The 71,351-nt window shown below is 35.4% G+C and overlaps 5 protein-coding genes and 1 long non-coding RNA gene across 10 annotated transcripts; 5 read left to right on the forward strand and 1 right to left on the reverse strand.

Annotated features, from left to right (window-relative positions):
- Positions 1-2,608: 2,608 nt before the first annotated feature.
- LOC115975190 (GTPase-activating protein gyp7-like) lies at positions 2,609-7,466 on the forward strand. Of its 2 annotated transcripts, none has more exons than XM_031095887.1 (5): positions 2,609-3,095; positions 4,357-4,492; positions 4,651-4,700; positions 5,604-5,657; positions 5,820-7,466. In XM_031095887.1, the coding sequence occupies exons 1-5, from the start codon at positions 2,773-2,775 to the stop codon at positions 7,093-7,095; spliced, it is 1,839 nt and encodes a 612-aa protein (XP_030951747.1). In that variant the 5' UTR covers positions 2,609-2,772; the 3' UTR covers positions 7,096-7,466. The 2 variants fall into 2 exon arrangements, with proteins under 2 accessions (XP_030951747.1, XP_030951748.1); XM_031095888.1 differs by having other exon boundaries at positions 3,003-3,541.
- A 1,111-nt stretch (positions 7,467-8,577) lies between these two features.
- Positions 8,578-28,100, forward strand: LOC115975192 (protein HLB1). Its single transcript, XM_031095891.1, has 14 exons — positions 8,578-9,158; positions 17,099-17,221; positions 17,462-17,531; positions 18,054-18,167; positions 18,630-18,713; positions 20,048-20,098; positions 20,435-20,464; positions 20,653-20,715; positions 20,822-20,887; positions 24,589-24,705; positions 24,947-24,982; positions 26,132-26,251; positions 26,486-26,674; positions 27,736-28,100. Exons 1-14 carry the CDS (start codon positions 8,788-8,790, stop codon positions 27,844-27,846), a joined length of 1,545 nt encoding a protein of 514 aa, XP_030951751.1. The 5' UTR covers positions 8,578-8,787; the 3' UTR covers positions 27,847-28,100.
- A 657-nt stretch (positions 28,101-28,757) lies between these two features.
- Positions 28,758-33,918, reverse strand: LOC115975191 (metal-nicotianamine transporter YSL1). 2 transcript variants are annotated; one of them, XM_031095889.1, is made up of 8 exons: positions 33,488-33,918; positions 32,975-33,364; positions 32,691-32,863; positions 32,038-32,132; positions 31,141-31,275; positions 30,862-31,051; positions 30,651-30,765; positions 28,758-30,158 (listed from the first exon to the last, which is right to left on the reverse strand). In XM_031095889.1, the coding sequence occupies exons 2-8, from the start codon at positions 33,336-33,338 to the stop codon at positions 29,233-29,235; spliced, it is 1,998 nt and encodes a 665-aa protein (XP_030951749.1). In that variant the 5' UTR covers positions 33,339-33,364; positions 33,488-33,918; the 3' UTR covers positions 28,758-29,232. The 2 variants fall into 2 exon arrangements, with proteins under 2 accessions (XP_030951749.1, XP_030951750.1); XM_031095890.1 differs by having other exon boundaries at positions 32,975-33,356; positions 33,488-33,834.
- A 19,607-nt stretch (positions 33,919-53,525) lies between these two features.
- LOC115975194 lies at positions 53,526-55,935 on the forward strand. 3 transcript variants are annotated; one of them, XR_004088095.1, is made up of 2 exons: positions 53,526-55,398; positions 55,638-55,935. XR_004088095.1 is itself a non-coding variant. In XM_031095893.1 (2 exons), exons 1-2 carry the CDS (start codon positions 53,624-53,626, stop codon positions 54,431-54,433), a joined length of 768 nt encoding a protein of 255 aa, XP_030951753.1. In that variant the 5' UTR covers positions 53,526-53,623; the 3' UTR covers positions 54,434-55,307. The 3 variants fall into 3 exon arrangements, 2 of the variants coding, with proteins under 2 accessions (XP_030951753.1, XP_030951754.1); XM_031095893.1 differs by lacking the exon at positions 55,638-55,935 and having other exon boundaries at positions 53,526-54,240; positions 54,283-55,307; XM_031095894.1 differs by lacking the exon at positions 55,638-55,935 and having other exon boundaries at positions 53,526-54,215; positions 54,258-55,307.
- Positions 54,831-57,431, forward strand: LOC115962434. The gene is made up of 3 exons (XM_031081273.1): positions 54,831-54,969; positions 56,860-57,101; positions 57,207-57,431. Exons 1-3 carry the CDS (start codon positions 54,831-54,833, stop codon positions 57,429-57,431), a joined length of 606 nt encoding a protein of 201 aa, XP_030937133.1.
- A 3,000-nt stretch (positions 57,432-60,431) lies between these two features.
- On the forward strand, positions 60,432-61,616 carry LOC115974574. Its single transcript, XR_004087974.1, has 3 exons — positions 60,432-60,504; positions 61,349-61,417; positions 61,545-61,616. It is a non-coding gene; the product is annotated as an uncharacterized LOC115974574 (long non-coding RNA).
- Positions 61,617-71,351: the final 9,735 nt, after the last annotated feature.

A 71,351-nucleotide genomic window follows, 5' to 3' on the forward strand; every position in this document is an offset into this window, starting at 1 on the left:
CACTATTGATGCTCCCTCTGTATTCAACTTTCCAAACCCTTCATCGTTTTTTTTTTTTTTTTTTTTTTTTTAGAATAGTAAGTATTTTTAACACACATACGGAGAGAGGGGAGAATGTCTTAAAGGAACTTACAGTAATGTATATTTAAAAGGGCCTAATTATTAGATACACAACACATACTTTAAACCCCTTTAACTAACATTCATTTTCCAATGTGAGGTTAACCCACTGTTTTTTCTTTTGAGAATACCAAGTATTTTTAACACACACACGGAAGAGAGGGGAGAAGGTCTTAAAAAAACTTACAGTGGTGTATATCCAAAAAGGCATAACTCTTGAATATACAGCACAAACTTTAAACCTCTTTAACTCACATTCATTTTTCAATGTGGGATTAACCCACTATTTTTTCTTTTGAGAATATTAAGTATTTTTAACACACACACACGAGTGAGAGAGGAGAAGGTCTTAAAGAAACCCTTCATCTAATTTTGCTAATTGCTTCATTTTATATTACATTTCCCATGTTAAAAAAATAAAATAAAATAAAATAACTGGGAAATAATAAGAATTAAGAAGATACGATGAGACCCAGTTAATAGACATAAAAAATAAAAAGATGTGTCCTCATAGTTCATGTGTCTTCTTTTAGATTGGAGTGTAGGGCAAAGCAAAAGCATGTGGTCCAGCATGATTGAGTGTTTTGTTTTTGTTCCCCCCATGTCATACTCAATACTATATACTCTTTCATTTACGTATTAGCTAGTGTCCCATGTGATGAATTCTATCCTCATTATCTCCCACCATTTTACAAACCTCATTTTTTTGTCTTTTGACTTTTGTTTCAGCTTTATTTTATGTTTTGTGCTTTTCCTAATCTTTCTCATCTTGAGGTAGGTAAAGTTAAAGGTTACTTATGTGATGAACCACATCCAAGGAAAAAGTTGTGGGTAGTATTGTTTTGCGAGGGAAGTAAAATAAGAGTATGGTCAAAAGATTAGATGGATGTCCAATCTTTTTCTATTGGTCATCGATTGGACCGCTGATATTTGTCACATTTTAAAAACTAAGAATCAAAACAATATAATAGTGTAAAATTTAATTTATGGGAAGATGGACTTCCTTTGATTTTCAACAAGTACTTTTAGATACGACTATTATAAAATTTTAGTTCTATATTTCGTGGTATAGTTAAGTGTCTATTTGTTTCTATAATAAAAAAGTATCTATATTTCTATGTAGCAACTCAGCAAATAATTAGACTTTCTTATACAAAGTGACAACTTGACAACTTGTTGTAAAACCACTTTGAGCAAATTACAAAATTCTCCTATAGTTTGGGGATGGTTCTAAATTAAATCCTATGTTTTTAAACTATTACCATGAATTTTTAAAATCATTTCATTATACACACTCAATGAGTATCTTTTTTTGAGAAAATTTCAACTTATTGTATTTGCTACGAATGATAATTTTTTATTATCAGATCAATATATCAAAATACACATTTAATAAGTATTTATTAACTAAAACTAACATAAATTCACTAAAGTAATGACTAAAGTAATCTAAACACAACAAATATTTTCATGTGAAATTATGCGGTTTTTATTATTACTATATAAAAACTGTGAAATTATATAAAAATCAATCATTTAATTATTGTTAACAAGATATTCATAATAAAATTACATATTATACATGCTCATGTCTAAATTATATTATATCATATATTATATAGCATAGAATAAAAATTGCTTCATAACCGTTATAGTTGCATAAATTGGATGCACTCTCCTATTTTTGGTAATTTTTTCTCTTACATCATATGACACACTATAAGTATATTAAAATGATTAACAATATTTACTTTGAATAAAATTCAATTGCCAAAATTTTTAAAATACTATTTCTATTAAATTTGTATTAGTAAGAGTTATAAATTTAAATGAATTTCATTGATTATTTTATACTATTTAATAAATATCCTAATTGTTTTGTTTTAATAATAATGATTGGATGTATACATTGTACACGTATTGTGTAACTCAAGTTTTTTTTTTTTTTTTTTTTTTTTTTTGAGGGAAAACTCAAGTTGTATACTTTAACTTGAACACTATTACCAAAATTTAAAATACTATTCAAATTAAAAATTAATTATCAAAATTTCTACCAAGGGTTTTCATTCTTTATTTTAAAATACCTATGATTTTTTTTTGATAAAAATATACCTATGATTTTCATTAAACGGTGCATATAACTAGCATAACATTAATCAATTTTTTTTTTTAATAAAATATTTCCATCTTTGTCACATTTGACTTTTATTATTTGCTCAAATGTTTTTTATTATTTGCTCAAATGTTTGACATGTAGTTCAATAATTATAAATAAATAAAAGAAATTAATAACACCCACATTCGGATCCTTTTTTATTTATTTAATTTGTGTGGATTAAGATAAATGGGCAGAACCGGACCTTCTAAGTTCCAATTCTTCGATTCGATCTACCTTTCTTTCTTTTCTTTCTCTTTCTTTCTCATAAGTCTTTAAAAAAAACAATAAAAAAATCAGAGAGATTCGCAAACCGAAAGAGAGAGAGCAAAAAAAAAAAAAAAAAAAAAAAAAAAAAAAAATCGAATCCACAAAATATTATAGTTGTGCTTTTGCAGCAATAATTATTGCATTTCATGGAAAGAGAGCTCTGCTCTCTAAAAAAAGCTAGTCGAAGAAGAACGCACAAATAGAGATTATATCATAGGTAATGTGTAATGGTGGTGTTGCCCATATCGACAAAAACGACGACGTGGTGGAAGAAGAAGAAGAAACAACAAAATACTACTAGTTTTGGTGGTTGTGGCGAGGGCTTAACGGTAATTTCACGGTGCTTCTTCTTGTTGATGCTATTCTTGTCAACCGGCGGTGATGGTAACAAATCGATCTTGCTCGTCGAAGCTAACAGTCACGGCGGCGGCGGAGGTGGTGGCGTCGGCGGAGGCTGGGCTTCCTCGGCGTCTTCCAATGTCGGGATAGCCATCATCGTGACGGCCATGGCCGGAATTGCCTTGGCCGCCACCGTCGTCTACTCTCGTAGGTAACACCGAAAACCAAAAAACCAAAGCAAGAAATTGAAAATTGCAATCGATCTGAGCCGATTTCCAATTCATGAAACCCTAGAACACTGAGAAAAGTACTTCTTTTTCTTTTACCTTTGGATTTTACCTTTGGATTTTACTTTTTCTACTTTTTCCGTTTTGTTTCTTAGGGTTTAGAATTAGGTAGATACATAGATAGATTGAAATAGATGATTACGGAAGAGAATCCTGTAATGAGAGCCCTACGGCGAAGTCAAACTTCTTCACCGTCGTCAAATTCATCTTCATCTTCACCGTCATCGTCGTCATCGTCATCATCGTCGTGGATTCATTTGAGATCGGTTTTGTTAGTCGTTGCTTCATCATCATCATCGTCATCGTCACCATCGTCATCACAGTCACAGTCACAGTCATCATCATCATCCTCACCAATTCCCACTGATCGGTGAGTTCCTGAATTTTCCACCAAAAAGTACCATTTGTTTTTTCAATTCAGTTTCGCTTTTCGCTACTTTTTCTCTCTTCAGATCCCGATCTGTACAGTACTCAATTTGTTTTTTCTGATTCCAAACTACTATTAGTTAGTTGAAACACTCTCTCTTTCTTAGATTCAGATTCTCTCTCTCTCTCTCTCTCTCTCGCTCGCTCGCATAAGACTTAGCTTATACGGCTAGTTATACAGTGATTGTGATAGTAAATTTTGTTTTTATTTACTGTTTTTCCCTCAATTTTTATAATTTGTTTGTAATAAAAAATGTGATTGTGATAGTTTTTTTTTTTTTTTTAAAAATTTTTTTTTTCAATGTTATAAATTTTGAATTTTGAGTATGAAAATGTTAGAAATGAACCCCAGGCTATTTGTTTTGATTACGATATCATTTTCAAAAGCACTCATTATTACTGTCTATATGTAAGCATTGATGGGAGGATGTCTCTGTTGCATAGTGTGATGATAGATTTAGCTGTTGGGTTTGGTTTTCCTGTTCTTAAATTATTGGAAATGTGTTGCTTTCGGATTCAATGGGTTTTTCATGCACATCAAACATAGTCTCGAATTAATTAATGTTTGCACAATGGGATAGAGGCTGATTTTATTTGCGCTTTTGATGCATGCATATAGGGATAGTTTTTAATGATTGATGAGTTAAACTGATGCTTTCGCTCTTCATATAAGAGTGTTGCTTTAATGCGCACATAAACGTTTTTACTTGTTTCCCCCCATCTGGGAAAAGTATTTAATTTGTTTTTTCTTATATTCAGGGGAACTCTTAAATCACCTTGGTCACGTAAGAGAAGAAAACATGCCCTTCTTCCCAAACAATGGAATAGGTTCTTTACACCAGATGGAAGGCTCAGCGATGGTGGAGCCAAGTTTCTGAAGAAAGTTCGCAGTGGAGTATGTCATTGATTTTTCTCAGACTTAATTATTTGCTCTTTTGTCAAATTTTAATTTTAGATTTTTTATTTTTTTTTTTGGTCTTTTTGGTTGCTTATGTTTTTCCCTGTATATTTGTTACTGCTGTGAAGATTTGATTCCTTATATCTCTGATTCAGGGTATTGATCCAAGCATTAGAAAAGAGGTTTGGCCGTTCCTTCTCGGAGTGTAAGCATTTCCATCACTGTATCTTTCTGTATGGATGTCTGTGTGTGCATTTGCATATACTCATATTTTTCTTTCCTCTCTTTAATTTTAGAACTTTTAGATAGATTTAGTTATCTTCAATAATTTTTTGTTACATTTTTAGTCATTACGCTCAGGTTAGCCTGGTCTTATGAATTGCTTGATCCATGGCTGACTGTAAGGCTTGGGTGATTTGCAATAGTCATGTCTGACCCTTGTCCTGGATCCTTATTCATTCTTGTCTTAGACTCAAAATCTGGTTAAATACTTATACTTCTCATAATTCTACAAGTGTCTAGTGCCTGTCATATGGGATGAATGAGAGGGCTGGGGTACTGATTGCTGGCTTGCAAATAACTGTCCTTGTCCTTGGGTGATTTGCAATATTCATGTCTGACCCTTGTCCTGGATCCTTATTCATTCTTGGCTTAGACTCAAAATCTGGTTAAATACTAATACTTCTCATAATTCTCCAAGTGTCTAGTGCTTATCATATGGGATGAATGAGAGGGCTGGGGTATCGATTGCTGGCTTGCAAATAACTGTTCCTTGTCTGGCAACCTAAATTTAGGTTTAGGTGCTTTTGTAACAAAACTTTTTTATGTAACTACTTGTTTGAAAAATTCATTGTGTTGACTCTAGTTTGCTTGAAAGAAGCTTTTAGAAGTAGGCTTTCAGCACTACCATTATGGCTGCTAGGTATATTGACTTATGTTGAGAAATTCTTCTTGTCACATAGAGAAAACAGACATAAAGATTGCTATTTAATAGTGCTTTCATCTATGTTTTTTTTTTTTTTGTTCACTGGATGCTGGTTGTTAATTTAATGGCCAAATTGCTCTAGATCTCCTTGCATGTATTGACTTATATTTGCATGTGCAACAGCTATGACATGAACAGTACTCAGGAAGAAAGGGATTTGATCAAAGAACAGAAAAGGTATGTATTGTCATTACATTCATTGGGGCTCTCCTATGCAATTATTCAACAGTTATCACTTAATATTTGGTAGAGCATATTCATTCCTATGTTTTCCACCTCCCTCCCCTTCTTCCCTCCTCCTCTTTTTCCCCTAGTTATTGTTCTTTTTTTCTGATGCAGAAGAGAATATGGTAGCCTGCGGAAGCAGTGCAAGCAAATTTTAAAACGCAGTGAAAAGAGCTTAAAGTCCAAGGAAACTTCTGGGATCAGCAGCAATGAGGGCAGTGGGGATTTTAGTCAGGTTTTAGATTCTTCTTGCTCAGAAGACATGGCCAGTGCCAGTAGGTCCCCTTCGATCTTTGGAAGAACATTGACTGAGGATCCAGATCCCCCTATCTGGGATCAAGCCCTTCAATCCCCTTCATTATTGGAAGAAGATGGTGATAAGAGTGGACTAACTTGTGAAGATGCCTCTGCTGGTGATACAGAGTCGTCTGATTCTGACTCCTCAGAAGAACCTGAAGACATGCAACCTTTACTTGCCACCAAGGGAAGTGAAGAAAATTATCTTGATGAGCCTGCCAAGCAGAATTCATCTTCCACTGATTTAGAAAACAAGTCTCCCTCCAGCACTGAAAACAAGCCCAAACCATTCAATGCTGAAGACTTTGCCAAATGGCAAAGAATCATCCGTCTTGATGCTTTGCGGGCAAATGATGAATGGATTGCCTACTCGCCATCACAGTCTGCAGTGTCAGAGATCAAAGCTCACCAGTTAGCAGATAGTGTCGGGTTGAAGGAATATGATCACTTGGAGCCATGCAGAGTTTTTCATGCTGCACGCATGGTTGCTATCCTGGAAGCCTATGCACTACATGATCCTGAGATTGGTTACTGCCAGGGTATGAGTGATCTACTTGATCCAATAATCACAGTGTTTGAGGAGGACCATGAAGCCTTCTGGTGTTTCGTGGGTTTCATGAAAAAAGCTCGGCATAATTTCCGACTTGATGAGGTGGGAATTCAGAGGCAGCTGAAAATTGTTTCCAAGATTATCCAACGCAAGGATATTCATCTCTACAGGCACCTGGAGAAGCTTAAAGCAGAGGATTGCTTTTTTGTGTACAGAATGGTGATTGTTCTCTTCAGAAGGGAATTAAGCTTTGAGCAGACACTATGCCTCTGGGAGGTAATATGGGCTGATCAGGCTGCGATTAGAGCAGGGACTGCAAAGTCTACTTGGGGGAGAATAAGGCTGAGAGCCCCTCCTAATGAGGATTTGTTGCTTTATGCCATATCAGCCTGTGTGCTGCAAAAGAGGAAGCTGATAATTGAGAAGTACAGCTCCATGGACGAAATTATGAGGGAGTGCAATAGCATGGCTGGCCGTCTCGATGTTTGGAAGCTTCTAGATGATGCTCATGATTTGGTGGTCACCCTCCATGACAAGATTTAGGAAAACCCATCTCCAATGCTTAGGCCTTTTTTTCTTCAATCTTCCTCGGATTCCCTTTTCTTTTTTGACTTTTCATTTGTTTGCTGCAACTATGAACTATCCCTTTAAAACAAAAGGGATCTTTCAGGTTGCTTCACACTGCTTGATACTAAAGTCTAATGGGCAATATCTATGATCAGTAAATTATGGGATTATAATGCATGCCCGCACTCGGGGCTCATTTGAGTGATGGTGGCGACACTTCTAATTTAGTTTGTTAGAATTAGGGTACTTGTATTTTATTTATATCCTCATAAACTAAGGTGATTTTCATCTTGCAATGTCATCTCTGGACTTTAATTTGAAGAATCGACCTCTAACATGTGTAATTAGTTCACTTAGTGTGATTGTGTGATAATGTGCTCAGAATGGACCGGGATCCTCTTTGAATCGTTTGAAATTGAGAGTATTCATAATCTAAATTGTCGACTTTTAAATTAAAAAAAAAAGAAGGCTTTAGTATTAATGATCTGAATTAAATTTTACATGTGCAAATTTGCTATGTCATACTCAATTAGATTCCAAAAAAGAAAAAAGAAAAAAGCAAAGTATTAATCATAAAATTAACTCTCCGGTTTAATTGAAGTAGAGAAGGATCATATTCTTCCGTGTGTATGAATTTCATGATTAGATTGTCATGGAGATTTGAGTATTCTTCACAACAGTTAGGGGATCTACCCAGTAACTGTAATCTTGTAATTGAGGATAATTTTGAATCCATCCAGTCTCTTTTCTAGTTAGGGCTTTAGATCTTGATTCGGTGGAATTATTCTACAACCTAGCTGATGATGTAAAGTTGAAGTTAACTACAAAATATCATCAAAGATGAAGAACAAACCAAGAATAAAGAGGTGGTCATAAAATTCCTAGGGGCAACGCTTTTGCATTAGAGTTGCAGTCTTGACAAGCAACTTGGAGAGATCACAATGACAGAAAAGAAGGCTGGTGACCAGACCACGTTTGGAGTTTTTCAAACCGGTTTTGACTTGGGAAAGAGAGATCCATTAGACTTGCGAGGAACTTGAGCGAGAGATCCATTAGACTTGATTGAACTGGGTGGGTAATACAAATGGGTTGCTTTGAATCTGACATGTAATTTTTTATTAATAAAATAGTTGTCATGTGAATAAAAAAATGATTTGTCATCGTTTCGTTAAACACATAAAATTCCGTTATACACAAAAAAAAAAAACTAATAGAAGGTAATTAAGGGACTTATAGTACTTATTTTTTACATTTTTTTTTTATACAATATGTTTTTTTATAAACTTTAACGGCCTATAATATTCATTTAAAATTTTAGGAATTAAAAGTATTTAGTTAGTAAGCTTTTGGATCAACAGTGCCAAACAGTTAATTATTTTTTCATTTTTTCATAAAAAAATTTCTTAAAATAACCTACTAATATATACTTTAAGCTACACGTTAATAAATCCCGTAAAAATAATAGGAATCCATTTTCTAAAAATGCAAAAAACGAACCCTTTAATCGTAGCTTCACTTCGAAACAGTGAAGACTGAAGAGTACGTTAAATTTTCTCTCTTTTGTTTTAATTAAGCTCTCCCTTTCACTTTGCAAGTTTGCATTTCCATTCACCTTTCTCATTGCCATAATTCCCCCAAAAAAAAAAAAAAAAAAAAAAAAACCTCACAATGTCCACTACAACCCCAGAAGAACCCGAATTGCAAAACGGAGTCGTACCCGAACGAAACTCGAATTCCGAATTAGAACCAGAACCACAACCCAAACCATCAGACCCACTGCCTCAGCCTGAATCACAACCAGAGCAAGAGGCTCCAGAACCGAAGCCAGAACCAGAACCAGAAATCACCGATGCGGATCCAAATCCCGAAGATCCGAAATCAAGTCCGATCCAATCCAATGGATCCGAGAACGCAACGGACAAAGAGGCTCAAATTTCGAAGCCGGAGCTGCGCAAAGACGAAGGGAGCCGAACTTTCACGATGAGAGAGTTGCTCCACGGTTTGAAAACCGAAGAAACCGATGCCACCTCGCCTTACAGGTCAGCTTTTCGATTAACTCTTTCAAATTCAACACTAATACGCGCTTAATTTAGCTAATAGAGTGGAAATGATAGATCTCATTGTTTTGGAATTAGTTGAAATCAAAGTGATTCAAATTCAATTACTGTTGAATAAATTACTGTTTGATGAGCTTTTTAAAGATATGATCCCGGTGTTTTCGTTGAAATTTGAATTCTGATTGACAGAATTTACATAGAACTGTATATAATGAAATCTCTAGATCCTACTGAATTTGGAATGTTGTGAGATTGCCACTTTGATTGAATTTTTTTCGGTTGTTTTGCCAATGTTAGGATTCGCTGCGTCTTGTTAAGTACAGCTGACAGCATTATATAGAACAGTATATGCGCAATCTGTATATCATACTGTATTTGCAATGTTGTGAGATTGCCGCTTTGATTGAATTGTTTTTGGTTGTTTTGTCAAGATTAGGCTTTGCTACATCAAGTTAAGTATAGCTGACAAAAATTAATATAGAACAGTATATGTGCAATCTTTTTTTTAATAGGGAAAAATAATTTTATTGAAACGAGATTACCTTGTGAAAATGGTCACAAAGTAGCCTAAAGAATTACAAATGGAAAACTATCTACATGTGGATTGAATCTATAAATGAATGAATAGAGTTAGTATCTGTGAGACCTGACATAAGGACCACTCATAAAGAGAACTAACGAAGGATGCTTGCAGTTGTGTTGATGTGCACTCCACATCTTCAAAGGTCTGCCGATTTCTCTCCTTCCATATAGTCCACATCGAACATGATGGAGTAAGATTCCAGATTGCTGAATTAGGTCCCTTACTCTGCCACTCACCTAATAAATCAAGAACCTTCTCCTGTAGTACCCCACTGAACCCCAAACATCCTAAATATCAAACTCTAAAACTTAGAGGCCACATTACAATTAATCAAGAGGTGATCCAAGGTCTCCCCACTACAACGACACATACAACAACAACTCACCACTGAGTAACCCTCTTGATGAGGTTCTTGCAGGTAAGAATTTCCCCCCTAGCCGCTGTCCACACAAAGAAAGAAACTCTCCTAGGAGCCTTGGTTCTCCAAATGGCTTTCCAAGGGAAGGACATTGATGGTGAGCTCCATAAAAACTCATAAAAAGAGCGAACAGTGAAATCCACACTAGTCATTAACTTCCACCTCATCCTATCACTTCCCTCCCTGGTGGGAATATGAGAATCTAATAGATGGAAAAATGAAGCCACCGCATCAATCTCCCAGTCATTAAAATTTCTTTCTCTTGAATTCCACATGCGAACTCCTCCTCCCCCCTTCCTCAAGTCTCTCCAAAGATGATTCCACAGAAGCATTCTTATCCACAGTGGTTTCAAACAGTACAGGAAACAGCAGCTTCAAAGGCTGATCCTTACACCAACAATCATGCCAAAATCAAATTTAGCCCACATCAAACTGAATGCACTCATAGAGGTGATCACTCCTCAAAAGAAATGATTATGCAATCTCTAGATTGTACTGAATTTGCAATGGTGTTAGATTGCTGCTTTGATTGACTTGTTTTTGGTTGTTTTGTCAAAATTAGGATTCACTGTGTCTAGTTAAGTATCACTGACAACATCATATAGAACAGTTGACCTGAGATTGCTGCCATGATTGACTTGTTTTTGGTTGTTTTGTCAAAATTAGGCTTTTCTGCATCTAATTAAGTATGGCTGACAAAAATTAATATAGAACAGTATATGTGCAATCTCTAGATCCAACTGAATTTGCAATGAGATGAGATTGCGGTTTTTTTTTTTTTTTGATAAGTAATAATGATATATATATTCAAGAACACTACCTTATGCAAAAAAAACATAAGGCAGAGAGAAAATACAAAGGGAAAAGAAAGAGAAGAAAGAAGAAAGAAAAGAAAAGATACTAATGACACAGGAGAGAACTAAGAAAACTAGGGAGAGAATCACTAGAGGTGAGTCCCCAAGCCCTAGACCAGTCAAACAGAGAGCCACTAAAGGAATCCAATAGCTGGTTATCCGAACTATCCATGTTCTCAAATGTCCTCCTGTTTCGCTCCCTCCAAAGACACCACATTAAGCATAAAGGAGCTAAATTCCAAATGCTAGACGAATGCTTTCCAAGCCAATTCCACCAACCAAAAAGAGTACCCGCAACCGATCTTGGCAAGACCCAAGAGATCCCAAAAGATCTAAACACCAAACTTCACAACCGATTAGCCTTACCATAGTGAAGTAATAAATGATCTACTGTCTCCCCATTACACCGGTACATGATGCACCAGTCAACAAAATCCATCCTTCTACCCCTTAAATTGTCACTTGTAAGGATCCTATCCCATACAGCAGTCCACACAAAGAGGAAACACGCCGAGGAACCTTAACCTTCCAAACGCCTTTCCAAGGAAAAATAATGGGCAATGGACTTCTCAACTTACTGTAAAATGATCGGATATCAAAATCCCCATTCTTTGTCAACTTCCTTCGCATACGATCTCCATTCACAGAGGGAGGAAGATTTGAGTCCAAAGTACGGAGAAATTCATCCACCCCACCCATTTCTCAATCATCAAGTCTCCGAATAAAATGAACATCCCAGCTTCTTCGTTCCTCTATCCCCAACCGTTCAAGAGAAGAGGTCACTGATGCCTCTTGATTGGATGCAATCCCATACACACTCGGGAAAGTCAATTGAAGTGGAGAATCCCCACACCAATGATCTGTCCAAAGCTTAACTCTATCTCCCACCCTCACCTCAAAGTGAATATTTTTGCTAAAGTCCTCCCAACCCATGTGGATACTTCTCCACAAGCCACACCCATGTACCCCTCTACCTAGCTTGGATGACCATCCCCCCCATTCCTCCCCAAACTTTAAAGCTACAACCCTTCTCCAAAGCCTTGTCTCCTCAATCCCAAACCACCATAGCCACTTCCCTAATAAGGCTTTATTAAAAGTAGTTAAATTCCTAACTCCTAACCCACCATTTTTCAAAGGTGCACACATCTTGTCCCAACCCACCAAATGAGTCTTGGAGTCCCCCCCACATGATATCCCTTTGCACCCTCTCAATTTTATTGGCCACATGCGTAGGGATGGTAAAAAGAGATAAATAATAAGTGGGAAGACTAGATAAAGTGCTTTTAAGCAACGTTAGTCTTCCGCCTTTAGACAAATACATCTTCTTCCAACCGGCCAACTTACGCTCAAATTTCTTCAAGATAGGATTCCAAACAGTGGGAAACTTATGGGACGCCCCCAATGGCATACCAAGATAGGTCATAGGCAAAGATCCAACCCGGCATCCCAAAATCTCTGCCAAGACAAAGACATTAGGGACCTCTTCAATGAGAACCATCTCACTCTTTAACGCATTAACCTTTAAACCTGTCACTGCCTGGAAACAAAGAAGAAGCATCCGAACATGTAGAATCTGCTCCTTATTTGCATCGCAAAACAGAATTGTATCATCTGCTAACAAAAGACGCGAGACCCCTACCCCTCCACCTTGTCTACCAGCAGCCTAAACCCTTGGAGCAAACCAACTCCTTCAGCTCTTTTCATCATCTTACTGAAGACCTCCGTCATAACCAGAAACAACATGGGAGATAGTGGGTCCTCTTGTCTCAAACCCCTCGAACTCCCAAAAAAATCAACAGGAGACCCATTAAACAAGACAGAAAATTGGACTGTAGATATGCATGTGCGGATCCACCTACACCACCTCACCCCAAAGCCCATTCTCTTCAACAAATCAAGGAGAGCCTCCCAGTTTCACATGATCGTAGGCTTTCTCAATATCTAATTTACAAATAACCCTCGGAATCTTATTCTTCACCCTATTATCAATACACTCATTAGCAATAAGAACTTAGTCAAGTATCTGTCTACCGCCCACAAAACTGTTCAGAGACTCAGATATCAGTTGATCCAAAACCTCTTTCAGGCGGTTAGCCAATACCTTAGCCAAAATCTTGTGAACACTCCCCACCAAACTAATAGGTCTAAAATCTCGAATATTGGGGGCACCATTCTTCTTAGGGATTAAGGCTATGAAGGTTGCATTAAGGGATTTTTCAAACTTACTGTGTTGATAAAACTCTTCAAACACAGCTTTGATAAAACTCTTCAAACACAGCTAAGACATCTCTTTCCACAACTCCCCAACAATGGTGATAGAAAGCCAAAGAGAAATCATTAGGACCTAGAGCTTTATCTCCTTCCAACTTCTTAACCACTCGAAGAACCTCCTCCTGTTCAAACCTCCGTTCGAGCCAGTCCCTCTCCAACCCCTCTATTTGATCAAACTCCAAGCCTTCCACAAAAGGCCTCTACTCCTTTGTCTCCTTGTACAAATTTTTATAAAACTATACAGCTTGGTTTGCCATCTCGGATTCGTCCTCATAAATAACCCCATTCACCTCCAACATACTAATATGATTATATCTTCTACGAGAATTGGCCACCTTGTGGAAAAATTTGGTATTGTTATCTTCTTCCTTAATGCAAAGCAACCTCGATTTTTGTCTCCACGAGACTTCTTCCAATGAGATGAGGTTCTGTATTTGAGATCTCAACAAAACCCTCTCACCTAACTCCTTTAGAAAGGCCAAACTCCCCTTCCTTAACATCCAATAATTTCAAAACCTCCAACAATTCTTTTCTCTGACGCTCTACATTTCCAAACTCACTCCGGTTCCACTGAATTAGATCTTCCTTCAAAGCCTTCAGCTTCTTGGCAAGGACAAAACTAGGGGTACTTGAGAAGGAATATCGATTCCACCAAGAGTGAACCCTATCCTTGAACCCATCCGTCTTAAGCCATATGTTCTCGAATCTAAAAGGACTTTTCCCCCTTAATATCCCTCCTGTCTCCACTAAAATGGAGAAGTGGTCTGAAATAGGGCGAGGTAAAACCCGTTGGGTCACATCCGGAAAGTGATCCTCCCAATTATAAGAAACCAGAGCCCTGTCTATCCTAAACATCGAAGACTGATCCGAACCACTCGACTATGTATAACTCCCTCCTTCCAATGGCAAATCTATCAAGCTAAGCTCTTCGATGAACTCAAAAAAATTCTCCATAGCTGGGGTAATACGTGATCCCCCAACCGTTCGCTTGGGAAACGAACAATGTTGAAATCCCTTATGTAACACTAAGGTACTTCCCAAAGTTGCTAAATTCCAGTCAACTCATCCCACATCTGCCCCCTCAAGTTATTATCATTCGGACCATAAACCCCAGAACATGCCCAAATAAAACCATCACCCAAACCTTGCCACCGAACTGATACGGAAAATTGACCTACCATAACCTCCAGCTTTTCTAAAGCCCTCCTATCCCACATCATCAAAACCCCACCAGCTGTTTGATCCGCATCCAACGCTACCCAGTCTATATAGGCACAACTCCACAAGCTGCTAATCAACTGTCTATCCATGCCTGCAAGCTTAGTTTCTTGAAGGCAAACTACATCACAATTCCATTCCTGTAATAAATTTCTAACTATCAAACGTTTATGCAGATCATTCAATCCTCGAACATTCCATGACATCATTTTTAACTTCATTGAAACTGTAAACTCCCTACTACAACCTCAGAAATGCTGTCAAAGAAAACTATCTTCCATCATAATTAACCGAGGAAATCAAATTCCTCAACTCCCTTTTCCCTTTATCCTTGGAGACAGCTTTTCGGTGGGCAGCATCTTTCCTGTGCACTAGATTGGCTGCCTTAAACTCTGTCTCAAGTCTTTGTAACAGCATAGTACACCTCTTCTTATGCTGACACAAAGGGAGCCCCATCATCTTGCCGAAACCGGGAAGTCTCTGTTTCACCCAATTAGAGACATTGGATGTGTTATCAAACCTCATCACCTCAGAATTACTATTCAATTCAGCGGTCACAACCAACTCCAGAGGATTAATAGTCATCAAGGGGGAAGAACTAACCACATCACCTAGGCCCTCAGTCAGTGCCAACTCCAATTGGTTAGCCTGCTGGGAGGTGTCTAACCCCTGAATATCACTAGCACCCTCAACCTGACCACCTTCATCTCCACCCGGCACACCCAAATCCTCAATCCCAACTCTCGGAGGGCTCAGCATGTAATTGGATAGCTCAAGGCCTTTTAAAGCCCTGTCACCCTCTGTTATTGCCTTACCCAGTGTGAACGGAGAGTCAACGGCGCAAAGCCCACTAGAAATAAGGCTCTCATCCTCTGCTGACGTCTCCGCATGGCAACCCAAATGCTCGGTTGGGTGGAAAGGAGCTGAAACAGCCCCATCCAGTGTCGCCGGTGAAGCCCTGGCGTGAAACCCATCGGGAAAGCGAATTCCTTCCATCACCGTTGCCTTCGCCGAACAGCTCGCCGCCGTCAACATCAGAGCTTGTTGTTGCGCCGTGCTAGCCTTCTCCGGTGGCGCCGGTGACTCCTCAGAGATGTCTAGAGCAACCGAAGCAAGCGAAGCTTTGTGAGTTGTTTCGGACAACACTAAAGCGTGGGCTTCCAGACTTAAAGATCTCGGGTCCCCCATAGTTGGGCTTTCACCCACTTCCGTCCAACTTGGGCTGGTGGGCTCTGGAAAAGAAATCACTGGAAGGCCCACTAGAGGACCATCTTGGACAGAACCAACCCTAGGGAATTTGTGAACCTTTGAACCTCTAGACGCATGCTCCCTTTGATCTCTTGATACCCATAAGGAACTCTTCAGATCACCTTTATTCCACGCCACCCTCCTTTTTCTTTCCCCAATCACTTCTATTGTCAAGCTTTTTCTTGCCCAGTTAGAATTCCCCAGTTCACTTTTTTTTCCATAAGCATGTTCAATCCAATTTGATTTGAAATGCAACAGAGATCTCCTTTTATTTTCTACCAGATTTGTCATTCCAATGTTCAACCCCTCTGTACTGCGCCTAGCACCCACAACTCTACCTTCTAGGGTCGTTGGACCTGGTAAGCACTTCGGCGCTTCGCTCAACATTTTTTGTTTAATTCTTGGGTTCTACCCCTGACTTGCACCTCATGCCCACGCACCATATTTGCAAAGGATTTAAAAGGTTGAACCCCTGAGTTAACCTTATGAAGCTGAGCCACAAATTTTAGCTGCCCAGTCCCACCGTTCACATAGTTTTCAGGTTCCAACATCTTCCTTAACTCTAACCCAAAAACCCTCCATCCATTCTTTCCTCTACCTACTGGAATAATAATGGACCTCCTAGACCCACCAATTTTAAGTTCAGTCAACAGTAGGAACAAGCCAAAAGAATTGGAGCTCCGTTGGAAGGTGTAGGCTAAATCACCTTCCTTGAACGAATAAAAATACTTCGGACTGATCCCAACGACTATCTGTTCTATACTCTTCATCAGCCAAGGTGCCACATTCTTACCCATGAAGACTGACTTCATGAAGTACCTACTCCGCTCAAAAATCCTCAAAGGAAAAAAACTGTCCCCCTTCCTCTACCACCAGTTGAAAAAATTTGGATTCGATAAAAAAACTACGAACACCATTACTTGCTTTTGGTTGCTCTGCCAAAATTAGCTTTGTGGTGTCTAGTTAAGTATAGCTGACAACAATTATCCAGAACTGTATATATTGAAATCTCTAGATGCTACTGAATCTGCAATGATTCTTTTTTTTTTGGTGCCCGACTCTACAAGCGTATGCAGTCCTATTTTCTATGCATAAAATCTGAGTTGGTAGCAAGTTCAAAATAGCAAACAGACCCATCAATTACTACTGAAACTATAATTCTGATTAGGTGGTTTGCCATTTTGTTTTGATACATACATATTTCATAAATTATCCTGTTGTAGTACTCTTCTCGAACTCATCTACAAGTATGAAGTCTTAACTTTTGATGTATACTTATTTTCTTCTCCAAAAACTTCATTTTTTTACTCTCTGCTTTTTGATTGTTTAGTCAAGAAAGCCCACAGCAACACGTGGATCAAAATGATGCTGCCATGGACCTAATTAGTAGTGTCACGGGAGTAGATGAGGAAGGTCGGTCTCGCCAACGGATTCTTACATTTGCTGCTAGGAGGTACTGTCATTCTTAAAACCTGGAAGGCATTTTTCCTATTTTTACCTTCTTTTCACTGTTAAAACAAGTATTAATTGGTTGTGTTCATTGTGTCCTAGCAGAATTCTTACATGATGTATAATATGTCTAAGCACTGGCTTACACTTGGAAATCTATATGCAATCAGATCATTAGGATGTTTCAGAGTCTTGCTTTTCCAATTTTTTTTTATTAATTTTTATCTATACTTAAATTTTGTAGGTATGCTTCTGCAATAGAGAGAAATCCAGAAGATTATGATGCACTATACAATTGGGCATTGGTTCTTCAGGTCCAAAATACCATCTCATTTTATTCTTATAATTTTAACATCAATGGATTTAATTATTCTCTCACTCTCCTAAAATTTCAACCAGACAGATTTGGTGTTATCCCACTTAACTTATTATCTGTAATACATTCATGACCATGATGTATTTCAAGAGTGTTTTTGGGGCACATTATAGTGAGAAAAGGCACTTTCCTAATCTGGTTTATTTTTTTTTATTTTTTTATTTTTTTTGGTTGAGGAACTCCTAATCTGGTTATTTAGGTCATGATTTCTAAGGAGAATTGTTACAGTAGGTTTCCTTGACTAAAATTTACATTTGACCTGAAATGGGGTTAACATATTTAATATAAAACACAAAGTGATATTCGACATTTGGGTTATTTCATCCAATTATTTACTGTAAAGTGTGAGTTTCCCTGTTTATTGTGATGGAGAAAGTCTGTTTGCTACTGTTATTTTAGTGCACTGTATTTACTCAAAAGTGCATTTTACTTTGTCTCATGATTCTCATATTGTATGCAGGAAAGTGCAGATAATGTTAGTCAAGATTCTACTTCACCTTCTAAAGATGCTTTGCTTGAGGAAGCTTGTAAGAAGTATGATGAGGCTACCCATCTCTGCCCTACGCTTCATGATGTATGTTCACAACTCCTTATGCACTTGACAATCTTATTAAATGACTGGTGAAAATGGGATTTGAGAAGTAGTATTAGCAACCAGCACGATTGCTATGTACAACATCTATACCATTTAACAAACTTGGGGTGGGGAGCCTTTTGCATGGAGAATCGGAGGATGCTTAGAGTGCATCTGTTAGTAATTATGCCAGACGCTTTGGATATCTATGACCATGTAATCTGTTGTCAATTGGGTCTTTGGATTGCCCAAGTTTGCGAGATATATATATATATATATAAATATATAGTACTCTTCCTGGTAAAATCTAAGGGAATTATGCTAAAATGGGGCATCTTACAGTTTCCATACTTTGCAGATCTTATTTTTCATGTTTGTACATATGTACATGGATACTTCTGTATAAGTTTCTATTTATGATCTATATCATGTGAAAAAGTAATATGCTATCTTACTTGCAAGGCTTTCTATAATTGGGCTATAGCGATCTCTGATCGGGCAAAAATGCGTGGTCGTACAAAGGAGGCTGAAGAACTATGGAAGCAGGTTTGATTATATGATCTTAGTTGTCAGTCATAGTTTTGATTTCCATATGTTGAAACATCCATTGCCCATCTCTAGTTTTTCTTTTGCCTGCTGCTGCCGTTGTGTCAAGCTGACTTTGGCCTGGATATGGATATAATTTTCAGAAGAGAATACGACTGTGTTTTTCTTTTGGTACACACACAAACACCAAAAAATGAAAGCACTGTGGATAGAAAATAATCCTCTAGTCACCGTATAGGCATTAATGATGCTTGACAAAAATTCTCTTCCTTATATTTAACATTCATGTCTACCACCTAAGTTGTTTATACTATTTATTCTTCTCTTTAAAAAAAAAAACTCTACAACAACAAAGCCTTGGTCCCAAAACTTTGGGGTATGGATCCTCAATAGATTAATAGATTAATTTGGGTCGACCACATGTATTTTTCTGCACCATTCTATATTATCCAAAATCATACTTATATTACTTCCTTAATTTACATGTCTTTTTAATTACTAGTATTAGTGTTTCTCTACATTTTTTTGTTCCCTCAACTTGAATAAAATCACTCCTTGCTGGTGCATTGATTGCTCTTATTTGCATTTGACCAAACTATCTCAAGTATACCTTTAAACAAATTTCTCCATATTGTATCCTATCTTTTCTTCTACGTCCACTTTTCCATCTTAACATTTTTATTTTAGTTAGGCATCCACCTTGCTCTTATTCAAGGATTCAATCCTATTCAATCTCTCTATCCTTATGAATTATCGATACAAGATACCGAAAGCTATCCCTTTTTGATATCTCTTGACTATCAAGTTTTACAACCCCCTCCATCTTTGTTTTTCCTTGTAATAAATTATACTTAACCTAAAACTTATAGATTCTAAATCATCCCTCCAAATTTCCAATTTGGCGTGGAGTTGCATCCACTCCATGTCTAGGTTCATCAAATAACATTATATCATCCACAAAAAGCATACACCAATGAACTTCATCTCGAATTAGTCTAGTATGTTCATCCGTGACCAATACAAAGAGATATGAACTTAAAGCTAATCCTTGATGCCGAACCTATTGTGATAGGAACTCATTTGGGAAGTTTCCATTTCTTCTCACACTAATTATAGCTCCATACATATCCTTAACCTTAATATAATTTCTTGTAGCTCCTTTATATATATATAAACCACCACATCTAGGCACTCTACCGTATACTTTCTCTAAATTAATAAAAACCATATAAAAATATTTACTATTTCTTGTTAAATAAAAAAGAAAATCAATATTTTTCCTAAACAAAACATAATGCTCATATAAGTGCATTTTGCTTAATTTGATATTGCAGGCTACAAAAAACTATGAAAAAGCTGTCCAACTCAACTGGAACAGTCCTCAGGTATCTATGAATAAACTTGTTAAGCAAGTAATTTTTTTTTATAAGTGCTTTTTTGTTTGTTTGTTAAACTCACAACAAGCTGGATAAAGGGGATATGAACCCAGGCTCTCCCTATGGAAAGAATTGGGTAATGCCATTGACCCATAAGGATATTGGCTTGTTAAGTTAGTATTATGATTTCATATGGGGTACTTGAACATTTTAATTGAGGTCTGCCCTTCTTTTCTTACCAATTCTATGGTTCCTTACTGAAACCCCTTTCAATGCATCAAAAAGCACAATCAATCATTTATGTTTGGATTCTTTGGTTCTAACTCCATGTGAAATCTATTTCAGGCACTTAATAATTGGGGACTTGCTCTGCAGGTATTTTAGTTACATTGACATTTACTTAAAAATTGGCTTCTTCTTCTTCTTCTTCTCTCTCTCTCTTCTAAGTTTACATCTTATTCTGTTCCCTGTGCTGAGAGTATTTCAACATTTTTCCAAATATTTCAGCATCTGTGTTTATGTTGGGAAGTTTGATTAATTTTATGTTTTAATGTGAAATTTAGGAACTCAGTGCAATTGTTCCAGCACGAGAAAAGCAAACAATTGTAAGAACTGCAATTAGTAAGGTACAAAAGAGAGATCAAAGTGCTTGGATTATTATACATCTGATGTCTAGGAATAATTTCCATGAGTTCTACTCTTATGATATCTTTAACTGGTCTTCATATGCAGTTCCGTGCAGCAATACGGTTGCAATATGACTTCCATCGGGCAATTTACAACCTTGGAACTGTTTTGGTCAGTTCCTAACTTATCATTCCATATTTCTATATCATGATCTTATATTTGTTACAGTTGAGCTATAAAATATGAGATATTAGGTACTGAGGGTTAACAAAGAGAAAATGAGAAAATAAAAACACACACACAAAGAGAGAGAGAGAGAGTACGTAATCAATCCCTAACCTTAGCACATATTTCTATTAGAGTTTATGGTATGCTTATAATAAAACTCTTATGCTATTGTAAAATGACATGCTAATATAAAGATTAACAATTAGCTCTAACACTCTCCTTAAGCTAGAGCAGGCAAATCAACATGCCCAGCTTGAAAGATAATTGCTTAAAGGAGGCACAGGTTAATGGCTTTGTGAGATATCATTTTACTAATCATCCAAGTGAACAAAGTGAGTGACAATTTGTTTCTTCATCAATTTATCTTGGATAAAGTGAAAGTCAACGTCTATGTGTTTAGTAAACACAACATTGTTAGCAAAAAATATAGTACTTTGATTGTCCCAATACATTTGTCTTTGTTTTTTTTTTGATAAGTAAATAAGATTTATTGATAACAAAAAAGAAACACCCAAGTACACAGGAAGTGTACAGGGGTGAACAAATCAAGTACATTACATAAATCAAGTAAATCAAGAATTGAATATAAGGATTGGTTTCGCCAAGCAAATAATCGGTCCAAAGGTTCTAAAGAAAAATAACTTGAGGTTTGGCATGGATCTCTCATTATCTTTAAAGCACCTGCTATTTCTTTCCCTCTAAAAACACCACATCGAACAAATTTTTTTTTTGATAGGTAAGAAAGATGTATATTCAAAAAAATGCTAAATGCAAAGTAGCACCAGCATATCAACTAGGTTGCACGGACATGCCATTTTTGGCGTCGTGTCCGCGTCCGACATGTGTCGGACACCAGAACGGGGACGACGCGCCAGATTTCGGTGTCCGGCGGTGTCCCTTTTTTTTTTTCGCTTCTCCGACACGGCTCCGACACGGCGCCGACGCAGTTCCGACGTGTCTGACACGCCAGCAGTGAAAAAAAAAAAAAATCACAGATTTTGACTGGTGAACTTACCAATACCATCGATTTTGTGATAACCCTAAAATAATAAAGCAAGTTTAGAGTCTCTTAGATTGAAAGTTGAACTTACCAATACCATTGATTTTGTGATAACCCTAAAATAATAAAGCAAGTTTAGAGTCTCTTAGACTGAAAGTTGAAACCACATCTCAAGTTCTTCTCAACCCACCCTCCTTCTGTCGCTGCCGCTGCCCTCTGTCTCTCGCCGGAGTTAGATCGGGCCGATCGGCGAGCTCCAACATTGACGCCGTGCCCTCTGTCTTCTATCCTTTCCAATCTCTCTCTCTCTCGGCGTGGACCGATCTCTTGATTCTCTTCTCTGTTCTCTCTCTGTTTTTTTTTTTTTTTTCTTCTTCTTCTTTCTTTCTTTCCGATATTAATTTGAATGTACTATTACTCACTTATTTATAACGCGTTTTGTTTTTGTTTTTTGTTTTTTGTTTGTTTTTAACTGCTGTTGTGGCCTGTGTGCCCTCTGTCCTATTTATTTATTTATTTTTATATTAGTTATAACTTATAAATTTGTTTTTGTGTGTCCTGCTATAGTTTTATTTATTTATTAAAGTTAAATATTGTAGGTGATTTTACTAAAATGAATACTAAAAGTGCTTGAAGATTGTGTACTATTGTACTACTTTGGGTGTTAGTTTACTTATTTGTAGTTCTTACATAATTTAAATTCTAAACATAAACGTATTTTGTCTAAAAATATTAAAAAATTTGCCTATATATAAAATTTAATTAATTATTTAACCGCCGTGTCCCCGCCGTGTCGTGTCCTTATTTTTCAAAAATTACCGTATCCCCGTGTTCGTGTTCGTGTTTGTGTTTGTGTCCGTGCAACATAGCATATCAAAAGTACAAAAAAAGATGGAAAAGCAAAAACATAAAAAAGCACTAGTTACAAAGAAGAAGAGAGCTAAGGAACAAAGGAAGAGAATCACTAGATGTGACTCCCCAAGCCCTAGCCCAATCAAAAAGGAAACCAGAAAAGAAAGCAAGCAGTTGGTCATTGAATCTATCCAAATCCTCAAATGTCCGCCGATTGCGTTCCTTCCAAATACACCATATCAAACACAACGGAACTAAATTCCAAATGTGAGATGAATGCTTCCCCAACTAATTCCACCAACCAAATAGAGAATCTAACACCATACATGAGGGGACCCATGAAATCCCAAAAATTCTAAAGACAAAGCACCACATCTAGTGACCATTTCGATGATGACCAACAACTATCCATATATGACCATTTCAATGATGACCAAATTGACTTTGCCAGCAAGCTAGAAGCTCAACAACAAACTTTGGCATAACCCAACTTACTCCAAATAAACCCAGAACCATAAACCATAGATCCTTAGCAATTGGACAATGAAGGAAGAGATGGTCGTGGAGGAGAGATTGAACTCATTACATATCGGAAGCAGTATGGGCTTATAGCTCAGTACTTAGCTACAACATTAGAATAGGTAACAACATTATGCTTTTTACTGCACCAGGTAACAAGATTACCACCAATAAAGGTATAATAGCCAGAGGTGGGCCATCTATCAAAATGACTACCAGCACAATCAACTTCACTAAAACCTGTCTCAAACAGAGAATAGAGAGTTTGTACAACAATCCTTGTCATGGAGCACCCTTCAAATGATGTAAGATACGACAAATGGCTGCATAGTGAGGTTGACAGGGAGCATGCATATATTAACTAAGCATACCAACTGCATAAGTAATTTCAAAAGTAGTAATGGTAAGGCAAATCAACTTCCCAACCAAATGTCGTTATTAGACAACATCAGGAAACAAATCACTGTGCTTGCCATCAAGTTTACCTGTATGGTCCATAGGTGTATCGACAGGTTGAGCATCCGAGAGACCAGTCTTAGACAAAAGATCAAGAATGTATTTCCTTTGAGACAAAAAGATGCCCTGAGAAGAATAACCAACTTCAATACTGGAAAAATAATGAAGAGCACCTAGGTCTTGTGTGGGATTGCTTATTCAAATAGCTTTCTAAATCAGTATTACTCGTGGGCTTACTTTTGGAGATAATAATATTGTCCACACAAACAGTTAAGACAATAATGCCATTGATGGAGTGATGAACATAGACAGAATAAGGATCAGGTTGGGAATCCAAAGGTACTGAAAGTGAGGAGTGAGAGATAATGCACTCACACACGGAGAGAAGAAAAAAAAATTGAGGATAGAAATGTAATTGCATGGCTGAAGCAAAAAGGCACACAAATTCTCCCTACTTTCTCCCCAAATTCATCTGGGCCCCACCAAAATTCCTCCCCTTTTCTCTCTAAACCAAACACTCAAAAATACCATTTTCTCTCCCCCATTTTCCATCCCCCCAATAATCTCCCCAACCAAACGCACTCTTATGCTAATGTAAAATAACATGCTAATATAAAAAAAATTAACAAGTAACTCTATCAAGAATTTTTTTTATATATATATTCTCTACTTATCCATTTAAAAGGTAATTTTATATATTTCTATTCAGTATCTTTAAATTGGAATCATTGGATCGCAATGAATATTTCTCTTACTGAGAATCTCATGCAAATTGAGTGAAGTATAAATCCCAAACTCATAGAGTGATTATCTGCAGTATGGCTTAGCAGAGGATACATTACGAACTGGGGGATCCGTCAATGCTAAAGATGAATTGTATAGCCAATCTGCCATCTACATTGCAGCTGCTCATGCCTTGAAACCAAATTACTCAGTAAGCGTTATGTATTGTTGTTTCTAACAATTTTGTTTGTGGTACTTAGGTAACAAAAATTTGTCTTCAATTTAAACATGAACCAGTTAAGAAATCCAGAGTTGGAAAAAAGAAATACTTATCTGGAGTGAGATTTAAAGGGTCTTGCAATAAACATATTTTTCTTTGCCCTTATTTTTTGATGTTCTATTGATGCGTACATTGGTTTCATTTTTCCATTGATGTTCTAATGATGTTTTAGGTTTACAGCAGTGCCTTGCGGCTGGTGCGTTCCATGGTTAGTATTTACTTTTTGGAATAATAATTTTAGAGTTATTTCATCCTCAAAGCTATATATATATATATATATATATATATAAATTTAGGGATGCTTCTAATCTATTGACTATGAAAAATTGCAATTTACTCTCATATAAGTATTACAACAACAATGTCAATGTGCCCTGCCGTCATCATCCGTTAGAGCCATTAACCCACCCAAAAACAATGTAACTTTGAACAGAAAATAGTATACAAAAAGAAAAAGAGAGAGTTGTCTATAGGTAGGTTAACAGCAAAAATGTGATGGGCATAACAGAAGGGGCACATTGACAATGTTGTAATTGTCGATGGTGTAAATGGCAAGTTTTTAAAATTAAGGGACCATTCTAGAATGACTTCAAACTTAAAGGTGTGAAGTGAATTTTATCCTTTTTATTAAAAAAAAAATTTGTGGCTGCCTCCATATAATTTGGGTATATGGTCAGTTGTGAAATCAATTTCTAGCATTTACCTTTCTTTCTTAAGTTGTTCAATATTAGGTTGAGAAATATGCATATAAATTTGGCACATGTTTTTTATGGCTGTCAAGTGATGTTCTGACCCTACTAATCCCATGCATCAAGCTTGTCCTTAGTTTGAGCTATAAGGCCATTCTTGTGTGACTTATATTGCAGCATTTACAAAACAACCAAACTGGTTTTCGTGACAGAAACCCTTAATGGAACTAAATATTTCAGTCCATCCTAGTTTTGGAACTCCTCCCCGAAACTTTTTCAATCCTCACTTGTTCAACTAAGATTACTGCCATTATTTTATCCCCCCTTCCCCCTACATGTCATGCCTCTTTTTCTTCTTGATATTGTGGTTGATTGTATGTTCACAATGGTACATTTAGCATACCTAATGAAATTAGATTATTTTTTTGGTAGGTAATAAAACTTTTAGTCAAGGAATTGAACATCATGTTCATGATGGTGAACATTCTGAACAAGAAACAAATACAACAAGTTCAAGAACTTAAGCTAACAGATAATTTCATTTTTCCTAATGAAATTAGATTATTTCTTCAATCAAACAATAGCATGTCTCTGTGTATGTTTCAATGATGTTGGTTGAGGGAATCATTATTTATATAATAAAGTTGACAGAACTCAACTCTTGACAGCTACCTTTGCCGCATCTTAAAGTTGGGTATCTGACTGCACCACCTGTTGGGAAACCAGTTGCACCACATAGTGATTGGAAACGATCACAATTTTTTTTGACTCATGAAGGGCTTTATCAGGTAAACTTTGATGTGTTTCCTTGTTGTATGGTAAAAGTAATAAGATAATCTGCATATCAACAATTGTACATTTGTTTCTTTGCTGTGTGTTTACAATCGTAAACACTTTGCATTTTTGATATCAATAAAAATTTTCTTACCTATCAAAAAAGAAAAAAAAAAATTGTACATTTGTACTTAAGGATCGTTCTTTCTTTATTCTTCATTTTCTTTTCTTGCTTTTCCTCTCACCAGATAAGCAAAATTGAGCAAAAACAATCAGCACAAAGCCTCTCTGGAAGATCAGGAGATGCAGTGAATATGGACAAAAGGACCATCGGAGTTGACATTCCAGATATTGTTTCTGTATCAGCATGTGCAGATCTGACTTTACCACCCGGTGCTGGCCTCTGCATTGATACAATTCATGGGCAAGTTTTCATGGTAAGCATTATGATTTGTGTTTCAATGAGAATATTATATTTAAATTGTCTTGTGTTGTAATTTAGAATTTACTTAAAAAATAAAAAATAAAAAGCTCAAACCTGATAATTCTTAGCCATCCAAAGATCTCTGATTTTGCATACTATGATTTGGAGTTTAATACTATGAATGTCACATTGTAGCACATTGGAAGCAAACATGATAATTTTTGGCCATACAAAGATTATCTTAGCATTTGCATGTTATGATTAGTACTTTATAATGTCAAACTGTAGGACTCTGCAATTCAATTACTCTTTGAGACGCTTGGAGTAACAAATTAAAATTTAAAGTCAGGAATCTAGATGAATAAAAAATTATGCCATTTTGTCACCCATTTTTCCTAATTCTATTAGTTGGATTTTTTGGTTTTAAACTCATGTTATATAGGTTATATTACATGGATGAAATCTAAGATCAGGCTCAGATATTATGTGACTAGCGACCTATATATCAGGAACTTAGAATGCACCATGCTTTCCATTTTTTTATTGTTCATTTTTGGTCTTATATATGAATCTTAAGCTTGCAGGTTTCTAGAAATATTTGAAATTTTATTGTCTTTCTGCGTACTGGTCTTTATTATATCTTAAGCATATAAGATGCCATTATATGAATCTTTTTCTTCTGATGTTGAATTTATCTCCTATTAAATTGTAAATTCTAAACATATACAGCACTTTAATATTTAAGAGACTGAGCTAAACTGAGCTATATGCTCTATGCCATTCTCAAATTCCTTGACTCTTTTCCTAGCAAAAAAGAAAAAGAAAAAAATACTCGTTTTTTAGTCTTCAAAATTTTCTTTTGCAAAAGATTACCTAAAAGATTTTTATCACTTCCCTTAATTTGCTAGAAGATATGGGAGATGAAAACAATTATGTTTTATTGTTCTTCAGTGAATCAGTATGGTCACTATTCATATTAGGATCTTTATTCAAATGAAAAAAAGTGGATTGAAGCACTGGATTTTTAAGTAGGGCACCCGTTAATTTATATTTATTTTCTCATTGATTTTATAGGTTGCTGACTCGTGGGAATCCCTCGATGGATGGCTTGATGCAATCCGTCTAGTTTACACAATATTCGCACGTGGTAAGAGTGATGTTCTGGCAGGTATAATAACTGGTTGATCATTTTCATTAGATGTGCTACCAGTGCATTGTTTTTGTTGAGATTGTTAACAAGTAATTTATTGACATGTGGTTGCTAGAATGAAACTATTGTATTATAAAATTTTTTGGGACTGTGTCATGGTAAATCCAATTTTTTCTACGTCATTGGTTTGGCTTGCTCAATTGTTCAGCTATTGTAATTTTTGTTTGTTTGATATAGCGTACTATTGATATCTCTCACCCCTTTAATAAGGCACTTCCACATTTTTATTTGAAGCGAGTAATTAAAGCATGCTGTGGATTGGATTGACCTATTTTTCATGGCTTTGCGTGCAACTTATTAATAAAATAAACGGACCTTTCACCCCAGTCTAGTTTATGTTGCAACATAAATGTTGATCTTCACGCATTTCTATGTACCATTTCAATATTCTCAAAATTCTCACAAATATAAATTGTGGTACTACATGTATGGAGCAACAACCCATGCGTACGTAGCTAAAGAATGAAAAAAGAAACAATGAAAAGAAGACTTAGACTGTACCAGTTCTACTAGTGGTGCCAAGGGTTAATTATGTTTGAAGTGTTTGGTAAGTGGAATATATATGGAAAGGATAATGAGAAGAAACTAGAGTTAGAGGAAAATGCTTCATTCAACATAAAGGCATAATAAACGGATTACAAGTATTTATATTAATTCCAACACAAGTTATAAGACTGCTTCAAGGCAAGTTCAAGATTAGCTAACTTGTAACAAACTGTCTAACCGCTTTCGAACTCCCTAGTCCCTAACTAGCTCTGCCTATGCAAGACTTGTTTCATAGAGTGCCTGTCATGCTGCACTTAACAAGTAGTTAGGCACATATCACGTGTTTAGGCTTTAGTTAAACACTTATCAAGTGATCAGTGGCTGGTATTTTCTGGCGTGCTTAAGCCATGTTAATTACACAGACAAAGATCCATTTATAGTCTTAATGCAGTACATCGAATTTGTGAAATTCAAGGTTTATTGGTGTGCTCACTCATTCCTTTAAGATTGGGATGGAGTGATGTACCATGTGTTTGTGAAAGTTCGCATACCCAAGAAACTCCCCCTCCCCTATCTCTGTGTTTCCTTTTTATTGCTTGTGCCATTGCTTCAAATCTAATGAGCCATAGTCCCGTGGAAAAAAGAGAAAAAGGGAGGGAATCCCATGGGACACTAGGGGATCAGCCAAGCCTAGAAAGAAATAAGATGCATTCTTATTGTCGTTTGAGAAAGGATATAATCTGTTCCGCTCTCTGCGGATCACTTTTGTATAATTTTTGTTGCACTTCGCACTAACAACTAACAAGTTTGTGCATAACCATGTGTGCCCTTTAATGTTGTTACTATTCTCCCCACAAATCTTTCTACTGCTTTTTCTAGGAACGTACAAATTTCATACAAATGGGAGGCTTAATTTTGGCCAAAGCAAGAACTGAAGCAGGAAGCGTCCAAAGTCCCTCCCCGCAAATTAATCCAGAAGCAACTGCAGGAACCATCAACTTGGCCTTCTTTGAGTTAACCTTGTACCACACAAACACAATCAAACTCCCAATTCCCATATCAATCGCAAAGTATGCCCCAACTAAAAAGGGCACTGCCATGACCATAGGAAGTGGCATATATTTTCCGATCTTTGGCGGCGCAAGATCTCTCACTACGTTAATTCCTACTGCAAAGGCAAAGAAGCCATAGCAGAGTTGCAGGCAGTGGCGAGGGAGAGCTGAGAAGCCTTCAACACCTAGAATGGCCATGTTTCTGTAGATCAACGCATAAGGAGCTTTGAACTCTCCATTTGGGTTTCCCACATCAAAGGCCTTGTAGAAAAGGAAGAAGCTAAGGGGTGCCATTATACAGCCTAACGCCGTGCCAATGGCTTGGCTCAAGAACATTGCTCTGGGAGAAGTACTAGTCAATTGTGCTGTTTTGAAATCTTGCATTAGAGTGCATGCCACAGAAACAACAGATTTTATTATACCACACCCAATAAGTCCTGCCACCAAACCATCTTCTTTTCCACTCAATGCAGCCAGGACAAAGAGGGCTACTTTCCCATAATTATACGCCATGTTCATATCCGTGAGACCGGCTCCATAAGCGTTGCAGAATGCTAGAGATGGAGCAAGGAAATAGGCTATGACAACGTAGTACCATTTAAGTTGATGGAACATCAGTGGGATCACTGTTATAGATACGATGGCAAAGATGATGTAGCCAGTGAGTGCAACCCACATGGGAATGTTTTCTTTCAGGAATACTTCGTTCTGTTTCAAAACTTCAATGGGGTTCCCTTGGTCGTCCACATCTACAGTAGAGAAGAATATAAAATGTTAGAAGTATTAACACGTAAATTAATATCATTCTGAGGTACTGCACGCAGGGCAGGGTACAATTCCACGTGGAGTGGAGGGTTTTCAAAAAGATGCCAACAAATTTTACTACATTAGTTTTGGCGCTTTCAATGAAGCTTTTAAAATCAAGTTGAGTATGTGTTGTTTGGGTCGACAAAGTACAAACCAATGCAACCTTTAATTATTCTGATCACCATTAGAAATGCATTGGGCAGCGGGCCTCATCAATCTTTTAAGATAGTTATTAACCAATTTCATAATATTCTGTAGTAGATTGTAATTAACTATTTGTTATTTTTATATAGACTCGTTATTTTCTTTTTCCTACCACTTATAGTCAGTTACATTGAATAGTTGTGAAAATAAGTATGAAATTATTCGTAGTCCTAGAATTTTTCTAAAGCAGCAAACGAAAAGGAAAATTCAAAGGCTGCTGCTTATATTACCCATGTTGGCGTCCTTGTTCTTGAATTTGCCATGGATGTTAATGATTGTGCATGCCAATATCTTGATGAAATTGTAAATCCCATCACCTAGGATTAAAGCAACGGATAGGAAAACCTGCAGAGAAAATACAGAGTAAATGGAAGAACATGGGTAGCAAAATCCAATAGGAATGCGTGTATGTTATGGAGAGAGAGAGAGAGAGAGAGAGACCTTGTAACCATACAAACTCTTCATGTCACTTTCTTCCAAACTCTCAGAGAACCAATGTCCTTTAAGCCGACCAATGAGTGGCCACATTATTCCATTGGAAAGCACAGCTCCAAGAACCAGAGACAAGTTTACAAGGTGGGAACAAATCATCCCGGCTCCAACATAAGTCAAGCCAAAGTCGAAGTAGAATCTGCAAAATCCGATATTAATAAACTAAATACTAAATAGTATCGCTAACATGTACAGTTCAAAGAAGCAGAGAATAAATCAAAGACGTACGTGTGCTTCCACGCTTGCAATCCAAAGGTAGGGAACTGTCCAAATCCACAATTATCTTTTCCACTGAAAAACCATTTAAAGAAACCCCACAAGAAACTAATCGAAAAATATTTCATGAACCCTTTCACTTGCTTCCTGCAAAAAATAAATCCTGTTTGAGCTTTGATTCTTTAGTGGTTTTCTGTCATAACAAAATCAGAGATAATAATTGCGCAGTTTGGATTAGCATTTTTTCCCTTGATTTATTTTGTTTATATACAAACTTTGTAAAACCTTTTTTAGGTATTACTTTATTTTTGTTAATAGCAAAAAGAAAAAAAAAAGAAAAAGAAGAGATGTTAAAGGTTTTACTGGTTTTTCTACGAAATGTTTGCAAAATAATGTCACAATGATATAATTGGTGTACTTCAAGAATATATATAATAAATAAATAAAATGCTAAAAATATCACATATTTTACTTCATAACCGTGATGAACTGACATAGTAAAGAATATAATTGGTTGATTTAAAAAATATAATAAATGAATGCTTAGATTATTGAGAGAATGATAAAATAATAAATATTGTTGACAACTTTTTATATTTTTCATGAAAGTAGTGTCAAAAATTTTCACTATAGTTTATTAACAATTTCTCTAAAAATATCTGTTAACATGATTCTTGTAAAAATTATATAGTAAAATTTGTAGTTGAATGTTTAGATTATTGAGAGAATGATAAAATAATAAATATTATTAACAATTTTTTATATTTTTCATGAAAGTGGACTCAAAATTTTTCTATTATAGTTTATTAACAATTTCCCTCAAACATGATTCTTGTAAAAATTATATAGTAAAATTTGTAGGTATTTAATTTCATTCTTTCAACAATCAAGACGATGGAAGAGGTGTACCTTGCCATCTTATCCCCCTGACTGTGGAAACCATTAATGAGAACCGCGGTTGCCAAGCCACTTGGATAAGTCAATTTGAGATCTACTATCATTATCTGTTGAACAGTGAGAAATAACATACATACAATAAGAAAAAAGTAGAGATCTGCGTAGTGGTCCAAAAAGGGGAGGGAAAAATCATGGTGGGAGGAAAATCCATTGACTTTGCGATCAGCATTAACTCAGCATCAATCCCAAAGACAATGATCATAAGTCATCTCCATTTGAACGTTCTAGGTTAATTAAATGTTACAGATCTAAAATATTATAAATTAAAAAAATATATTTAATGTTATATCATTTAAAATTTTAAATAATATAGTATTTTATACATCATTAGATCAAGAAAAGAAAATTTTAACCGTGCCCACTCACACCCAAAAGAAAAGTGTTGATTTCAATGACGAACTTTCCAGACTTTTTTTTTTTTTTTTTTTTAATCATAAATGATGAATGAGTAGAAACTCAAGTAAAAGTTGAACTAGTCATCAATAAGAAGAAAGGAAATCTTCATAAAGTAATGATTAAAACCCCTAGTGTTGAAATAAAGTAAAAAGCACTTTCTAATTCCTTCAAAGTTGAAGATGAAAATTGAGACCACCAAGAAGATGTACCTTCCTCAGGGGAACTAAGACAAAAAGGCCAACAAAGCAGACTACAAAGAGGTAACCAGTCATCCAAACAAACCCAGGCTCCTTGACACTCTTTATTGAGTTTCCCTCGTTGTTGACCCCGGACAACAAATATGTCTTCTTGTTTAATGCCAAGAGATACGAAGCAAATCCACCTACAGCCCAAAAGAGAAAAAAAGATGTCTAAAAGGTTCTTGAAAAAAAAAAAAGAAAGGTTAAGATTTTCTAAGATGCAAAGTAAAACTACAAATATTAAAGCCTCAAACCTCCAACAGCAATGCTATAGCATGCAACCGCACAAGTCTGTATCATAGTATTCTCTTGCCGACTGAAAGGCTTTGACACAAACCCTGCCTTTTCTAGCATCTTTGTCCATGATCGGATAAATACAAAAGCAATAAGTGCTGCAGAGACATTTAGATTAGGAACCAGCCCAGTTGTGAGGTTCAACTTCATGGCTATCACACTGTACATGGTTCCAATCATGATGCTCACCACCATTCCCCTTATAGTTATCTGCTTATTCCATGGTTGCTGGGTTTTCTTCCACCCTTCAGAATCAATTGTTACCCCTTCTAAGTCTTCTCTCTCGTTAATCTCTCTCTTTTCTTTTGCTTCTTCCATGTTCATGTCTCCTAAAGAAATTGTCTGTGCCACTAAAAAGTAAAAACACTCTATGTTAGAAGAAATAAACTTCTAAATTCTGAATCTTTGAAATAAAGTATGATATGATGACAGGTTTATGGAAAAAAGCTGGTGATTCCATGCATGGACTTTACCTTGTTTCTTTTTGTATATGTGTATGCTCTTCTAGCTAGCTCCAAAGGAGGACTACAGATACCATGCAATAAAAAAAGTTTGTTTTGTCTTCTGTTAATCGACAATTCAAAACCTTTTGAGTGAACACAGCTTGCAATGACCCCTCGAATTAATGACCAGACAGGATATCCTCCTCAATAATATATATTAAGCTAGTCCGTACTTTTTTTTATGAACATGCTAGCCTGTACCAAGTTCAACTTGACACTGAAAAATTATACCTAGCAGTGAAAATATCGTAGTTATAATCTATTTTATTTCATGCACTTAAAAAAGGCTAGAAGAGAATGATTTAATAAATAGTGTTGGATACTTAGGTATGTCACTGAACGATGACAATACTTGGTATTTATAACAAGTTATAACTTTGAAAGATTACTTCATAGGTGAGTCATGGGTGTGATCAGCTGACCTTATCATTGACTATCTCTTTATTTCTCCTCCATGAGTATTAGATGGTTATGAATATTAGACATGGTAAAATGGGTCAGAATTTTTTGACCTGACCTGATTGACCTGCAAATCCGATTGACCTAACTTGACCTGTCTGTTTTGCCATGTCTATCAACATTGAGTAGATTGAAATTGAGGCGTAATTCTTATAAAATATTTACTTATTCTTCTTTACTTAATATGTTATGTATTCTATTATAGTTTGTCATTTTTTACTTGCCATCTTCATTTTCTCTATTTACTTTAAACAAATCGAAGATCATACCAAAATTAGTTTCTAGAAAGCTGGAACAAGAGTTGCACCAAATTTAGGTATCAAGTGTTTAGTGATAATTGGTAAGTGATAACAGTATCACTAGTAAGAATCTAATCACAGTTAAAGAACTCATAAACAATTAACAGATTGCATTTATTTCAAAAAAAAAAAAAGTTTGAAAAATACGGGTCAACTCGATCCAACCCGAAACCCGATTGACCCATTTTGATCCGCGACCTGATTGACTTACAAACCCGATTGACCTGATCCGACCCGCTGTTTTGCCAAGTCTAGTTGTGATAATGTTTTTTTGGTAGGAGAGATTCTTTAACTTAAAGACAATTTGCGCATTGCACAAACTGCAGCTACGTGGGTCATTGCATCCAATAGAGTAAGAAAATGATAGGTGCGGAGAAAAGCAGTGACGGTCATTTCCTGCAAAATATAGTGGTGATGAAAAGTCAAGCAGATTCTCAATCAGTAGTAGGTCACATGATTGAGTAAAGGTCATAGAACCAATAATTTTCGCATTATTTTTTTGTATGGGTTACTTGTAAAAACACACAGTGTACATGGTGTGTTTTTATAAACTGAGAACGTGATTTTAAATCACGTTTTAATAATATTTATAAAGCATTTTGCTCTTTAACAAAAATTTTCAATCTCAACTTTGCTCATAGCATAAATACGAAGAGTTCTTTGCTTTTAAAAGAAAACAATCTAATGTTTAATTAACAATTTGTACAAGAGCATCCACATTAGTGGAACCATAAATTTAGCAATATGGCTTCACAAAAAGCTATTTTTTTTTTTTTTTTTTTTAGATAAGAAAAAGATTTTTTTCGTACTTTATTTATCTTACTTTTTCACTTTACAAGATAACTAACATCAGTAGTTTTATTTTAACTTTTAATACAATAAAATAATATAAACAATATAATAAAATAATATATCAATTACAATAAAATAATATATTTACTACAAAGTAATGTGAATAAAATAATATATTTAATATAAAGCAGTGTGAATACGTAACTTAATAATACTTTTTTTTAACCTATGAGCTACCAGCTACCGTGCATAGCCACTATAGATGTGGAGCCAAATTATTTGGTTTTGACTCCACCAATATAGTTATAAATTTGTATTTGATGATACTAAAAATAGTAATATAACTTTTTAGTATCACCAATACTAATGCTCGTAAAACATTTTCGTCTTTTTCCAATGAAAACAAAGTTAAAGACCCTACATAAGACTATAAATATTGTCCTTTTGACCAGTTTCCAAACTATTAATAGTTTACACAATTTTTTTTTTTCCAATAAATTTCACAATTGTTAGAGTAATACTATATAATATATATAGTATTTTTCATAATAAATTTTACAATTGTTGAACATTCAATTTTCATTTAAGCCTACCACTTACACTACTTTATTGTCTACTAGTTATATAATTTCACAAGTGTCAATTTTCATTTATTGTCTTGGTGGGTTCTACATAACCATTATTTTTTATTAAAAAAAATGGCCTACTTATATTCGTATATAGGACTAAAACCATAGCCTCCACTCTTTTTCTTATTTTTTCGTTTTTTTTTTTTTTTTTGTTTTTCAATCTTGTTTTTGCTATAATCCAAGTTTTAATTGTTTAAAAGAATAGAGAAAAAAATTTTGAATTCAACATTATTTTTTAATAGCATTCATCAAGGCAGTGAGGATAAAAAATTGCTAGTACATTGTTATACCCTTAACAATTTTACAATAATTTATTTTAAGAAATCAAATTGATTGTTTAAACTCTATTTATTTAGATTAATCTCTAAATTACATTAATATATATTTGTGTATTTAGTCTGCTATTAATATTAGTTAATTTTTTTTAGATTAATTTTGCTTTCAACATTGCCCCCCTAAATTAAATTCCTAGCTCCGTCACTGCCACTAGTGATATCACTTTTTAACCTACAAATAATAGTGTGCCACGTAGATAATTGTAAATTTTTTTGTAATTCGAAATTTATTGTATATTATTTGACATCTATAATAAGACAAAATTATCGTGTATAAATAAATATTTTTCCATAATAAATTATTGATTCTTAGAATTAAACTCATGAGCCTAAAGTCTCTAACAAATTTAAGGTAATCGCTTTTAATCTCTAATAAATTTACTTAAAGTAATAGATTTTAGTACTTATATATGGAAAATTATTAGGTACTCCCAGAGTATCATAAATGCGTAGTCTCTCCTCTCACATGAATGGAGGGTCCCACCATGAATTTAATTAGTGGGTCCTACCATTCATGTGAGAGAAGGGAGTACGAATTTATGGTATTTCGGGAATATACAATAATTTCCCCTTATATATGGAGTAATAAAATGTCAGTTTTTAATTTGATCCCATCATCTATGGGATTATAAGTAATCCTAAAGTTTAGGATTCAATAGTACATTTTACTTATTGTTTTCATTCTAAAAATATTTTTAAAATTAACACAATGAAATTCACCATTTCTTATTAATGATTATAATAATTTATTATGATAAGAGAGTAGACGATATTTAGTTTTAACCCTATCTCAATCTCCACTCTATCATTCATTCAGAATTAAAAAATCCACATGATAGGTGATAAAGGATGTGTATAGTTATTGGGATTTTGTGTATGGTTATTAGAGGAAATTTCTTATTATTTTAGCTATGTAATTTTCAAAAAGGCTTGACTATTTCGATCTAGTGGTGAAACAACGAAATTGGCTGTCAGAAAATAGTGTAGAAAAAAAAAATTAATGGTTATTTCTTGAAAAATACTAGTGGTAGTGAATGTCAATCATATTCTCTTTCAATAAAATATTATATAATTTTACATCTATATGATTTGATAGATTATGAATTTATCAAAACAAATTTATAGAGTTTGAATTTGTTTTCTATCTTCATTTTACCTCTCATTTATAATTAAAAATTCCACCTCTCATTTATAATTAAAAATTCCACATGCCATAGAGAATGTCGAACATGCATGGCTTAGAGACATTATCTTATTCATTACTTATTGGTGTTTGTAAAAGTATTTAATAAATAATAGTCCTTATCTAGTAGGATATTAATTAGAATTTTTGGGATTGTCGTTATTTGGAAACCTAGTCCTGAGCCTTGAAATTGATCCTTAAGTTGTAAAACTAAAATAAGGAATCTTTTAACAAAAAAAAAAAATCAATATTTTTTTAGTGGATTCCAAATCTCTACCTTGATGATTCAAGGTGTTGTAGGGTTATTTGCGCACAAATTAACCCTTCTCTCACTACCACACTATATATGTCAGGTTGTATCAGAGCCTTGACTAGCTAGGTCTCATGGCCAAACAACAAATTTGGCAACAACTATCTCATTAACAACTATAAAAAGGTGTAAGACATCTGGGCTAAATTGAAAGTTCAGAAAGTAACGTTAAGATCCAAAATCTTGTTGGTCCAAGAATTCATGCCAATAGAAATTGTTGAAGCAATAGGAAAAATTTGTGTAAGAAATTTAGCTCACAGTGAACCTATTTGTAGATGCATTCCTAGATACTACAGAATTCCAATCTTTGATGGCATAATGCGCAAATGGGATTTCATTAATTGGATTTTTAATTTAAAATATTGTTTTAATTATTGGAAGAACCATAATGATGAAAAAGAAATACTTCAGTCTAATAAGTTAGACAGTGATGCAGTCAATTGGTAGGGTACATACAAGATTGATTGTAAAAAAAATATTTTCTAACTCGAGGAATGATCAACTTCTAGGGTTTGGTAATACCTCAATCAAGATTTAAGAGGACTTTTTAACAACAAGCGGTTGAAAAAACACAATAAAGAGGATTAAACTGATGACAATAGAATCAATAATCAAGAAATTAAAGAAATTTACTTGCACCAATCAAGATAGCAAACGAGTAAAATTCTTCACTTCTTATAACCACATTTCTTTATTTTAAAATCTTTCTACTTGAAAGAGAAGAGTGGCATTTACCACATTGCCACATGTAATATAGGCAATGAGAGTTTTTTCTCTCCGCATTTTTAGTTTTTTACAAGGACGGAACTAGGATTCGTATCTGGGTGGGCCATAGCTTAAAACTATTTTTTTTTTTTTTATGAAAATAAAAACTTAACATCTATTTCATATTCAACAAAATACTACATACAAAATAATTATTTCTTAAATATTTCATATTATAAAACATATCAGCAAAGTAAAACATACAAAATAAGTTTTTCTTATTTTGTGCGCGATTTTTGTTTAGTCCATATTTATTTATTTACTTTGTTTTTGTAGTTAAAGGAGCATGAATAAAAATTTTATTTATTTATTTATTTTCTTGTAGGTGAATATCTAAATATTTTAAAGGATGAGAGACAAATATATATATTTATTTAAGGGCAAATTTTAATTTGTGTATACTTTTTTTTTTTTTAATTGGGGTGGGGGGGTGGCATGGCCCCCCTTTGCCCTAGTGTGGGCCTGTCCCTGATTTTTTACATGCGTTTCATAGTATTTCTTAAAGCTTAATTATTGTTGTACTGTAAACATGGCTTGTAAAATCACGTTTATTCTTGTACAGTATACGCTGTCTATAAAATTGTATTTTGAGTAAAATCGTGTTTTGAAAATATTATTACAATATGTGTTTGCATATAGTGTTTGATAATCATCGCTCTTGATAATCATCACTCTTTTTTAAATAAAAAAGAAAATTGGGTTATTTAACCATGTGTTTGGAAACTTCTCTGCAACCTCATTAGTCATTACATTAATTAGTCCCCACGTGTTGGCATTTCTTCTAAGCCATATGCATGAGTTGGTTACTTCGGCACCAGTTGACACGCGCGCATGGCTTGGACACGGCATGTGACAACACATGTCTTGCCAGATGCCATGAAATTGATCCTATATGCTCCCGAGGTTGCTCTTCTTCTACACAGATACCTAGTGCTTTTCTTCGATTCCATTGGAGGATTCTACAAAGGGATAATGAGGCTCTCTCTTGAACCTTGTCTAGAGAGATATATATTGACTTCGATCGAGATCATGGTGACCAAAATTTAACTAAAGAAAATGACAACACACCACAGTGCATGGTCTCGATAGACTTATCAAATTGTCGAGGTCGAGATTGATCTCTACTTCGAGCCACAAACCCAATGTGGTTTCTTCTCACTTCATTATGAGGCCACCAAAAAAGAAAAAAAAAATCCAATAACAACACATTATCCGGACTTCATAAAATATTTTACAATACGTACAAACAAAGTGATCTAGTCTCGAGATAAGTATGAAAAGTCAATCTTTTTTTTTTGGGATAAGATATGAAAGTCAATCTTGGTAGAGAAAGAAAAATATTTTGGTTGATATTTTTATTTTTTATTTTATCCTCTAATTATTATTATTATATATTACGTTCTTCTAGAGGATTATAGACTTCAAGATGAATTAGGTATATAAATTCAAATGAACAGGATTACATTGAAAATTTTAACATCCAGGTCCAACCACCACAACAAGAATATCGGCCAAAAAAATAATGTGTTAATGAGTTCTAACCTCTACTTTCAGTCACAAAGTAAAGATATCGTTTATGTGGTTGACATTGTTAAACCAATGTTGAAGGAAATATATAGGAAAGGTTGAAGAATATCATGTCTCACTTTTCCAACAAGTTCAAGAAAATATCAGAGAAAAACAACCAAATTCTTGAGGGAGTTGATGTTAGATTCTATTAAAATATAAAAGAGAGAAGATGCAAGGATGACGTGGTGCGGCAGGCTCAACTGCCTATGATTACCAAGGAAGCCCTTAACAATTGCATAATCACTATAATCTTAATTCATTAATTACAATGAACTCTAAGTAAAGTTTATATAGATATTAAGAGTTAAGGTTAGATATAATATTACATGAACTAGTCTACAATATAATTCGGCCCCTTAGGCCTAGCTATATACATAATTGACATAAACCTAACACCTCTAACAAATTTGTATTAACGACTTTCGTTTCATTAACTATGATCCGCATTTATATTATAAGAAATTTTAGTCTATCCCATACAAGTTCGATGGCTGATGTTTTCTACATTTTCTTGACTCTTTGAATTTAAACTCTCAATTATCAGTTTGCAAATGATAGGGTTTTTTTTTTTTTAATTATAATTTTTTTTAATAGTTGATTCATTTTAATGGAAATCTCATCTTTATGGTTTTAATTTTTTTTTTTTTTTAAAAAAAAAAATTTTAAAAAGCGTCTTGACTTGTTTCTTATATCATTAGATCAATGTAACCATCGATAATTAATGACCAGGCAAAGGTATATGATTTCGTAGGGGAAATGGAACCATGATTTATTTAGTTAATCATCATTCATCAGTAATGACAACAAAAGGTTTTTGATTACTTAGCAGAAAGAAACATTTATCGATAAATCATGGTTAACGACAAAACCCCCCAAAACAGAGAGAAAGAAAAAGCGAAAAAGAACAAGTGTTTGATGGATTGCATGTCGAGTGGGTGGTGGGGTTGTGAATTCTGACTTTTCAAAATCATGTGTTGGGCACAAACACAAACACAAGCACAAGCACAGCCCAATTGTGGTTTTAAAACAATGCACTACAGCAACGCATGATTTAGACACCATCTATATCGCTTGTGATTTGAAAGAAATTGGACATGATCAAAATTTGATATCTTTTAATTTGGGGGTTGAAAGAAAATATTGGTTGGAATTTTTGTAAACCATCCAAAACCTTGTATGGCTAATCTTCAATCTTCTAGACAAAGACAACCAGCCTCTCCTTTTCGTAAATGTTTTTGAAAATTCTTTCAGAAAGCAGCAACTTGTGCAGCAATTGTTGATGTATCTTATGGGCCCATCACACATTCACACTTAATATATAATTCCATTCTTTTCTTTCTCTATTTGATCATTCAGATCACTTGGATAGCCCCGACCACCATATATTCGATTCTCTATATATCTTTCAGCCTTGGATATGGACCATAGGAGTGTTGAAACTTGAAAGTGCCCTAATGGGATACGATCCTCTCCTTTTCAAATAAATTCGTTTCGAGTCAATTTAAATATTATAAATTTAAAAGTTTTAAATGATGCGGCATTAATATACACAGTTAGAACTTAAATAAAATAAAATAAAATAAAAATCTTATCGATGCTCATTTCACTTGAAATGTAGTACTTCAGTTGAAGATTTTATTCAAGTGGAACTCCACCAAAAGGAGCTTGGCCTTTAGGTGGTCCTAGTACTCTTGACTCTTGAGTATGCATAGAATGCAATGGCAAAGCAAAGGCAACTTTAATTTCGCGTGCCATATTATTGAGGCCAATATGAGCCACTTATTACTTTTGAGGCTGATTTCTCTTACTTAGTACTGGTACAGAATATTTTGGTCAGGAATATGAACCCTGAGTGCAACTTTTGGTAGGCTAATGCTTTTGATGGGTTGGCCTATCTAACACCATCCTTCTTGGTAGCGTTTGCTTTTGCATTCTTAAAAGGAAAAAGAATGGACAGAAACAAAAATAATCGTACCAGTATTGCAGATATCAATCAATCGTATAAAGTATAAACCAAACCAAACAGAAATATAGCTTCTTTTTTTTTTTTTTTTTTAACCAAACAGAAATATAGCTTTTAGGTACATTGATGATCAGTTCGTGAAAATATCACAATAATTAAGCACTAACATAAGACAAGTTGTCTTAGACAACTAGTTAAATAAATAACTTTTTCAAATTTAAAAAATAAAAATAAAAATCGTGCCAGTATTTTAAATCAATTTAGGTGCACCGTGCATGTGCTTTGACCAGTCTAATTAATGTGATATTTTTACATATACTAAGGTAGGTGAAAACGTATTTTTATTTTTTAGTCCTTAATCTATATGACTATCAGACTATATGTCGTATTCTAAGTTTGGATCTTAATTATTAATTGTATCGTATTATAATCATTGATTATCCAAAAAATAAAGCAAAAGTATTGCTTAATCGTTGGTACTTTGAAAACAGCTGTTCAATGTAACACTTATCGATAATGATGAAGCAGATTTTTGGCCTCATACGACTTAGCATTTGCCGATGTAACATAATAAGATGACACCACTAATAACTCAAAGAGATTTTTTGCCGCTGTGTGTGACATTTTTTGTTTTCTATTGTTTAAAGTTTTTACCTACGGGACCACGCTCGGTAATTTGAAGTTTGAACCTGCACTCTTTCCATTGTGGAAAAAAGCAAAAATATAGATTGTCAAACTAAACGGTTTTGTCTTGGTGGTTGGTGGTGACTAGTGAGTGGTGACTAGTGACCATGTGTGTGTCATATAAAAATAATATAATTCTTCCTTTCTATGATTTCATGAGCCCTATAATTGCGACCCAACGTACCAGGCCAACGATGAGGACAAGTGGCGGTATAAAATAATATCAGCAATATTGCGTCTGCATAATGATTTTTTTTTTTTTTTTTCATCAGAACATGCCATCTCACAAAATTGCTAGCGGCAATTGAAGACGTGGAGCTCTATATAAATAGAGAATAATGATTAATGACGGATCTAGAGAAATAAAATAACTATCATGATTGGATTTTTTATTCTTTCAAAAAAAAAATGTTTAGATTTTTATTTTTTAATAAAAAATAATATTGTTTAAGAATACCGTGAGAACGAATAAAAATGAATAATTTTATTAAAAAATATATAATTATACACGGCATTTTATTAGGAAAAAAAGGTAGTTTTATTTAGTTATTTTTTTGTTGTACGTATTACTGGACACAGAGAAATATGAAATGAGTAAAAGGAGACAAATAATAAGAAAGATGTATTACATGAATTTTGTTAAGTATAAAGTGAGTTTAATTAATATTTAAATAAAAAAAAAAACCATTTTCCCATTGCCTTTATCTTCTATGAGCAGTGGGGTAAAATGAGTAAAGTGAGACAAATAATAAGAAAAATGTATTACACGAATTTTGTAAAATATAATGTGAGCTTTAAGCACTGTTTTAAAAACGGACCGGACTGACCGGTTCAACCGAGAATTGGGAGTCAATTCGGTCCGGTTAAAAGCCCCAAAACTGGCCAATAACCGGAAAAACCGGGTAAAAACCGATAAAAAACCGAGGTTGAACCGAAAATTTTAAAAAAACGGTTCTATACCCGGTTCGGTTTTTAAAACCAGGGCTTTAAGTAATATTTTAAAAACTTCATTTCTCCATTTCCTTTATCCTCTTTGAGCGGAGGGGTGAAATGAATAAAATGAGACATATAGTGAGTGTATGGATTGCGTTGAAACAGAGAGCACGTTTGTGTTTGTGCGTTTTGCTAAAAAATGTGGGCCCACGGTACTGTTTACGAACCCACAAAAGTCATCCAAACACAGATTTTAATATAAATTTAGATCCTACAGCACTATTTACGCATTTAAAAATTATTTTGTTACAGTATTTTCAGTTTTCAGTAGTAAGTGGTATCTAAACATACCCATAATAAGAAAAAACCTTCTACCTTATTCAGTCAAAAAAAAAAAAAAAAAAAAAAACCTTATTTTTTCATTGCCTTTATCCTCTTTAGGCTGTGGGGGACATGAGTAAAGTGAGACAAATAATATGTAACATGTATTACATGAATTTTGTAAAATATAATGCGAGCCTAAGTAATATTTTAAAAAACCTCATTTTTCCATTGCATTTATCCTCTTTAGGCGGTGGGGTGAAATGAATAAAGCAAGACCAAAAAAAAGAAAAGAAAAAAAAGATGTATTATGTGAATTTTGTAAAATATAATGTGAGCTTAAGTAATATTTTGAAAAACCCAATCCTTGCCAAGCACCTGGCTTCCCGCCTCAATGCTCCACGGGGGGCCATTGTTGGAAACCACGTCCATGAGGGACCTTGGAGATGGCGAGGGTGGTTATGTGGCAGACGCATTAGGGAGAACCATACTACTTCCCACCGACATGGATGAGTTGAAGAAAATGAGGATGCAGGAGGTTTTCCTCAGTACGAAGAGGTACTTAGGCATGGTAAGGCTCTTGAAACCTAAAACTTTATTAACTCTTGCTCCCGGTCTGTCACTCACGATGTATTTATCTCACTTGACAGGCTCTCCAGGCCACCTATAGGATGGAGGAGGAAGTGAACAAGCAGAGTAAGGCGGCCGAGAATGAACGCTCCAAGCGCCTAGAGGCCACGCGGACTTTCAAAGCTTCCGAGGACAACCTCGCCAAGGCCAAATAGGCAGAGGAACAGACAAAACGTCTACTCGAAGCCGAGAATCAGTTGTGAATAGCCAAGGAGCAGATCAGTGATTTAAAGAAAAGACTGATCTTGTCAGAGAATGATAAAGGTGTGGCGGAGTATGCCCGGGACAAAGCCATGAGGGCCAAGCGGGAGGCTGAGTTTGCCAGAAATGAGGCTGAGGTTGCCAAGGAAACGGCCGAGGATGAGGGTTACAACACGGGGGTAGCTGAAACCCAAGCCTCCCTCAAAGCCCAAATTCCCGGAGTATGCAGGCTATACTGCTCCCAGATTTGGGAAGAGGCCTTGAAGCGAGCTGGGGTGGATGCTTCGTCTGATTTGTGGAAAGCGGAGAACATATTTTACCCTACAGCCATCTGTGAGGCTGCCTCCACCAGCTCCGAGGCTGTGAGCGATCAACACGAGGGAGGGGTCACTTAGTCAGAAGCTGCACAGGTCGGCGTCCCTCCTGGCGAGTCGCTAAAAGGGGGAGAGCTTTAGGATGTGATAGAAGCACCTGAGTGTATGGATCCCGAGGTACCCAAAGAGGATGCCGAGCCTGTGGTCGGCGCTCAGATCCCTGATGCCGAAGAGCCAGCCATACTTGCCCAGCCCCTGCAGGTAATTCCCCTCGCTGTGGTCCGCAAGAGTACCAACACCGATCCTGCTTAGTCTTCCCCAAAAGGGACTGTCCTCCAGGGCGTTGAAGCTGGTCCTGTTCTACCTTCCCAAGATGTGGCCAACACAGAATTGAAGAAGTAGAAACCCCGGCCAGCCTCCGTATTTGTTTTTAGTTTAATGATTAACTAGTTTCTTTTTTCCTTTCTTTTTTTTATTTTCAAAACTTTGTAGTCTGCTTGTAGTTTGAACCTGTTGACTACATATATGAAATTCTTTTCTTCCTTTTTCCTTTTGGTTACTTGTTAGTTGCCCTCGTCGATACTTACTACTGTTTATGATTTCTGAACTAATTATCTTAACATGTATGCATGGTTGCACATATGACATGTTTAGGATCCTGTTTCAGAATACTAGCACGCCCGCCCCCATAGGGTATTGAACTCGTGTCTGGACCTATTTCAGTGGGGATATAGGCATCACCTGAAATGTCATATGTGCCGTTAGGACCAACTTGGTGTCCAAATTTCCTTTAAGCAGTTGGTTTCCCCATAAGTTTGAGTTCGAGGACCATGCAATACATTGATTCTGTCCAAAACTTGATTTTTAAGTAGTTGGTTTCCCCATAGGTTTGAGTCCGAGGACCATGCAATACCTTGGTTCTGTCCAAAACTTGATTTTTAAGTAGTTGGTTTCCCCATAGGTTTGAGTCCGACCATGGACCAGTAGTTGGTTTCCCCCCCATGCAATACCTTGGTTCTGTCCAAAACTTGATTTTTAAGTAGTTGGTTTCCCCATAGGCTTGAGTCCGAGGACCATGCAATACCTTGGTTCTGTCCAAAACTTGATTTTTAAGTAGTTGGTTTCCCCATAGGTTTGAGTCCGAGGACCATGTAATACCTTGGTTCTGTCAAAAACTTGATTTTTAAGTAGTTGGTTTCCCCATAGGCTTGAGTCTGAGGACCATGCAATACCTTGGTTCTGTTCAAAACTTGATTTTTAAGTAGTTGGGGGTATTAACCCCTCGGCTATGGCGTGGGACCTTGGTTTAGGGGGATTAGCTCCTCGGCCAAGCCCCTAGAACCATCCGTACTGTTGACGCTACGAAGCGCAACCCCTAGTGAAGAAACGTAGCCCCTAGTGGAACTTTACACTAGAACACTACAACCGGCTGTTGGAAATGATGTGGGGGATTGTCTCAACCCACCACTTGTGCCAAGACACAAACCTTTCCCACAAACGGCGCCAATTGTAGAGATTCGATTCGTAACGACCCCAAGATAATATTGGGCTCGTACGTAAAGAGGGCCCAAACAATATCATTTGTAGAGCGTGAGTTTGAAAGGTTAGGCCTTGGTCACCAGACGGAGGTTAGTCGAGGTATTCATACAAAATTAAACCGTGTTCACTCAAGGAGTCTTTCTCCCGGAGGCGGTCTGGGAGGCTCTGGTTCTTGGCCTTTTTTCCCAGCCCCCTTTTGGCACATCAACCTTCACATTATATAGCCCTTCTTAGTTGATCTTAGCCCTCCATTTGTTGATCAGGCAGGTGCCTACTTCAGTACCCGTCCCATCAGCTGCCTCCCCTTACTTTTTGTTAGTTGCGATGATCGAAGTCACCCTGTTCAGGCATCTTTTCTCATTAATATGGTTAGGACGTTGGCGGGTGCATTTAATGTGGAGGGGACGTATTTACCTTGAACCAGTTTTGCACCATACCCCCACGTAGGTCCCATTCTACTCGCCTCTTCTTCAGGGGGCTTTTTGGGGGCAGCCTTCAACGAGATGTTGCTTTTCCCTTTGAAGTCTTGGAGTGCCGAGGACAGGGTCATCCTCGGCTGTTCCCCTCGGCACTTCGGCTTTTCCCTATTCGTCCTTGGCAAATACCCTCCTCGGCACGGGCCCCGGGCCCTAGTAGAGTGTGAGCCGGATCATAAGCTCCTTGGCCCCACAAGTATAAATCATCTAAATTCAAACTTTATTGGATTAAGAAGTTACCTCCTTATAAAAACAAAGGTTTAAAATCTTATCTCACTCTAAAATACAATACAAGTATTATTTTACTTAGCCATGTTTGTCTCTTTTCTTTTTGTTTTTTTTTTTTTTTTGGTTTTAACAATGTTGGTGTGGTAATGCTTTTCATGAGAACTTATTTTTGATGTTGCAACTTTCATAATAGAAAAGTGCTACGTTTCTCTCTCTACCCTACCTACAACCTTGCGGGTAATTTTTTTTTTTCTTTCATCAAATTGAATAGATTTTGTGTATTTGTTGCCTTTTTATTATATATAATATGATTTTTATCAACAAGTTATATAGATAGCCTGAAATTCTATGTTTGATCACACCTTTTAGTATTTTTTTTAGAAGTCAATATAGCAAGCAATATATTTGTATTTTTAAATTTCTTATTACATGATTATTTGTTGTTGACATCAATATTTTATAATGGATTTAATTTGTTATGGCTTTTGTTTGGTGCTTTGTTCCATGTAATCTATATTCTTTAATTAAAAGCGAAATTTTCTGTCAAACATGAAATTGGATACGAGAGAATCCATCCGTCCAAATTTCTATGTAAGTCTATCTTTACTTAACTTTGGTTTTTTTTTTAAGCTCAAAAATTTGGATATTTTTTCATTAATGAATTGAGGTTTTGGCTTAATTTTTTTTTTAATTGCTTTAGTTATTGAATTCATTATTTTTTCATGTGTAATATTAATATCTGTGTTTTTTTTTTTTTTGTGATAACAAAATAATATATGTGTTCTTAAAAGCTAAAACACAATACAATTTCAAACGTTACTTTAAGTTAGGGTCTTATATTTATTTATTAGTAAGTTGGAATGTTACATTAAGTTAGAGTATTATATTTTTATTTATTATTAATTTAGAATGTTACATATGGATACATATGCTGGTTTAGGGTTGATATAACTTATAACCATTTGAATGAAATCAACACTAAAACAAATGATTTAAATAAAAAAATAAGAAATAAAAATTAAATTTCTTTTAAGTGTACAAGTACAATTTATTTTTTAATCTTAAATTTTAAATTAATTCTTTTTTCATTTTATTTGTTATTAAATTTAATTATATTATCAAAATATTTTTTATTAAGCCGTGCATCGCACGGGCATAATACTAGTAATTAAGTAAAGTGAGATAAATAATAAGAAAAATTTATTATACGAATTTTGTAAAGTATTATGTGAGTTTAAGTAATATTTTAAAAACCTCATTTTCCCATTATCTTTATCCTCTTTAGGTGGTGGGGTGAAATGAGTAAAGTGGGACAAATAATAAGAAAAATGTATTACACGAATTTTGTAAAATATGAAACCTCATTTCTCTATTGCCTTTGTCCTCTTTGGGTGGTGGATGCTCTCCTTAATAAAATTACACTATTTAAATATGGGTTTATATATATATATATATATATATACAAACCCATATTTTAATTATACAAAAATTAGAATAATTTTTCTAAGGTTGATTTGAGACTGACCCTCAATAAATTGCATACACTACCTTTTCCAATAGAGGTGTCATCCAATTTTGAGACTAATTGTCTAAGTTTGGTAACAATCATGAATAATCACAAGAAGAAGAAAAAACAATCATGAGGTCATTAAAATTTAAAAGTCAAGTTGGCTGTTCACGTGCCGATTGATACGCCCCCAAATTGTGACATACCTTGTTGGTGCATGCGGAAGAATCAAAAGATAACGAAAGAAAAATAGGAATGAATGGTTCAAGAGACTTCAGGCCAGGGTGCTCGAAGTTCTAATTTTTTTCTGGCTAAAAATATTGGTCATGATGATGCCAAAAATCGTCAGCGAGTCACACGGTCCTCACGTGCTCAAGACAACACTTGCGCAACATAGAAAAAGAAGTCCTCAAGAGAGTACCGGTGTGATACCGGCCAAATACTCTCCGAAGGTCAAGTTAGTAAACTTTCACAACTTTGGAGTGCCAGAGCTGGGGGGAAATTATGCATATCTTGATTTGTGAGAGTTTTTGGGTTTTTATAGTAGTGTAGAGCTGACATTTGTTTCTTGGCGGAGAAGATCTTTCCTTACAGGGAAGATCTTCATTAATGCGTGCATCTTGCAGAATCCCTTCCTTGTAGGGATTCCTTTGGTTAGGTTTGATAGTGGGATATAAGGGATTTCCTTAAGTCGACCTTTTTAACCCCGTTGGCCTCTCTACACCCATCAGCTACCTGCCATGTCCTATTGTTCCCATTGGCATATGGAGACACCTGTTGGGTCTCCTTGTGGGGTTGTCTCGTGTGATGTTGTCGGCCTAACTCTACCGTAAGTTTCCATGAAGCTGACGGGTATGCGGGTGTCGACCTTCTTGCGCAATTTTTTGGGGGAATTGAACATGTGGCTAAAATATCCCCATCAGGTCACCAATGTGGAAAAATTGGTCCTTTGTGTCAATTACAAATCACAACAAAACAAGGTACTTAGCATCCCTACCAAAAATGTGATTGTTACTTACCAGGACCAAAAAAAGAAGAAGGAAAAGCCATAAGTGTTTTCAATTTTGTATTTTCAGAAATTGTTTTTATTCTCATGATTCTCATCAGTTTGCTGTTATTGTTATCATTATTATCATTTAACCATTTATTCTATGCATTGGTCCAACTGTTGATATTTTATATATATATATATATATATATATATTGTAAGTGTCACCTACTTGTGATGAAAAAAATATCTTTGTTACTAGATGGTTAGGTGTTCAGAGAGTTATAGACGTCCATGTTAACAAATAAATAAATAAAACTCATGTTTAAAAATTATATAAAACAATCCAAAAAAAAGTGTTTATTAGAGTAATTCTAAGACACAACTTATTCCACACATTTTGTCACAATTATTTTATGTGGCAAATTATAATTGATTCTCGGTCACTTTTACATAAACCCACTATTTTTTCTTAACTACACACCGCCAGTAGTCACTACTCACTAGTCTCACAATAAATTTATGGTCCTAAAAATTTTCTTTTTAATATTTATCTAATATTCAACGTCGGATGGGGCTCAAGTGATAATCAAGTAGGGCATCTTTCGTTCTTTTGTGGAGTCTCAAAACCCATATCTTCATTTCCTACCTAAGTAATTATAATACTACATAAAAAATTATAATTTTTGTCACAACTTTCACATGAATCCACAATTTTTTTTTCACAACTCACAATCTACCATGTATTCAGCTGTGTTTTATGTGATCTAGAACTTTAGCCCCTACCCCATAGATATAGTATCTACCTATCAAAAAAAAAGAAAAAAAAAGAAAGATCAGTAACACGGATAGTTCAAATCATCCGCTATCCTATTTCTCCTGAATCTCCTCTCTCTTTTGGTTTTGGGTCGTTATCCGCTACCCTCTTTACTGAGGCCATCATTTCAGCCCATCTTTGAAGTACAAGGCACAAGTGTATACTGATGGGCCCATGCAGAGACCCAATAACTGCTTTGGGTTTTTTTGGAGTAATGGGCTAAATTTTTTTTATTGAACCCAAGCACAGTCCCTTGATTGATCGACCATATATTTGGAGCTATTTGCCCACCCCCCCCCCCCCCCCCCCCCAAAAAAAAAAAAAAAAACCTAGTTTCCTCCGAGCTCTATAGCCCACAGATCACTAGCAGTCTAGCACTTATTAGGGTGAGTTTGGTTCAGCTTTTTGATATTATGCTTTTTGAAAAAAGTGGGGGTTTTAAAAAGTGCAGTATGAAATTGGGTTTTTTGTAAAAACTGAGTGTTTGGTATGTTTGGTAAAATCTGTTAAAAAGTGCTTTTTGAAAAAGCTGAGTATTTGGGTAGCACTTATAAAAGTTTGAGAGGTAAATTACCAAAAATGAAAAAATATATATAAAGGAGTTTGTTTATTTCATACTTAAATCAACTACTTCATATACTCACTCAAAAATCAATTTTTGAGTAAGTATATAAGGGATTTTAATTTTAACACACCACTTAAATTAATTTTTTTCTCACCAATATAAACTAGTAACAACTCATCATTTAAGATTTATGTAAAAATATTGTGAAAATATTGCAATAGTATTTTTCAATGTTAATTTTTTATTCTTTATTTTATTTTTCCCTATCTCTTTTATTTTTTTTTTTCATCCACACGTTTCTTTTATTTATTTATTTATTTTTCCTCTTTTTTTGTCCTCCACACACACGTAACTCTCTATCTTCACTTTTACTTTTGCTTTTCTTTTTTACCACTGTCCACACTAGAACATATGAGTACCAATAGCTCTCTCTCTCTCTCTCTCTCTCTCTCTCTCTCAGTTACACACATAGAGATCGCTGGCGGATGTTCACGCATGCCTATCCTCTTCCCCACCAGTGCTTGTCCTCCTCCCCATCATGGCTCAGATGGGTCAGATTTGCTTTGTCTTTTTTTTTTTTTTTTCCTGGTTTGATTAATTTTGAAATTGTGATCTGAGTTTGTATTTTGATTGAGATTGAGTTTAGAGATGTTTGAGAGAGAAAAGATCTGAAATGATTTTGTTGTTAGCCATTGTAAATATTGAGTAAAAAAAAAATAAGACATAAATAAATTTTTTTAAAAAAATATAGAGACTTTTACCTGCAGCAACACGAAGAGGCTTGTTCTGTAGCAGAGTAGAGAGATGAGAGGAATTTGGCATGAGGTGAGCTTTAGAGAGGTGTTATCCTTTTATTTATCAAAAGGTAAAATTGAGTTTTCAATAAAATATTTGGCCAATTTGGTAATTGAACACTGCCTCCAACAGTAATATTTATGAAACGTGCATTGACTTTTACAAAAGTCTTTGAGAGCTATCCATTGTTAATTAAGTGCTCTTCCTTCATATTTCAAAACGCAGTTTTTTAGAAAAAAAAAAAAAAAAAAAAAAAACTTTTAAAACCTTACCAAATGTACATTTTATTTTTTTTGGTTTCAAAAGGCACCTTTCAGCTTCTAAAAGCTAAAACAAACACACGTTTAGTTCAGTTGGACTTGTTATCTTTGCTCATGATGAGGTCAACGACTGAATAGATTGTTATTCCACTAATCGACTTTTCTTCTTTTATAAGTTGCCTAAATTGAAATCAAAATAACCTGAAACTTTTAGCTTATAAATATTTGGGGCAGCTTTAATTTTTTAGATTATTTGATTTGGAAGATTAAATTGCACAGAAACTATTTTTACCCAAAAATAAATTAGAAAACTGTAAATATATTATCTTAAAAATTAAATGAGGTTATTAACTTAAACAAATGGTCTTCTCTCAAGATCAAGAATTATTATTATTTTTTTCTTTGAGAAACAAGATCAAGAAAATTCTAGACCTAGAAGCTCCTCTAACAATGAATGTACAAGAGCTTAATTATAGGAGGTATATGGCTTATGAACTAAATATCGGTGATACTATTCTTCTCCCTTCATGAAGTAACATAAATTCAACTCTAAATATGTTATACATTGAGTCATGGCCAATAAAATTTATTAATTTAGCTAGATATTACCTTAACTAAAAAAGATAATGCACATAGAAACCCAAAAAAAAAAAAAAAAAAAAAAACCCTACAAAGTAGATTTGCAAGATATCTAAGGAAGAAAGATAATTATATGACCCTTACCAAAAGTGACAAGACCTTTAACAAATTATCAATTGTAAAAGGTAATAAAGGGGTTAATCAGTTAATGCCATAAAAAGGTATAATTTGCCTCGATTAATTACTTTTGGATTTGGATATCTCATTCAGAGTTTTTGAGATGCCATTCAAACTATGAAACTATGCACATATTTTAACCCCCCCCCCCCCCCCCCCCCCCCCAAAAAAAAAAAAAAAAAACTATGCACGTAAAAAGGAGTAAATAATTGTGCTTCTCTTTTATCTTTTTGTTCTGTTTGTTTCCCTGCAACTTCCGACCCATTACATTGAATCTTTCACACAAGTTGCCCAAAAAAAAAAGAAAAAAAAGAAAAAGAAAAAGCAAGGAGACTCAAACACACGCTCCAAGTCCAACTTGAACACTAAAAAACAAAGCCCAATTGGTGTACCTCCCAAACAACCAGTCAAATCTCTTTAAAAAAAATATCTCCGAAAAATCCACAAATAACGTAGTCAGCGGCGCCAGCTGAAACTCTTTTACAAACTGAAACCCCCAGGAAAGTCTCACGTCACACGCGGCAAAAAAAAAAAAAATCGTAAAAATCATAAAAATCCCTGTCGTTTCATATATAATCATAGTGTCGTTTCGTCCACGTCAGCATTTTAAGCAAAACAAAAAAACCGTGTGCTCCTCGGCCCCTGATTCCGTATCAAACTCTACCACCGCCTCTCTCTCTCTGTATATATATATAAAAAGTAAAACCCTTCACAGTTCACACCAACAACGTTGTTCTTATTCGTTTCAGAAGAAAAATAAATTCTCAACATCGAAGAGCGAGGAGAAGATGTGTAGGTCGTCTGATTATTATCACGGGTACCAATCCAACGGTCGAGATCGTTTGCGAATCCGAGGTTTCTTTGTTCGGTTCTCGGGTCTGGATACTCGGAAACCAATACCGGAGTCGCTGACTCTGCTTTACCTTTCTCGTATAAATGATAACGTGCTCGAGGTGGACGGGTCGACGATCCGACCCGACTCGCCCGCGTTCGTGACGCTCCACCGGGTCGTGAGTGCGAAGACGAGGAGTGAGAACGAGGTTATATTCGGGAGCAGAGAACGGGTTCGGGCCAACGAAGCGGTGCGTTTTGAAGTTTACTTGAGGGACGAGAAGGTCTTGAAGGGGATTTTCAGAAAAGGCGAGGGTAGCGAGTGGAAATTGGAGTGTAAGTGTGCGATAGAGAGTGAGGTTAGAGTTACGGAGGCGGAGGTACACGTGGCGGTGGAGGGACACGTGGCGATGAATGAGAAGGTGGAGATGGTAGTGAAGAATAGTAATAGAAGGACGAAGAAGAAGTGTGCAAGGTTAGAGGAGATTCCGGAAGAGAGAGAAGAGCAAGAGGAGGAGAGTGAATCGGACGGCTGTTGTCGTTGTTGTGGTGAGGAGGAGAGTGGATCGGACGGCTGTTGTCGTTGTTGTGGTGAGGAGGAGAGTGGATCGGACGGTGGAGATTTGAAGGAAGATTATACGGTCGAGATGGATGTGGAAGGAGTGAGATGGGCCGTTGATATGGGGATTTGGGTGATGTGTTTTGGGTTGGGGTTTTTGGTTTCTAAAGCCTCTGTTAAGAGCTTGAGACGCAGAAAAATGTTTTGATCCTTTTTATTTTTATTTATTTTTAGGGGGTTTTAGTTCTTTTGAATTCTTTGATTTGTAATTGCAATTGTTGTTCTAAATTGTAAAGAACCATGGGTTGTTGGAGAGTCAATCCCTTTATTTGACTATTTTCTAGTCCCAATGATTGACTTTGTAGAAAAAAAAAATGTGATTTTAAGTTTTAGAGATTTTAAGAAGCGGAAGGATATGAATACGGAAGTTAAGAGCTTTCCCTTGAGTATGCTTCTATCCTCAATCAAGAAGAGGAGTTTTGGGCATTAAAATCTCAGGTAGATTGGCAACTTTTTGGTGATAGAAACACCGCCTCCTTCCATATGAAAACAATTACAAAGAGGAGACATAACAAAATTAGGAAGATCATGAATCATACAGGGGAATGAGTCATGATGAGGATCAAGTGATGGATATTATCCATAATGGCTTCAAGGAGCTATACCAAACCCAACACCTGGCCTGTGTCTCCACTGAAGATATTGACATTAATTGGGCTGCTGCCCTCTCTGAAGAGGAGTCCTGTAAGCTTTCAGCCATGCCCTCAGCCTTAGAAATTCACAAGGCCCTATTCTCTTTAAAGCCCTATAAAGCCCCAGGAATGGACGGGTTGCATGCCGGATTCTTTCAGCATTTTTGGCACATCCTCGGACCATCAGTCATTGAAGAAGTCCTAACCACCTTCTCAACTAAACTTTTTCCTTCATATCTGAATCAAACCTTGGTGGTTCTCATTCCAAATAGAAACGGCCCGGAAGTCTTCGGTCATTTTAGACCAATTAGAGGTTGTTTGTATGGGATGAGTTTTGAGTGATATCAGTCAATTTTCTGTTTCTATCATCTAAATTGTGTGGGTCCCACTGAGGAGTAGTTGTTTGGATGAGTTTCCGGTAATTGTTTTCATGATTTAGTCACTCAAAAAACCGGATCACAGTCATGGAAAATGAAAACAGGTGAAACCTATTCTCATAACTCAAAATCTGATTTTTAGTGGCATGTTTGTAAATAGGAGGAGATTATGGGCCCCAAAAGCCAGTCACATCCCACCGGTCACTTTTTTTTTTCAGAGCAAAAAGCTCATACTCACCGACTACTCACACGAATTTGATTACTAAATGAGTACATCGTTCTTTTTGCTTTCTTCTGATTCAGTGTTCTTTCTATTCTTTCTTTTTTGTTCTTCTCCCACCAGTCACTCACACATCGACCCAAGTTGAGAGATCATCAGCATCGATCTTCAATCACACGCCGAAAAGCTCCACAATGCGCTCGTTCTACTCATCGCTGCTATCGTACTCGTTCTCCGATTTGGCTGGAGCGTCAAAATTGGCATCCACAGCAACAACGGATCTCCGTTGGAAACGATTCGATTTGGAAGCTCTGTTGTCGACGCTGGGAACAACTCCGTTGGAAGCTCGTTTTTGACCTAGAAGCTTTTTTTTTTTTTCCTTCGTGGTGTATCATAAATAAGTATGAATGGAGTTTTGAATTTGGGGTGATGAGCTGCTTTAGGTGGTGTTAAATTGTTGAGAGTTTTTGTTATTTGTACTTCTTTGATTAAACTGTGAATAGAGTTTTTGTGTTAAATTGTGACGGTGGTGGTGGCAAAATGAAATGTGCAGTGAAGAAAATGGTGGGAGATGAGGCTTTGGCAGGTAGGCTAACAGCAGTCTCTGACTATTGCTTAGGTATGGGCCCCACGAAAAGTAAAAAAATTTGAGTGATGAAAAGTTGAAAATATGTGCCAAACGGGTGGAATCAGGAAATTGGGGTATTTTGAGTGATGAGTGATAAGTGATGAGTGATGGGTGATGAAAACTGAGTGATGAGTGATGAGTCACCATTTTTTAAAAACCAAACAAGCCCTTAGTCTCTGCACATCCATTTACAAAACGATATCCAAGATCATTGTCAATAGAATAAGGCCCCACATGTAGCACTTGGTCTCCCCACTCCAAGCCGCATTTATCCCTGGAAGAAAAGGGCTAGACAATATGATTATAGCACAAGAAATTCTTCACTCCATGGAAAAGAAAAAAGGGAGGTATGCATAATGGCGTTAAAGATTGATCTTGAAAAAACTTTCGACCATCTGGAATGGAGTTTTATAATGGAAGTTCTTGTACTGTTTAATTTTCTCTCAAATCTCATTGCCATAATCATGGATTGCATCTCTTCAACCTCTGTTTCTGTGCTCTTTAATGGTGGTAAGCTCCCTGCCTTCAGTCCATCCTGTGGCATTCGCCAAAGAGACCCATTATCGCCATACATATTCATTTTATACCTTGGGTACCTTGGACTCCTTATTCGAGACAAAACTACTAACAACACTTGGAAGCCTGTCAAAGCCTCTAGATCAAGCCCTACTTTCTCTCACCTATTTTTTGCTGATGACTTGATGCTCTTTGGTTAAGCTAGTCTCAAGAACAGTGAGGCAATTGATGAAGTGCTAACTGCCTTTTGTCGATTATCTGGGCAAAGAGTTAGCAAGGAAAAATCTAGAGTTCTATTCTCAAAAAACACTTCGGAGGAGACTAGAAGTGATATATGTGGCTCTCTTGGAATCTTAGAAACACGAAAATTTGACAAATACCTGGGTTTTCTGCTAAAATTCTCTGACTGCGACTCTAGAGATTTTAATTACATCATTCACAAGGTTTAGGAGAAGCTAGCAAGCTGGCAAACAAGTCTCTTCTCCCTTGCAGTCAGGAGGACTCTTATCAAGTCTTCTTCAGGCACAATCCCTGACTATGTCATGCAGGGGGCTTTGCTTCCAAGTAGAGTTTGCAAGGAAATTGATTGTGCCAACAGGAACTTCTTATGGGGCTCAACTCCTGAAGAAAGGAAGATGCACCTAGTGAATTGGGACACTGTTACTCGACCAAAAGATCATGGTGGGTTGGGTATTCACAAATCAAGGAGGCGGTATCTTGCGCTCATTGCAAAGCCTAATTGGAGATTGCTAACAGAGAACTCCTGCCCTTGAGCTCATGTTCTAAAAGCAAATTACCTTTCTAATAATGCCACTAGAAATCCATGGACTTTTAATAGCTCCTGTTCTCGAACATGGGCAGCATGAAAAGCTGCAAAACCTCTCTTGGACAGCGGATTAAGGGAAGTGATCACCACAGGGGCCCTTACCTCCCTATGGTATGATAATTGGATCTCATATGGTCCTCTTCGAGCCCAATTAATTGGTCATTTCAATGTTGGAGAGGAAACTCAGCTAATAAGTCGGGCTATCAATAATTACGGTAATTGGCATCTTCAGCTTTCATTTGAACTTTTGGAAAATCTTGTTAAGCTTATCCAAGCTATCCCCACAAACATAAATTCCCAGGTGGATGATGTAATTGCATGGGCCTTCACTAATGATGGTAATTTCTCCCTTCGGATTACCTACAATGCAACAAAAGGTTTAAATGTTTTGAACTTGAATACTCCCGCTCTTTCCTGGATTTGGAAACTCAATGTTCCTCCAAAATTCATTCTCTTTATCTGGCTTTGCTCTTATAATAGCATTCCAGTAAAAGAAGTTTTGGGTTCAAGGGGTTTAAGCCTAGATCAACGCTACTTTGTTTGTAATTCTCACACCGAATCCATAAGCCACATGCTCAGAGAATGCCTTTTCTTAGTCAGTTTTTGGAATCAACTTGGCCCACCTTTAGGACTTTACACCTCCTTTGGCCTTCCCCTCTTAGAATGGCTACATGTAAACTGCAACTCTAGCCTAGTCTCTTGGCATCACAGCATTCCATGGCCTACTATGTTTCTCTTTGGTCTATGGTCCATATGGACTAACAAAAACTGTGTCACTTATCAAGCAAAGCAACCAGATCAGTAGCTTCAGAAAGACTGTGTAGCTAAAGCCCTTGAATTTCACTTCCTGACAGCCTCGACCAATCCATCTCATGCAAGGGCTCGACTAAATGCTAAGTGGACCAAACCCCCTCCGGGTTGGCATAAGCTTAACATTGACGCTTCTATCATCAATGGCCACGCTAGTGCAGGTGGCCTAATCCATGACTTGAATGGAAACTGGGTCTAAGGATTCTCAAAACCAATAGGCACCACTTCGATCTTAATGGCTGAATTATGGGCCTTGCGTGAGGAAATCCGCATGGCAAAACAGTTGAATATACACAGTCTTATTGTAAATGTGGACTCCTCTGATGTAGTTAATCTCATATCTTCCCCTCCTTCCACTAATAGACTAACCCAGACTTTGGTGACTAAATGCAGGGACACTTTTCAAGATTTCCATCAGGTTTGGCTTAACCACTACTTCAGGGAAGCCAACCAAGCAGCTGACTCTCTAGCTAGGATGGGTAGCTCTCAGTAGGAGGCTTTTGTGTACTATATTACGCCTCCTATGTTTATGTTGGATATTTTATCGATATGCTAGAAGTATTGTCCAATGAATATAATGCAGAAGAAATCAAAGAAGCATTGTTCCAGATGAGACCAACAAAGGCTCCTGGACTTGATGCTATGAATGCCTTATTTTATCAAAAGTTTTGGCATATAGTAGGTGATGATGTGACTGCTGCTGTGTTAGATTTTCTGAATTCTGGTTCTATGCTACCTAAAATTAATTATACTCATATTATTTTTATTCCGAAAATTAAGTCACCTGAAAGGATATCTGATTATAGACATATCAGCCTCTGTAATGTCATCTATAAAATTATCTCTAAGGTTTTGGCTAATAGATTGAAGCTCATTCTCCCAAGGTTGATATCCCGCACCCAAAGTGCGTTTATTCTAGATCGTTTGGTTACTGATAATGTTTTAGTAGCATATGAGACTCTGCATACCATGCATTGTAGGAGATCGGGTAAAAGGGGTCCTTTGGCTTTAAAATTGGATATGAGTAAATCATATGACCGAGTAGAGTGGCCTTTCCTAAAGGGCATTATGTCTAGATTGGGGTTGCCTGAAACTTGGATTGATAGAGTCATGAGCTGTGTGACATCTCCTACATTTTCAGTATGCATTAATGGATAAGCTTATGGTAATATCCGGCCTTCTAGGGGGATCCGCCAAGGAGACCCTTTATTACCTTATTTGTTCTTGTTGTGTGCAAAGGGTTGTTCATCATTATTAGCCAAGGCAGAAGAGGAGGGGTGGATTCATGAGGTATCCACATGCAGAAGAGCACCTAATATTTCCCACTTATTATTTGCTGATGACTCATTAATATTCTGTCGGGCAAATCAGGAGGAAGTGCAGGCTATTACTGAAGTACTACAGAAATATGCAACTTCATTGGGGCAATGCATCAATTTTGAGAAATCATTTGTCTATTTCAATTGCAATACGGAGGGTGAATAGAGGGCAAGCATCAAGATGGCTTTGGGAATTAGGGAGGTTGATCGGTTTGAGACTTATTTGGGGCTACCTACTCTTGTTGGCAGATCAAAGTATCAAGCTTTTTCCTATCTAAATGATAAATTTTGGAAAAAAAAATACAAGGATGGAAAGGGCAACTATTGTCTAGAGCTAGTAAGGAAGTCCTCATCAAAGCAATGACTCAATTTATTCCCACTTATACGTTGGGGGTATTCCAGTTACCGGTAAAATTATGCAATGATCTGAATGCTATCTCTACCAGGTTTTGGCAGGGACAAGTTGGTAACAAAATGAAGATCCACTGGACAAGTTGGTGATTTCCGTCTTTCAATGTCTTTATATTTTGGAATAATATTCTAATTGGAGGATTTCCAGTTGTGATCAGTCTTTTAAAGAAATGGTTGCAATGTGTCTGGTGAAAGATCAAGCAAAGAGGCCAACAGCAGAGAAATTATTGAAACACTCCTTTTTCAAGCATGCAAAGTCTCCAGAGCTTTCTGTGAAGAAATTATTCGCTGATTTGCCACCCCTTTGGAATTGTGTAAAAGTCCTCCAGGTTAACCATCATACTGCTGGAATGCAACATTCATAATTTCACTTGTCCTGGTGGGCTTGTCTGATGGCATTGGTTAATTTTTCAGCTTAAAGACGCAGCACAACTAGCTCTAAAGAAAATGCCTTCAGCAGAACAAGAGGCTCTATCACAGGTCATAAACCTTAGTTCACGCCATTTATTTTGAACTTAAATTTGATTTACCTGTGGTCATGATGATGTAGCAAATTGTCTTTTATTTTTTTCTAATATTCAACTGTTTGCATTTCTTGAGAATGCTTTTTTGAACTTTAACAATTTCCCCCCTCCCCTGTTCATATTCTGTCCATTTGTGAAAACCTCAACTAAGATGATCAAGTAACTGTCAGTGACAACTGCCCCCTATTTGAATATGTGTGCCGCTTTATTACCACTGAGGAATCTAAGTTACAATCATGTATGTGATTTGGTAGTTGACCGGGTATGTCCATCCTAAATTCTGAATCCAGGAGAAGCCATTAGATCAGAGGAAAACTTCATAATTTTCTTTAAATGATTATTGAAGACTCTTAATCCATAGAAAACTGTTGAAAAAGGAGTAACAATATTGAAACAGAGAAAGCAATCTGTTTTAGAGTGTAGGGCTTTTCAAACGAGGGGTTTCCTGTGGTCGATGCATGCCAACACCTCGTATTTCTGATTTGGAATTTGCTCTTTTATCCAGCTTTGGTGTGTTTTCTAACTTATTTTGCAGATTGATAATAATGATTATACAAAGAAGATATGTAAGCTGTTTTCTTTTTCTTTGTGGATCATTCAAAGGCTAGAGATTAATCTCGTTTATGTCATATATGTTTCTTTGCTCAGAGTCCTCAGACTAGAATTAGTGCAAATAAAAAACTGGGAAAATGTTGCTTTTGTAATATCTTACATTTAGTGATCAGAGATATCTGTACATAAAATGTTACTTTACTCTTTTTCTTATCTTTGGTGGTAATGTCTTGTCTTGCTGCTATCAGAGTGAGTACCAGCGAGGAGTTAGTGCCTGGAACTTCGATATTGAGGATTTAAAAGCGTAAGCATCACTGGTAAGAAATATTCTTTTTAATCTTTACCACCAACTATCAAGTTAGTTCATATCGAGACAGTATCTTCTTTTGGACAGTGTTTGGTTGGTTATAATTGTCAGTTAATCTGAAGTAATTTTTTTTCTAGGTGAGAGATGATGATGATGATGGGCCAGAGATCAGGGAAGAAGATGAAAACATGAAATATGTTGTCAGTGAGAAGGTAGTAATATTTTAAAACCACATCGGACATCTAATTTTCTTTTTCAAGAGCAGTCCTAGTGTTCAATTTTTCTCCTGCTTCTTGAGAGTGCATATCAATCTTCCATGCATTCAAGGAATATAAATTATTTATTTACCTTTTGTTTTATGAAAAAGAAAATTACAAAAAAAGAATTCACAATAAAGATCGACTTTCTATGCATAGAACCTTGATGAAAGGTATTGGCTCTATGGGATTTTCCACACCATCGTGGGTTTGACATTAATATTGATCTAAAACATTATAGAATGATTGATGATAAGTGATGTATCCGTAACAATTGAACCGACTCAAAGCAAAACTTGTCTATACTTGTTCCCTTTGCGTTTAATATGTTTGTTTGTGTTTCATTAAAGACAGGTTTCAAGCCTCACATAATAGAATGTAGGTCTAGTTTGTTCAGTGGTTTATGAGATGTGCATGTATTACATTGAGTTTGTAATTTTAATTAAGTCTTCTACTGTAATTTTTTATCACATAATTTTCAAACGGGGAATTTGTTAGGTTTTGGATGTTAGCTAATTCAATGTAATAAAAATAGAGTAAAAAAAGGATTGAAATTGATGTATTTGAGTTAGGTTGAAAATATGTCACATTAGTTTATTGAAAATTTTCGTTCAAGTTAAATCAATCAATCATTCTCACTTTAAGAGGAATCGATGCGAAAAATTTTTTGCTCAAGAATTCATATAGAAAGTACTTGAGACTCTTGTTAAACACTTGCTCAAGCGAGATTGCATGAATAGCAACCCAACTATTTGTAGAACGGGCAAGACTTAGGTACAGTATTTAGGTACTATTCTTTAGCTTCCCCTTTTAAGATTTTGTCATGTGAATTTTTACTTATGGGATGGAAGTATATTTTTTTAGTTAAGGTGTTGTACTTAAGTTTTGTCCTTAAAGAACTAAAATTTTATTTATTTTTCTATAAATAGTAAATACCAACCCTTGCTAAAGAGAAAATGTTAGAGACTGCCATACAATGTTGTGTATATATAGAGGTTGTACTATCTGAGAATATCTCACTTTAAAAGTGAAAGAGCGAAGAATGCTTAAGGATCGAGGAGGCTTGTTTGGTGAATTTTAGTAAGTTGAGTGACGAGTGAAATTTTTATCATCTGATTTTTTTAAACGTTTAGTGAGAATGAGTTTGCTTAAGTGAAATCATGACAGAAAATCATTTATCTGCAAAACTTTGCAAAAAAATTGAGGGAGACTGAACTTTACTTTCCTAACAAATAGTAACAATCATAACAACATTTTAAAGGTTGTGTCTCTTAACAAGTGACTTTTGAAATGTGACTTTTTAGTGTTCATTGGTATCACTTTATTATTTACGAATAAAAAGTCATATTTAATTTTTGTAAAAATAATTTGCACACCATATATAGAAATTTACAAGATTCTTTAAGTTTGATACTTGTAGAATATTGGCTTAGTTGTATCCTGAAATTAACTTATTTGCAACCGTTTAGTAAACTCAATCGAGTGGAGGCAAATATCATCTTAAATATAGCAATCATTTCGTGCCTCTAAGTCTAAGCCTACTTTGTTCTTCTCTTCTCTCATTAATTTCTCCTTATTTTCTTAACATACAAGACCAAATCTAAGGGTGTGTTTGTTTAGAGGTGAAATAGGGTGGATGGAAAACTTTGAAGAGAAAATGGGAAGAAAAACTTTTTGGAGTGTGTTTAGTTTGGTGGGGAGGAAGGAAAATAAATGGTAGAACCCAGGTGTTTTCTCCCCTCGTCCACCAAAAAGTTTTCTCCCCAAATTGGAGAGAAAACTAAAAGGAGAAAATGAGACTATTTAATGAACAAAAATGGTCTTGTGCTTTTGCACATTTGAATTCGTCCAATTCCCTTTTTTTTTTTTTTTTTTTTTTTGTGTGTGTGTGTGTTATGGGACGTTTCCTCCCTTTTTTATTTTTTTGTTTTTCTTTTCCTTTCTTGGGCTGGACATTTGCTTCTTCTTCTTCTTCCCCCCACCCCCCCCCTTTTTTTTTTGGATTTCCTAGATGTTGCCTTCTTCTTCTTCTTTTTTCTTTGTTTTAATTAGACGTGATTTTTTTTTTAATAATAATTTGGGTGATTTTTTTTTTTTTGGTTTTAATTGGCTATCATTTTTTAACAAGGGTATATAAGTAAATTTATACAAACTCACTTTTTTCATCCTTTCATTTTTTTACTCCCAACCAAACAAAAATGTGAGAAATTAAAATTTTTTCTATCCTCCCACTTTTCCATCCTCTCACCATTTTCTATCCTTTCACTTTTTCACCCTTCCAATCAAACGAACTCTAAGGATGTGTTTGTTTGGAGGTGAAATAGGGAGGATGGAAAATTTTAGAGAGAAAATAGGAGAGAATGAATTTGTGTGTTGTTTGGTTGGGAGGAGGAGAAAGAAAACTTTTGTGTGGGGCCCAGGCATTTTCCACCTAGGCCCACAAAAACTTTTCTCTCTAAAATGGAGAGAAAATAGGGGAGAAAACATTGAGGCCTACTGTGTGACAAAAATATCCTCACTTTTTATTGCTCTCACCTACCCCTCTCACTTTCCCACATCCTGTGACCTATCAACCTTATTGCCTTTTCATCCTTATCTCTCAGCATCTTCACAGCAACGTGAACTCTAGGCTCTCTCTCTCTCTCTCTCTCTCTCTCTCTCTCTCTCTCTCTCTCTCTCTCTCTCTCTGCCTTGCCCAGTTTTTAGAATAAAGGGTCATTGTATTATTGAAAAGGCTAGTGGATAAAGTTTTTTTTTTTTTTTTTTTTGAAAATGTCTTCCCAATTAACGCATGATCAATTTTTGTTGCCCATAAATTTTACAATATAAATAATAATAAAGAAAAGTAATATAAATTTATATGTATTTGTGTTAATTTTTATATTATTTAATGAGTGTAAATATATCTATTTCTTATATATTATATAACAAGGACATAATAGTTAATTTATATAAACTACATTTTCCATCCTCCCCTTTTTTCTCTCCAACCAAATAAAAGAGTTTTCCACCCTCCCACTTTTTCACCCCTCCAACCAAACACACATGAGGGAAAACCAAATCTTTTCTATCTTCCCACTAATTTTCCATCCTCTCACTTTTCCACTCCTCCAACCAAATAGACCCTAAGAGTTGAACCTTCTTGAACCGTAAAGTTCTAAGTCTGTCTCCACATATTGTTACTTTTTAGAGTTTCTATTTGTGTCTAAACTGTTTATTCCTTGAAACAACATATTAGTTCCTCAATAGTTAGTTAAGGCTGTTTTTGTGTAAAGTTTTGGTTGCAGACAAGGTCCATCTTGAGGGGTGATTGCTGAGATTACAATAAAGACCTATTTGTGGAAAGGTTTTACAAGTAGACTGTTGTAGTTGTTTCTTATAATGATTTTTCTACGTGATTAGATCCCTAGTGTTTTTTCCTTTAAGATTGTTCATTGGTTTTTCATTTTGTTACCAAACTTTGTGTGTGTGTGTGTGTGTTTTACCATTTTACATTTTTATTGGTTTTGATTTATGAATTATTACTGTGATTGAAATAATTGTTTATGAAATAAATCATAACTTGTTTAATTAATCCACTGCTTAATTTTTTGGGGTCTAAAGAAAAAAATTTCAAGTATAGCTAAGCTGACTACTATGACTAATAATAGAGTGCGGGTTCACAAAATTTGTGGCATTAGTTGTTTTCTTATTTCTAGGGATTTATAGATTATTATGACAAGTCAAAGGCTAATATGAAAGACTTTTAGTAACATCAGAGAATTTGGATCTTTTTGAGTTAAGGTTTATAATGATGGTATTTGAATTATGTGATTATGACTACCACTAACTAAAAATGTGCCCAAGGATGATAAATTAAGCACATTTCACGCGTCATTCTAGTAAAATATTATTGAGGTGACTACATTTTATATATACCAGTATGAGTGGCACGTGCAAGGCATGTGCTTCCCCTTGGGTGAGAAATTTAAGATAAAGTTTCTATTTGAAGAAATATGAAACCATGTACTATGCATGTCATATAATGCTAATATCATTCATAAAAGAATGTTGATTACATACAAACTTAAGGTAACTATTTAACATATGAATATCTATTTTACAATAATAGTTTCTTAGAACCTATTTGCTAAATGCAATATCCACTTATTAGAAATATTTTAAGAATGAATAGGGTAAATTCCAAATAACTACCCTGAGATTTGGGGTAATACCAAATAGATCCTGGATAATTAAAAAGTAACCATTTTAGTCCTAGAAGACAAACTCCGTTACAAGCCATTTGTTCACTACACAAAACAAAATTTGCACAGCTTTTTTTTTTTTTTTCATTTCATAGGCAACAAGTTCAGAAAATGTACCCAACACCATCTGTTCCTGCCAGGCCAAAATCCTCACATTTGAGTCAAACACGTTTTCATCATTTTTGCTATTCCCAAGAGCAACAAAGGGCTCTTAATATAAACTAGAAGAAAATAACCCAAGTCAGTTGGTTCAATGGCTCTTTTTAGACTTCATCAGAGTTAGAATTTCAACTCTCACTCAAAAAAAAAAAAAAATTTCGGACTGAGTAAAGAGAAAGAGGGCTTCTGTTCAAGTTTTAATCTGAAGAAAGTTACAAATTAGTTCTTGATATCAAAATATAGCTAAACTTCTTGTAATAGAAGAAGTATTAATTACTTGAAAAATAGTTATTGATTTAGTTTTTGTTCTGGTTTCTTTTGTAGGTTCTTTTAGCAACTTGGCTCTTTTGCTTGGTATTTTCAACTCTTCTGGCATGTAATCTTGGATTTTTTTTCTTTCTCTAAGTTATAGTTTTTGGTATGTAAAGAACTTAATCTTTATGGAAATGAAAGGATAAACACTAAAAAGAATTTGCAAAATGCATTTAGGTTGGCGGGAACAAATGAGTGTGGGGTACCTTTCTGAACATTCATTCTTGGAAATGGAAAAAAAAGTTGTGCAGTTTTTGTTTTAGGTGGATTGAACAAACGGCATGATAACGGTGTTTATGTTTAAGGACTAAAATAGTTGCTTTTTAATTGTCTTGGATGTGTTTGGTATTACCTCAAACCTCAGGGTAGTTATCTGAAATTGACCCAAAAGAATAATAACAAATATCATCTTTAAACGATAAGCAACTAAGTTTTGCTAAGACGTTGTCACAATATTTGAATTTTTGCAATGAATAAGACCATATGTAATTAAAACTCTTCATCAAATACCTATAACCATCCACAATGAATATTTTTATTCATACTTCATTCTTTATCGTATTACTACATTTTATGCGTCTAGCTATAGCGTTTAGCTTCTTTAGTTTTTATTAAACACCTTTTAAGCAAGAAAATAATTTTTTTTAAAAAGAACAAGATAACAAAAGGAATATGTGTCATCGAATTATATAAAATTATAAGCTTGGAAGATTAAAACCTACTAAATCTTATACCTGAGTAGTTGTGAAAATATTGTGACAACAACAAAATGTCATAAAATTTTCACAATATGTTTATTTTCAGTTGTGGTGGGTCTTAGTCTCTAATAATTTTTTATTTTATTTTATTTTGACCTATAAAGAACATACACCTCAGCAGTTGTGAAAATATTGTAATAACAACAAAATGTTACATTTTCACAATATTTTAAGTTGTGATGGCTCATGGTATGATATTTTATTTTTTTATTTTATTTTATTTTGATTTATAAGCTACTCACACCTCAGCAATTATGAAAATATTGTGAAAATAACAAAACCAACATCAACTCTCTTTCTTCATCATTGAAAAATGCAAAGAAATAATAAAATCTAAAATGCACAACAACAATGTTGGTGTATATTTGCATAAGTATTATAGTTTAAATGTATTTTACACAATAAATGCATAAATGGACGTGGGCGGTTTTTGGAATTGGTTGGGCAAAATTTGGCTTTCATGCCATTTTCCATGAGTTGATGTGAGTGCTTTAAGAAACTTACACCTTAGCAGTTACGAAAATATTATAACAACAACAAAATGTCACATTTTAACAATACATTTATTTTAAGTTGTGGTACATCCTTATATGGCATTTCATATTTTACTTATTTATTTTTATCTATATGCAACTGACGCATTATAAATTGTAAAAAGATTATGATAACACCAAAAATATTATAACATTTTCACAAGAACTTTATTTTCAATTGTGGTTGGTTTCGGTTTGATAGTTTATTATTTTATTTTGTCTTATAAGGAATTGACACCTCATCAATTATAAAAATATTATAACAATTTGTTGTGTAGGTAACAAAAACACTATATTACCACGTATAAATATTTTAAAAAATAAAAACGGAAATAAGCTCAAAGCATGATTTACACAACTACATATAGATGTTTAAAAAGGAAAATTAAAAAAAAAAAGGAAAAATAAAAAAAGTCCCTAGAGGGAAATTATTGTGTACTCCCGGAGTACCATAAATGCGTACTCCCTCCTCTCACATGAATAATGAGTCATAGTAATTAAATTCATGATGAGACTCACTATCCATATGAGAGGAAAAAATATACATTTATAATAATTCGAGAGTACATAATAATTTTTCCTATGCCAAAAGGCCCAGCACACGTGAAACGCCTCTGCATTAACTATCAAGTTTTGTTTTGGTCTTACGGTGAAATTACTTTTGGCTTTTCGCAACAACATGTACTGTCTTGCTCACAAAGAGACAAAAATTGACTAAACCAAAGTAATTGTGGAAATAGCTATAGACACTTTTTATATAGTCACTGTATATATATATATATATATATATTGCATGCAACAAATGGGAAAGAATTTGAACATATTTTTTTATAGAAATAATTATAATATACTACTAATATCGTAATTCAAACATTTTTTCTCAATTTTCAAATACTTTGTGTTTAAAGAGATGTCGATTCATCTATAAAATCTTTGGCAAAAAGAAGAATTTGAACATAAGTAAATAATACTAGTAAGCCACAAAACTCACGGCTGCAATAGCTTACTACTTATATATTCCTTATATTATTGATTTATTATACCATTGCTTTTATGTCATTTTTGTTCTCCTATTGAGTGTTTTATAAAGTTTCCTGTGTGACTTATCAAGCATTTAATACTCAATCTTATCTGGCAATGTTTTTCCAATGGTAAATTTTGGCAAAAATTTGTGAAGGATGGAATCGATCTAAAGTCTAAACTGGCCTATCAAAACAATTATAATAAATAAAGTCTTAACTTTCATGAGAATAAAATAAAGTCTAAACTGGCGTCTTGTCAACAATAATACGAAGAAGTAGAGTTGTGCAACTATAGTTTGCTTTAGTTTAGCTAATATCTTTTCTTTATGAGTTTTTTATTTTATTTTTTATATTAATAGAATCTTTTTATTAAGAGTTGTCAACTCGATCTAATCGAGCTTTTCCATTCACCTATTGAAGTTCGTTACGACAATTCTATTTATTCATTATTGAAAAGTTTGGCTACTTTTAATAATTTTGTACCATATATCTTTTTTTCGCTTTATTAGTTGTGCTCAACTGCTCATGATAAAGATAAATATATTATTAATTTTGATAATGGCCCTATCAATTCGTATTAACTTTTCTAACCGCATGCTTTAGACATATAACTATTTGACTATTTCGAAATTGCTTTTTTTTTTTTTCCTCATGGTGATTCTAATTCTATGATTCTATCTTTTCTGCCTGTGGGGTCTAAGTATGACTAATATACATTTGTCTTGTGCATTGTAGAAAGTGGTTTTTTTTTTTTTTTTTTTTTTTTTTTTGGGAACATCAAAAAATGTTGAAGGGGAGAGGACTGAGGGCGTTATCTACTTGTCTTAGGTTTGCTTACCCTACCTATATATTAGTCAGACTCGAACTTAAGCGTTTATGAAGAGAAATCCAAGCTCATAGCACCTCACTGAGGAGTTTTGATGATAAAATAAATGGTACATTGTAGAAAGATGCTCACTAAATAATCCATATTTTGCATTTTAAATTGTTTTAGCCATTGCCTATGTCAAACAAAATCTTAAACCTATACATGCTTTAATTTTTTGTTTTTCTTCGAAAATATAAAATGTAAAATCAATTACTCTCTCTCTCTCTCTCTCTCTAGGCTGGACAAAGGACAAATCTTGTCGAGAATGAATCATCCACTTGAAGATAGTCATTGTATCTTTTAAAAAAATAAAATAAAAAATTACAATTTGTGAATTGATCACTTAAAGAGTTCAAGATATTTTTGTGCATCTGTATTAAATTGATTTATAATTTTATGTATTGAATCATGGACGGCACGACACTATCAGCCTATACATCCTTGTCTTACACTATCAGCCTATACATCCTTGTCTTACTATCACTATATGGATACAAGCCTCACAATGAGAAGACCAATACAGTTTAGCTATGTCCACCAAATAAACAATTATGAGCAACCCTCATGATCCCCACATGAACATGTAAATAGTAAGAGTGACAAATTGACAATCCCATATCGTAAGAGAATCAAATTTGATCTTATCATTGTCATGCTTTTGCAAAGAGAGACAAATCATTACTGGTGGTTTAATTTGCCCCCTTATCGGTATTAATTGCTTAATTTCATTTGAAAAGAGAGAGAATATCAAAATAGATATTTAATCCTGTATGTCTCTTAACTCATGTGGGGCTCAATAATTTATGGGCCAGGCCCACTTGCTCGTGGGAAGTCCAAAGGCCCAAGCCGAAAAAGGTAATGGCCCGGAGATGCAGCCGAGCACAGTTTCGTCCTCGGCAGACCCAAAGCTCCATTGAGGGTAGGGGTAAAAAAGAGATAAAGGAATAAATATGGAAGGAGATCTAAAATATCTTGGGAGAGTTATCCCTACACTACCCTTCCCAGATAAGGCTCTGCACCTAACAGAGCCGTATTATTCAGCTTTATCAACCATCTCCCACAATTCTGGGATTAGACTGATGGGACAAATATCAGTCTTGTAAAGGTTGACCCTACACGTGGACGAAGGACAACAGACGTAAGCTAGTATAAAAGAAAAAGTAAGTGAACCTAGAAAGGGGACTCCCATCTGACCTCCAGAAAAAAGGACTACAGGGGTGAAAAACACCTCAACAACACTTGAAATCACAGAAAAAACCCATCGTTGGGTAACCGGGGTAAGACCTTAATGGTCCTCGGATCAAGTCCGAGGAGTCCAACCCCATAGAATGCGACGCCGTAGGGTTTAAATGTTCAAACCCGACTCCTTTTTCTATAGGAATTCCTCTAAAATCAAGACCGGAACATCGCCCCGTGACCAACGGCAAGCTTTTCAAGCCCACTCTCTACAAATCATATTGTGAGGGATCTTTCACGTACGAGCCCAACATCATTATTGGGCCCCAAAAGAATCGTGTCCCTACAATTGGCGCCGTCTATGGGAAAGCTTGCGCGTTGGCGAAGGTGGCGTTGGAGTCAACTCTCTAGCAAGCAGAAATTCCTGGGGTTTCCTCCGTCTCCGGCGACATACAATTGCTGCTCCGGCATAAACCTCTGCTAGGGGCTTATTGTCGAAAAATAAACCAAAAAAATAAAATAAAATAAAAAAATAAAATAAACCTTACAAGTTTTGGACAGAACCAAGGCCTTGCATGGTCCTCGGACTCAAGCCTATGGGGAAATCAAGTACAA

Source organism: Quercus lobata, chromosome 2 (genome assembly GCF_001633185.2).
Source record: "Quercus lobata isolate SW786 chromosome 2, ValleyOak3.0 Primary Assembly, whole genome shotgun sequence".
NCBI classification, from domain to species: Eukaryota; Viridiplantae; Streptophyta; class Magnoliopsida; order Fagales; family Fagaceae; genus Quercus; species Quercus lobata.

Excerpts from the sequence above, each read along its gene's own strand:
- LOC115975191 (XM_031095889.1), bottom strand. The coding sequence starts at position 33,338 with ATGAACATGGAAGAAGCAAAAGAAAAGAGAGAGATTAACGAGAGAGAA. Across the intron at positions 32,133-32,690 it reads TCTTAGTTCCCCTGAGGAAG|ATAATGATAGTAGATCTCAA; the intron begins GTACATCTTCTT and ends ACTGTTCAACAG. Across the intron at positions 30,159-30,650 it reads GAACAAGGACGCCAACATGG|ATGTGGACGACCAAGGGAAC; the intron begins GTAATATAAGCA and ends TCTCTACTGTAG.
- LOC115975190 (XM_031095887.1), top strand. The coding sequence starts at position 2,773 with ATGGTGGTGTTGCCCATATCGACAAAAACGACGACGTGGTGGAAGAAG. Across the intron at positions 3,096-4,356 it reads ACCGTCGTCTACTCTCGTAG|GGGAACTCTTAAATCACCTT; the intron begins GTAACACCGAAA and ends TCTTATATTCAG. Across the intron at positions 4,493-4,650 it reads TGAAGAAAGTTCGCAGTGGA|GGTATTGATCCAAGCATTAG; the intron begins GTATGTCATTGA and ends TCTCTGATTCAG.
- LOC115975192 (XM_031095891.1), top strand. The coding sequence starts at position 8,788 with ATGTCCACTACAACCCCAGAAGAACCCGAATTGCAAAACGGAGTCGTA. Across the intron at positions 20,099-20,434 it reads TCAACTGGAACAGTCCTCAG|GCACTTAATAATTGGGGACT; the intron begins GTATCTATGAAT and ends AATCTATTTCAG. Across the intron at positions 26,675-27,735 it reads TTCATGGGCAAGTTTTCATG|GTTGCTGACTCGTGGGAATC; the intron begins GTAAGCATTATG and ends TTGATTTTATAG.
- LOC115975194 (XM_031095893.1), top strand. The coding sequence starts at position 53,624 with ATGTGTAGGTCGTCTGATTATTATCACGGGTACCAATCCAACGGTCGA. Across the intron at positions 54,241-54,282 it reads GAGGAGAGTGGATCGGACGG|TGGAGATTTGAAGGAAGATT; the intron begins CTGTTGTCGTTG and ends TGGATCGGACGG.
- LOC115962434 (XM_031081273.1), top strand. The coding sequence starts at position 54,831 with ATGAGTCATGATGAGGATCAAGTGATGGATATTATCCATAATGGCTTC. Across the intron at positions 54,970-56,859 it reads CCTCTCTGAAGAGGAGTCCT|CTAGTCTCAAGAACAGTGAG; the intron begins GTAAGCTTTCAG and ends TCTTTGGTTAAG. Across the intron at positions 57,102-57,206 it reads TTAATTACATCATTCACAAG|GGGGCTTTGCTTCCAAGTAG; the intron begins GTTTAGGAGAAG and ends TATGTCATGCAG.